At 43.2% G+C, this 72,089-nt stretch overlaps 3 protein-coding genes and 1 long non-coding RNA gene across 12 annotated transcripts; 1 reads left to right on the forward strand and 3 right to left on the reverse strand.

Moving 5' to 3' along the window:
* Positions 1-9,114: 9,114 nt before the first annotated feature.
* Positions 9,115-46,462, reverse strand: LOC115184942 (low density lipoprotein receptor adapter protein 1-A). 7 transcript variants are annotated; one of them, XM_029745525.1, is made up of 10 exons: positions 46,265-46,462; positions 22,272-22,414; positions 21,650-21,762; positions 21,086-21,200; positions 12,937-13,009; positions 12,707-12,802; positions 12,134-12,228; positions 11,899-11,933; positions 11,024-11,055; positions 9,554-9,735 (listed from the first exon to the last, which is right to left on the reverse strand). In XM_029745525.1, the coding sequence occupies exons 1-10, from the start codon at positions 46,347-46,349 to the stop codon at positions 9,689-9,691; spliced, it is 834 nt and encodes a 277-aa protein (XP_029601385.1). In that variant the 5' UTR covers positions 46,350-46,462; the 3' UTR covers positions 9,554-9,688. The 7 variants fall into 7 exon arrangements, with proteins under 7 accessions (XP_029601382.1, XP_029601381.1, XP_029601380.1 ...); XM_029745523.1 differs by having other exon boundaries at positions 12,083-12,228; positions 46,265-46,461; XM_029745522.1 differs by lacking the exon at positions 11,024-11,055 and having other exon boundaries at positions 9,115-9,735; positions 12,134-12,219.
* Positions 30,048-35,020, reverse strand: LOC115184944 (uncharacterized). Of its 3 annotated transcripts, XR_003874698.1 has the most exons (7): positions 34,875-35,020; positions 34,775-34,810; positions 34,439-34,538; positions 34,371-34,406; positions 33,759-33,826; positions 33,555-33,726; positions 30,048-30,069 (listed from the first exon to the last, which is right to left on the reverse strand). It is a non-coding gene; the product is annotated as an uncharacterized LOC115184944 (long non-coding RNA). The 3 variants fall into 3 exon arrangements; XR_003874696.1 differs by having other exon boundaries at positions 33,555-33,826; positions 34,471-34,538; XR_003874695.1 differs by having other exon boundaries at positions 33,555-33,826.
* A 3,068-nt stretch (positions 46,463-49,530) lies between the features above and the next one.
* On the reverse strand, positions 49,531-61,620 carry LOC115184939 (macoilin-1). Its single transcript, XM_029745516.1, has 11 exons — positions 61,374-61,620; positions 59,993-60,134; positions 59,744-59,870; positions 59,280-59,403; positions 56,691-56,869; positions 55,985-56,537; positions 55,282-55,440; positions 54,817-54,990; positions 53,600-53,720; positions 52,817-52,991; positions 49,531-52,564 (listed from the first exon to the last, which is right to left on the reverse strand). The coding sequence occupies exons 1-11, from the start codon at positions 61,451-61,453 to the stop codon at positions 52,362-52,364; spliced, it is 2,037 nt and encodes a 678-aa protein (XP_029601376.1). The 5' UTR covers positions 61,454-61,620; the 3' UTR covers positions 49,531-52,361.
* Positions 61,621-61,638: 18 nt separating this feature from the next.
* Positions 61,639-66,565, forward strand: srfbp1 (serum response factor binding protein 1). The gene is made up of 3 exons (XM_029745517.1): positions 61,639-61,743; positions 62,909-63,361; positions 65,083-66,565. Exons 2-3 carry the CDS (start codon positions 62,909-62,911, stop codon positions 66,463-66,465), a joined length of 1,836 nt encoding a protein of 611 aa, XP_029601377.1. The 5' UTR covers positions 61,639-61,743; the 3' UTR covers positions 66,466-66,565.
* The last annotated feature ends 5,524 nt before the right edge of the window (positions 66,566-72,089 follow it).

The following is a 72,089-nucleotide window of genomic DNA, read 5'->3' on the forward strand; positions in this document are numbered from 1 at the left end:
CTGCACCCATGACCAGCTCTGAAACCAGATTGCACAGCAGAGAAGGTACGCTGAGATTCGAAATGGTCGGTAATCTGTTTGTTAACTTGGCTTTCAAAGACCTTAGAAAGGCAGGGCAGGATGCATAAAGGTCTGTAGCAGTTTGGGTCTAGAGTGTCTCCCCCTTTGAAGAGGGGGATGACCGCGGCAGCTTTCCAATCTATGGCAATCTCAGACGATACGAAGAAAGGTTGAACAGGCTAGTAATAGGGTTTGCAATAATTTCGGCAGATCATTTTAGAAAGAAAGGGTCCAGATTGTCTGGCCCGGCTAATTTGTAAGGGTCCAGATTTTGCAGCTCTTTCAGAACATCAGCTATCTTGATTTGGGTGAAGGAGAAGTGGGGAAGGCTTGGGCAAGTAGCTGTGGGGAGCGCAGGGTTGTTGACCGGGGTAGGGTTAGCCAGGTGGAAGGCATAGCCAGCCGTAGAAAAATGTTTCTTGAAATTCTCAATTATTGTGGATTTATCTTTAGTGACAGTGTTTCCTAGCCTCAGTGCAGTGGGCAGCTGGGAGGAGGTGCTCTTATTCTCCATAGACTTTACAGTGTCCCAGAACTTTTTTTGAGTTTGTACTACAGGATGCAAATTGATGTTTGAAAAAGCTAGCCTTAGCTTTCCTAATTGCTTGTGTATATTGGTTCCTAAATTCCCTAAAAAGTTGCATATCACGGGGGCTATTCGATGCTAATGCAGAATGCCACAGGATGTTTTTGTGCTGGTCAAGGGCAGACAGGTCTGGAGTGAACCAAGGACTATATCTATTCCTAGTTCTACATTTTTTGAATGGAGCATGCTTATTTAAGATGGTGAGGAAGGCACTTTTAAAGAATAACCAGGCATCCTCTACTGACGGGATGAGGTCAATGTCATTCCAGGATACCCCGGCCAGGTCAATTAGAAAGGACTGTTCGCTGAAGTGTTTTAGGGAGCGTTTGACAGTGATGATTGGTGGTCGTTTGACCGCAGACCCATTACGGATGCAGGCAATGAGGCAGTGATCGCTGAGAACTTGGTTGAAAACAGCAGAGGTGTATTTGGAGGGCGAGTTAGTTAGGATGATATCTATGAGGTGCCCGTGTTTATGGAATTGGGGTTGTACCTGGTAGATCCATTGATAATTTGTGTGAGATTGAGGGCATCTAGCTTAGATTGCAGGACTGCTGGGGTGTTAAGCATGTCCCAGTTTAGGTCACCTAGCAGCACGAGCTCAGAAGATGGATGGGGGGCAGAGGGGGGCAGAGGGTCGTCTATAGCAAGCGGCAACGGTGAGAGACTTGTTTGTGGAAAGGTGAATTTTTAGAAGTAGAAGCTCAAATTGTTTTGGTACAGACCTGGATAGTAAGACAGAACTCTGCAGGCTAACACCACCCCCTTTGGCAGTTCTATCTTGGCGGAAAATGTTATAGTTAGGGATGGAAATTTCAGGGGTTTTTGGTGGTTTTCCTAAACCAGGATTCAGACACAGCTAAGACATCCGGGTTGGCAGAATGTGCTAAAGCAGTGAATAAAGCAAACTTAGGGAGTAGGCTTCTAATGTTAACATGCATGAAACCAAGGCTTTTACGGTTACAGAAGTCAACAAATGAGAGCACCTGGGGACTGGGAGTGGAGCTAGGCACTGCAGGTCCTGGATTAACCTCTACATCACCAGAGGAATAGAGGAGTAGTAGGATAAGGGTACGGCTAAAGGCTATAACAACTGGCCGTCTAGCACGTTCGGAACAGAGAGTAAAGGGAGCAGGTTTCTGGGCACGATAGCATAGATTCAAGGCATAATGTACAGACAAAGATATGGTAGGAAGAGAGTACATTGGAGGTAAACCTAGGCATTGAGTAATGAAGAGAGAGATATAGTCTCTAGAGACGTTTAAACCAGGTGAGGTCATCGCATATGTAGGAGGTGGAACAACATGGTTGGTTAAGGCATATTGAGCAGGGCTAAAGGCTCTACAGTGAAATAAGACAGTAATCACTAACCAGTGATCAATATGGACGAGGCATATTGATTTTAGGGAGAGGCATGCATAGCCAAGTGATCGTATGGGTCCAGTGAGTGGTTGGGCTGGCTGGGGACACGGCGATTCAGACAGTTAGCAGGCCCGGGGCTAGCAAGCTAGCAGTTAGCAGGCCGAGGCTAAACAAGCTAGCAGTTAGCAGGCCGAGGCTAGCAAGCTAGCAGTTAGCAGGCCGAGGCTAGCAAGCTAGCAGTTAGCAGGCCGAGGCTAGCAAGCTAGCAGTTAGCAGGCCGAGGCTAGCAAGCTAGCAGTTAGCAGGCCGAGGCTAGCAAGCTAGCATAAGGGCCTTAGAGGGACGTCGCGATGGGGGGACATCAATAGATTGGATGGCTATTTGAGACAGTGAAGGGTGCTTTACTATTCTTGGGGTAGTGGAATGACTTTTGCTTCCATCCAAGCCTGGGGGCATACACTTTCTAGTAGGCTTAAATTGAAGATATAGCAAAAAGGAGTGGCAATATCATCCACTATTATCCTCAGTAATTTTGATAGAAAACAATAATTTTTTCACCTCTTCCACACTCACTTTACGGAATTCAAAATCACAATTATTGTCTTTCATAATTTGGTCAGATATACTTGGATGTTTAGTGTCAGCGTTTGTTGCTGGCATGTCATGCCTAAGTTTGCTAATCTTGCCAATGAAAAACAAAAAATCATTAAAGTAGTTGGTTAATATCAGTCGGTTTTGTAATGAATGAGCCATCTGATTCAGTGAATGATGGAGCTCAGTTTGCCTTTTTTCCTCAACATTTCATTGAAGGTTCTCCAACGCTTTTTACTATCATTCTTCATGTAATTTATCTTTGTTTCATAGTGTATTTTCTTCTTCTTTTTATTCAGTTTAGTCACATGGTTTCTCAATTTGCAGTACGTCTGCCAATCGGTTGTGCAGCCAGACTTATTTGCCATTCCTTTTGCCTCATTCCTCTCCACCATACAATTTTTCAATTCCTCATCAATCCAAGGGGCTTTAACAGTTTTTACAGTCGTTTTCTTAAATGGGTGCATGCTTATTAGTAACTGGGATAAGCAATTTCATATATTTGTCATTAATGTGTCAAGTGCAGCGTCTGGTTGCTCCTCATTACACACCACGGACCAACAGATATTCTTTACATCAACAACATAGGAATCACTACAAAACTTATTGTATGACCTCTTATACACTATATTAGGCCCGGCCTTTGGAACATTGGTTTTCCTACATATGGCTACTATACTGTGATCACTACATCCGATGGATTTGGATACTGCTTTAAAGCAAATATCTGCAGCATTAGTAGAGATGTGATCGATACATGTTGATGATTTCGTTCCTGTGCTGTTTAGGTTGATTGATAACCTGAACAAGGTCGCAGGCACTGGTTAATGTTTGAAGCTTTTTCTTGAGTGGGCAGCTTGATGAAAGCCAGTCAATATATAAAATCACCCAGAAAATATACCTCTCTGTTGATATCACATACATTATCAAGCATTTCACACATGTTATCCAGATACTGACTGTTAGCACTTAGTGGTCTATAGCTTTAGGTGAGGCAGATGAACCTGTAGCCAGTGTAAATCCTCTCCCTTTGCCTCTTCCTGTCCAGTCGGTCCTTGCTATCCGGGTTTAGGGTAGGGGTTAATGTTAGGGTTAGGGTTAAGGCTTAAGGTTAGGGTTTAGGGTAGGGGTTAATGTTAGGGTAGGGCTAAGGTTAGGGTTTAGGGTAGGTTAGGGTTTAGGGTAGGTGTTAAGGTTAGGGTAGGGTTAAGGTTTGGCTTTAGGGTAGGGATTAAGGTTTAGGGTAAGGGTTAAGGCTTAAGGTTAGGGTTTAGGGTAGGTGTTAAGGTTAGGGTAGGGTTAAGGTTTGGCTTTAGGGTAGGGGTTAAGGTTTAGGGTAAGGGTTAAGGGTAGGGCTTAAGGTTAGGGTAGGTGTTAAGGTTAGGGTTTAGGGTAGGGGTTAAGGTTTAGGGTAGGGTTAAGGGTAGGGCTTAAGGTTAGGGTAGGTGTTAAGGTTAGGGTTTAGGGTAGGTGTTAAGGTTAGGGTTTAGGGTAGGTGTTAAGGTTAGGGTAGGGTTAAGGTTTGGCTTTAGGGTAGGGGTTAAGGGTAGGGCTTAAGGTTAGGGTTTAGGGTAGGGATTAAGGTTAGGGTTTAGGGTAGGTGTTAAGGTTAGGGTAGGGTTAAGGTTTGGCTTTAGGGTAGGGGTTAAGGTTAGGGTTAAGGGTAGGGCTTAAGGTTAGGGTTTAGGGTAGGTGTTAAGGTTAGGGTTTAGGGTAGGTGTTAAGGTTAGGGTTTAGGGTAGGTGTTAAGGTTAGGGTTTAGGGTAGGTGTTAAGGTTAGGGTTTAGGGTAGGGGTTAAGGTTAGGGTTTAGGTAGGGATTAAGGTTAGGGTTTAGGGTAGGGGTTAAGGTTAGGGTTTAGGGAATGGAATTAAGGTTAGGGTTTAGGGTAGGGATTAAGGTTAGGGTTTAGGGTAGGGATTAAGGTTAGGGTAAGGGTTAAGGTTAGGGTTTCGGGCACTCAGTGGAACCAAAAGCCTAAATTAGCTTTACTGTACAGTGAGACAGAACTGCAGATCTCACTGACAAACACTGAGTCACACCGAGTTACACTGGCACACACACACACACACACACACACACACACACACACACACACACACACACACACACACACACACACACACACTGAAGCAATACGGAGGCGCACACACCCATAGTGTTATGGAAAATCTTGATTGATGAAAAGTGAATAGACTTTCACAAAAGGTTTATCTATAGGCTTCAAACAAGGTAACAAAAGGTCGTTGGAATGTTTCTTGACTTCATCCTTAAAAAGTAGCTCTCCAGTGTTTCACGGTCTCTATTAAATATGATCTGTAATTGTATACAATATGGGTGAAATTGCAGCATTTCTGTGTTGGATTGGCGTGGGCGTTTACCGGTCATTAAAAATATTCATGACAAGTAAACAGCTGATTGGCCACCTCAGCCAATGAGCCGTCTCGGCCAAAATCATGACGTCATCCTCAAGAGGAATTAGCCAGCATTTTTTTTTTTTTTTAAACGGTCTGTTTGAGATACAAGTTTGAAGTCGGGTTTTTGAAGTGGTTTTTTTCCTAAAATTTATGCATTGACCACAAATACATGTACAGACGTAGGATCTTAATTTGAGCCAGTTTGCTACAGCATGAAAATAATCATGCAACAACAGGAAATGTGAATTATTATGTGGATTATAATTAATGAAAATTTTTGTAGGGGTTGATACATTTTTCACAACGGAAAATCGAATTTCAAAGTGGAAATTACAAAAACTTGAAAAGCCTTTTTAAACCTCAAATACACAACAAGTTTAACATGTCCTGCATTGCAAGTTCTCCTGCAACAGGGTGATCAAATGAAGATCCTACATATGTATAGGACAAGTCAACAACATTATTTGGGCATGGGTTAACAGATTCAGAGCTTTTTTTAAAAAGGTAGATATTCACTAGACAGTTGCTTTAAATGACTAGAAAGAAAAGCTCAATATTCTCTGCCTGTCTGTCACTCAAGTGGAGATGAGACATGGCATCAGTGAGCCTGAGTGCTTTCCTTCCTCTGTCTGCTCCTTCAAGTCTTTAAGAACCCCTCTCATTTCTTTCTCCTGACATCATTTCACCATGCAGCCACATGTCGTCAGAATGTCTAGAGAGGAAGGAGCTATGTGAAATGAATGTTTCATTCCACCATCTCACTCATTCAATATGTTCTACATCAAATTTATTTATATAGCCCTTCTTACATCAGCTGATATCTCAAAGTGCTGTACAGAAAACCTGCCTAAAACCCCAAAACAGCAAGTAATGTAGGTGTAGAAGCACGGTGGCTAGGAAAAACTCCTTAGAAAGGCCAAAACCTAGGAAGAAACCTAGAGAGGAACCAGGCTATGAGGGGTGGTCAGTCCTCTTCTGGCTGTGCCGGGTGGAGATTATAACAGAACATGGCCAAGATGTTGAAATACACAAAGTGTATTTACTGTGCATTAGATATATGAAATGTATTGAACGGGAAACCAACGGAAATTAATCTTCATAAAAACATTCAGTTCTGGATTTGTTTGGTCTTTTATGCTTGTCCAACTCCAGGGACTTGGACTCCCATATACACCACATATTTAAACCACAAAGTCCTCATTTTAAAAATCGAGCCTACAGACTAAACTGACCACCTGAAGAATATCAATCAATCTGAATGCTGCGATTTTGTTCCTGGGTGGCTGCAGCACAGAATGTGCAGGTTTTTTTCTTCTTCTCTACCCTGGTACTAAACACATCTAATTCCACTATCATTGGTTGAGACCAGAATTGGATTAATCATGTGTTAGAACATACACCTGCAGACACACTGCAGCCCTCTGAGACCCAAGTTGGTCAACCCTGTTATTGTAATCAACTCAACGTGAAGACCGTTCAGACTTCAGCTTTATGTTGTGTTGTAGTTCCTCCCATGAAGAATCAGATCTAGGACAGGGACATAATACTAGAAGCAGGGTACACTAGCTGTAGGGTGAATATTAAAGCTCTTCAGTACCAGAAGCAGGGTACACTAGCTGTAGGGTGGATATTAAAGCTCTTCAGTACTAGAAGCAGGGTACACTAGCTGTTGGGTGAATATTAAAGCTCTTTAGTACTAGAAGCAGGGTACACTAGCTGTAGGGTGAATATTAAAGCTCTTCAGTACTAGAAGCAGGGTACACTAGCTGTAGGGTGGATATTAAAGCTCTTCAGTACCAGAAGCAGGGTACACTAGCTGTAGGGTGAATATTAAAGCTCTTCAGTACCAGAAGCAGGGTACACTAGCTGTAGGGTGAATATTAATGGTCTGAGATACAGTATCAGGGGGATGAAGGGACAGAGAGATGTAGTCTGGTCCACTGCACCAGTCCAGCCACATGACTACTGAGCCTCACACCCTCACACGTTGCCAGACATGTTCTGTTCTGTAGTGTGAAGAGGACTCTAGAGTGGTGAGAGACGTGGGTCAGCGCGCACACACACACACACACACACACACACACACACACACACACACACACACACACACACACACACACACACACACACACACACACACACACACACACACAGACTCTCTCTCTCACACATACAAAAAAGTCACATTGATACGTGGATTCGAAAACACTAAAATCTGTCCCTAGCTCATCCCGGGATGGATTTTTTGTGTGGTTTCTCAAGTGGTTGAGAAAAAGGTTTATTAACCAGTAACTTGCCTCAGAAGGACATTTTTTCCCCCTCCGACAGATTTTACATTCTCTTTTCTTCCTCTTTCGCACACATGCGATTGTAGAAAATCCTTTATAAAGATGAATACCGTAGATGCTGACCACCCACACCTTGACCCAAACACACTCGTGGGTGGGTGGCATTTTGTGGATTTTGCTGGTGTCTGTAAGGTGTGCAACACCCACCCACAAAGTACGGAGTACACATTACTGGCATTTTCTCAGCTGTACAGTTCCGTAGGTAAAAATTGTAAGGACTTTGTATAAGGTCAGCTGGATTCCTTTACTTTGCTTCATCTGCAGGATTTCATTTTCAGTTATCTAATTCCCAGTGGGCATCCATTACATCACACTAGTGTTGTCAGTTCAGCGCTGGAGAGGAGGGAGGAGAGAAGAGAGGAGGGAGGAGAGGAGGAAGCCACTAAGGACTATTGAGATGTAACCAGTGGTGGAATGATGTGGTACAGTGCTGCCACCTGCTGGTAAGAAAGATCGTCTGCATTTTCAGTCCTTTATATATGTGTAATGATATGGCATTAGCAGCAACTAGGGTTACAACGTTCCGGTAACTACTCAAATTTTACTTCCTTCCAGAAATCCCGATGGGAAGATTCCCAGAATAAGCAGGATATTCCAGAATACTCCAACGAGGATTTCTGAAAAACCTGGTAACTTTGGGGGAATTTACAACATTGTCATTAACGCTCTCCTCTGTCAGTGTGTGTCATGCAACAGGAAACATCCTTTCCTAGAAGTAAACCAAACAACTGTTTAATTTCATAGACATAACAAAAAAAATGTTATTCAAAGTTCTGCTGGTACACAGTATTACACGGTGTGGTCCATTGGACATAAAGGTAGAGATAGCCTACAGAACAGGGTGAAACTGGTCGGAAAGGAATTTACTACAATACATCACTTTCCGGGGTCACGTTAAGTAGGCAGGCACAAAACAGAAGAAATAGTTTCGAACAAGTTGGAAAGAAATTCAGGAAGTACCTCCTTTTTCAAAGTGCTTTCTCCTGTTTCATGGTAACTGAACCAGACTTTAGTATGTAAAGAATACGTACCTAAATGTATTGTCTTGTCTTGTCTTTATGGTACTGAGTGTGTTTATGTTCAATACTATATATAATAAATATTTACTGTGACAGATGAAGACTAGTTTAACTCCATATCTCAAAACTGGGTGACTCGAGCCCTGAATGCTGATTGGCTGACAGCCGTGGTATATCAGACTGTAATACCACCGGTATGACAAAACATGTATTTTTACTGTTCTAATTACATTGGTAACCAGTTTATAACAACAATAAGGCACCTTGGGGGTTTTGTGGTATATTGGCCAATATACCATGGCTAAGGGCTGTGTCCAGGCACTCCGCGTCACATCGTGCTTAAGAACAACCCTTAGCCGTGGTATATACCACACCTCCCCTGGCTTAAAAAATTATAACCAACGCAAAAATTATAATACTGATTATGGTCCAAATAGTACTATTATCTACTACTGCAGTAAATTCAAGAACAAAGTAAACAAAACAACATAGGATGACACACTGAGTGGTATATTTTAGCAATAAGGCCAGAGGGGGTGTGGTATATGGCCAATATACCACGGCTAAGGGCTGCTCTGATGTATACGACGCAGTGCCTGAACACAGCCCTTAGCCGTGGTATATTGGCCATATATCACAAACCCCCGAGTTGCCTTATTGATATTATAAACTGGTTACCAATGTAATTAGAGCAGTCAAAATAAAATGTTTTGTCATACCCGTGGTATACAGTCTGATATACCACGGCTTTCAGCTAATCAGCATTCAGGGCTTGAAGCACCCAGTTTATAAAAAGATAAGGTACCAAGTCAAATCCCTAGCGTCTACCCATAATCCCTAGCGTCTACCCATAGACTCTTCCTGGCGACCCCATGTATTTGATAGAATCTCAACCAAAGCGCTCAACCTATGCAGTCCTTTCAGATCTATAAGGGGGAGGGAGTCAACTAGGGAATAAGGACAGAGGCAAGGGATCGGTTTGGAATGGAACCAAAGTCAACTCTTCTATGGCCCAATCCCAAATCGACCCCTAGATCATGTGTCCTGTGCACTTGTAGAGATCTGAGAGGATTTGACAGGTACACACAATATAGTATAGTTCCAGCATAGGGCCTAGCGGTTGATTTGGTATTGGGCCAAAGACTCAAAAGGCTGTGCCTCTTGGTCGCCCTCAGGTGGTCGATCAGAAGCCAAAGAAGTCGTCCCCATTGGTGGTATTCTTGTTTGATGTGTTCTTATTGGTCCTGTTCTTGTTGGGTGTGTTCCCATTGGCCCAGTCAGGTTCTATCAGCCAATCCTGGGGGGTCACCCCAATGTCCAAGACCTGGGGGTTAGTACGGGATACCGCCAGTCTGGAGGGGGGAGAGATGGGAAGGGAGAAGTGTTATCGATTGGAGCAAAGGATGGGGAGGGGGGGGGGAGAGAGAGAAGAGAGAGAAGAGAGAAGAGGGGGTGGGGAGATAGAAATTGAAAGAATCTGAGGTGGGGTTAGAGAGAGGGAGATAACATTTCTTTGAGAACTACAACATTTCTTTGAGAATTACAACATTTCTTTGAGAACTACAACATTTCTTTGAGAACTACAACATTTCTTTGAGAACTACAGCATTAAAAAGGCAATGTGTGAAGAAAACATACATTTAGGGATGGATTGCAGATGATTCAACACCCCGTGACTTTGACATCAATTGATTTCACATCATTAGCTTATGTTATTAGCATTTTGCTATGATTTTTGTTGTTATCTTGTTGGTTATTCAGTGTTATTTACAACAATAAAACATTATTTAGCAGGTATTTAGGTAGAAAGTATAGGACGATGTGTAGTCAGTCTGTCGTCATGTCAGTCTTTGTTTTTTGTGTGTCAGTCAAGGCAACAATGTAACGTTTTTTGGGGGGGACTTCAGAAAGAATAAACACAAAGCTACAACCTCCCTACTGAAAGGGAGAGGACACACAGTAGTCTGTTAGTCTCCTCTGAACTAAAGGTTTATGTCCAGCAGTTTGAACCCTAACTGAGGAATGACAGTATGTATAAAACTACAGGGCTGTGTGAATTAATCACAACACTGATCTATTCCGGGTTAGAATGAGCTGTATGTATGTATGTATGTATGTATGTATGTATGTATGTATGTATGTATGTATGTATGTGTGTGTGTGTGTGTGTGTGTATGTATGTATGTGTATGTGTGTGTGTGTGTGTGTGTGTGTGTGTGTGTGTGTGTGTGTGTGTGTGTGTGTGTGTGTGTGTGTGTGTGTGTGTGTGTGTGTATGTAATAAACTGAGGGATTCTAAACCCCTCTAACCCTGACTTGCTCCACCATAGTGGACCAGCAGAACTTGAATGATCCCAATCAGAAGTGAACTGATGCAGTATGTACAACAGTGGGGTCCTATACATGTATATACATGGAGCAAATTTGCTTGAACTGTCAGTGCAATTGTATACACATGAGATATTGGTTCTGATAGGAGTTGAGACACAGGAAGTTACTAAACATCAACAGTCACAAAACATGAATTTGAGGGGTCATAACATACACAAAAGTTGTTACTGTAGTACAAGGAGTGTTTATGGTTGGGTCAGTGGACTGGATTATGATTGTGTTGGTTAGGTTAGGCTAGGAGCACTGTTACCTGGAGATGACTCATAGTTATCCAGCCTGGGGCTGGAGAGACAACAAACAGGGCAGGATTAAGGAAGGGGTGGTGGAGCTGCACTCTGCTCTCTCTCTCTTCTTTCACTCCATTTTCTGTCTGGCTTTTTTTACTCTCAAGGTTGGACTCAATTCAGAATTTTGGAATCGACTCCCATTCAACTCATTAGTTGAAATTCAAAATTGGCCAGAATTTGAGTTTGAGTGACAGGAAGTAGAATTGAATTCAGTGCAATTTAAAGAACTTTCATTCAGTCATAGAACATGAGTTTCATTGAATCTGACCGGTCACACTTCCAGATACCAAAAATATATCACTTTTCTCTGGAAACAATGTCGATATATTATTTGAACATTAGTGCTTAGAATAGTTTCCACCAACCATTTCATTTCTTTGGCTTCTTCATTGAACAACATGTTAATGAAATAACTTAGAATATTTGTATATAAAAATATTTTTCATGTATAATTTGTATAGACTACAACCAACATAGAATAGAAGAGGCATTTGAATTTAATTGAATTCAATTACATTTCCTTTAATTCAAATTGTGATTTCAATGATGTATCCTGTTTACTACTCAATTCAAATTCAAGAATTGGAATTAATGAGGCATTCCAAACCCTGCTCTCTCTACCCCTCTGATCATTTCTCTATTCTAACCTGTAAGTCTGTGTCTCATTCCTTAGATGGAGCTATAGAGCCACATTCTCCAAAAGCTGCAATCAAGTTCAGGGAAATCTGATCTGAGCAAAATCAATGAGCTGATTTCTGTGGTCAAGCAGCAACCAGGGAGAAGATCCAGACTAGTGGGGGCTTATCGACAACAGATACATTTAGGACGAGTGACTTACCTAGAAAAAGCCTCATCCAAGTCTTCCTCAATTTCCTGCAAGAAAGAGAGAAAGGAGAGGAGAGAGAGAGAGAGAGCGCAAAAGAGGAAAGAAGAAAGAAAGATTAGTTTTTGTAGCCAAAATATTTCCTCCCATTTCATTCTAAGTGTAGACAGAAACGGTTGATGGGTAATTTGAGAAGTACCCAGACAGTGTTGTTGTTATCATTGTTCTCAGGAGCAGTGTGGTTGTCCACCTTGAACTCCTCGTCGCCATTGGTTTCCAGAACCGCGGCAACATGAGTCAGTTCCTCCAGGTCCAGTAGGTTACCAGTGGCAACATCTATGAAGACTATGAATCAGCCAATCAGACAGTAATGTGTGAGTATTTCCAGTTTGATGCCAAGGCCTAAATGCCATGGATCCAATCAAGGCCACAGTACGAAAGCACAAGGGAACAAACACATAATCAAAAGAGAAGACAGGGGAACAGAGTAAGTTACATTATTATTAGTCAGGGGAGGAAGGGAGATGATATCAGAAAGACATTTATTCTGATAACATTATACTATAAACAAGGTATTTTGTGTCTGCATCAGATAAAGACAGTGTGTCTCTGTGGCTGGCAGCCCAATTCAGGAAGCCGAATTCAGATATTTCTTCCACTAGTTGGTCTTTTGACCAATTACATCAAACGTTTTCATATCAGATCTTTTTCAGAGCTGATCCGATCGGTCAAAATACCAAAATGGGGAGGAAAGATCTGTGTAAATGCAGCCTGCGTCTCTCGCTGTGTGTGTCCCCGCGTGTGTGTGTGCATATCACCTTACTTCCTCCTTTGAGACTAGGCAGGTTGTTAGATCTTTCTGACTGGGAGCTGCTGGTTGCTTCTCCAGCTGAGCTGGACTTCACTCTCTTCTCTTCCTCTACAAGACAGATAAAGAAATAAATAAATATATATACCGTCTACACACTCCCAGAAATACAAAAAATGTGACCTTGTGTGTGTGCACGTGTCCCTCTCCAGAGTTGTGTGTAATTGGGTTTGAATAGCACCTACCTTCTTTAGCAACCTGCCACAACTCAAAGGCCACTCTAAAGGCCTGTGCTACAGTCAGCGTCACTGCTTGGGCCTAGGAGAGAAAAATAACATTCACAAAGCTGTTATAATGCTATAAAGACCCAATGATACAACATTAACAATCAAAAGGACACTGAAAGCCAACGGCCTAGTCCCTGCCTAGGTCGTAGGGCAGGGGGACCATACATAGGCTGTTATAATGCTACAAAAAAAACATATACATGTATTAAAAGGAATAATGCACATTTTGTTTCTTCTTCATTAGTCCACTGTCCATAGAGTCCAAACTTTCAAAAAGATAATTGTATCTTGCCACATCATGAGGTGTTATTCCCATTAGCAATTAAAATACACTGAACAAAAAATATAAAATGCAACATGTAAAGTGTTGGTCCCATGTTTCATGAGTTGAAATAAAAGATCCCAGAAATGTTCCATACGCACAAAAAGCTTATTTCTCTCAAATGTTGTGCACAAATGTGTTTACATCCCTGTTAGTGAGCATTTCTCTTTTGCCAAGATAATCCATCCACCTGACAGGTGTGGCATATCAAGAAGCGGATTAAACAGTATGATATTTACACAGGTGCGCCTTGTGCTGGGGACAATAGGCCACTAAAATGTGCTGTGTTGTCACAATACAATGCTACATACAGGGCCTTGGGAAAGTATTCAGACCCCTTTGTCACAGCCTTGTTCTAAAATGGATTCTACACACAATACCCCATAATGACAAAGCAAAAACAGGTTTTTAGAAAATGTTTCTAAATAATAATTTAAAAATTAATCATATGACATTTACATAAGTATTCAGACCCTTTACTCAGTACTTTGTTGAAGCACCTTTGACAGCAATTACAGCCTCAAGTCTTCTTGGGTATGACGCTATAAGCTTGGCACACCTGTATTTGGGGAGTTACTCCCATTCTTCTCTGCAGATCCTCTCAAGCTCTGTCAGGTTGGATGGGGAGCGTTGTTTCACAGCTATTTTCAGGTCTCTACAGAGATGTTTGTTCTGATTCAAGTCCGGGTTCTGGCTGGGCCACAAGAACATGCAGAGACTTGTCCCGAACCCACTAACTAATGCCCTGTCTTGGCTGTGTGCTTAGGGTTGTTGTCCTGTTGGAAGGTGATAATTTACCCCAGTCTGAGGTCATGAGAGCTTTGGAGCAGGTTTTCATCAAGGATCTCTCTGTACTTTGCTCTGTACATCTTTGCCTTGATCCTGACTAGTCTCCCAGTCCCTGAAAAACATCCCCACAGCATAATGCTGCCACCACCATGCTTCACCGTAGGGATGGTGCCAGGTCTCCTCCAGATGTGACGCTTGGCATTCAGGCCAAAGAGTGCAATCTGTGTTTCATCAGACCAGAGAATACTGTTACTCATTGTCTGGGTCCTTTAGGTGCCTTTTGGCAAACTCCAAGCAGGCTGTCATGTGCCTTTTACTGAGGAGTGGCTTCCATCTGGCCACTCTACCATAAAGGCTTGATTGGTGGAGTGCTGCAGAGATGGTTGTCCTTCTGGAAGGTTTAGAGTTCTCCACAGAGGAACTCTGAAGCTCTGTCAAAGTGACCATCGGGTTCTTGGTCACCTCCCTGACCAAGGCCGTACTGCCCTGATTACTCAGTTTGGCCGGGCGGCCAGCTCTAGGAAGATTCTCGGTGGTTCCAAACTTTTTCCATTTAAGAATGATAGAGGCCACTGTGTTCTTGGGGACCTTCAATGCTGCAGGCATTTTTTGGCGCCCTTCCCCAGATCTGTGCCTCGACACAATCCTGTCTCGGAGCTCTACAGATTGGTTTGGTTTTTGCTCTGACATGCACTGTCAACTATGGGACCTCATATAGACAGGTGTGTGCCTTTTCCAAATCATGTCCAATCAATTGAATTTACCACAAGTGGACTCCAATCAAGTTGTAGAAACATCAAGGATGACCAATGGAAACAGGATGCACCTGAGCTCAATTTTGAATCTCATAGCAAAGAGGCTGAATACTTATGTAAATAAGATGTGTTTTAGTTCACTTTTAATTTGCAAAGATTTCTAAAAACCTCTTTTCGCTTTGTCATTATGGGGTATTGTGCGTAGATTGATGCAAAACATTTTTTATTGAATCAATTTTAGAATAGGTCTATAAAGTAAGAAACGGAGCAGAAGTCAAGGGGTCTGAATACTTTCCGAAGGCACTGCATGTCTCAAGTTGAGGGAGCGTGCAATTGGCATGCTGACTACAGGAATGTCCACCAGAGCTGTTGGCAGAGAATTTAATGTTAATTTCTCTACCATAAACCGCCTCCAACATTGTTTTAGAGAACTTGGCAGTACATCCAATCGGCCTCACAACCGCAGACCATATGGGTGAGCGGTTTGCTGATGTCAACGTTGTGAACAGAGTGCCCCATGGTGGCGGTGGGTTTATGGTATGGGCAGACATAAGCAATATTGTGCTGCTATTTTTATTGACTTGGCCAAAGCCTTTGATACGGTAGACCATTCCACTCTTGTGGGCCGACTAAGGAGTATTGATGTCTCTGAGGGGTCTTTGGCCTGGTTTGCTAACTACCTCTCTCAAAGAGTGCAGTTTATAAAGTCAGAAAATCGGCTGTCTCAGCCACTGCCTGTCACCAAGGGAGTACCCCAAGGCTCGACCCTTTAAGGTATCTGTAACCAACAGATGCATTTCTGTTTTCTCAGTCATGTGAAATCCATAGATAGGGGCCTAATGTATTTATTTAAATTGACTGAATTCCTCATATAAACTATAACTCAGTAAAATCCTTGAAATTGTTGCGTTTAAGATTTTTAGTATGAATCCCGTTACAAGGGAGTAGACCGTAGAAACAGTGGTATTCATTATCGTCGTCACGACCCCTAGTGGGGTCACGGAGGAATTGTCGTGGGGTCGCCAAATAAAAAAAAAAATACCTTTTGTAAAATGGTTATTTGTTGATGTGAAAATCTAAAAAACTCATTACATGGGTAATTAGATCAAATCAAATGTTATTAAATCACATGCTTCGTAAACAGCAGGTTGGGATTAACAGTGAAATGCTTACTGATGGGCCCTTCCCAACAATGTAGAGAGAAAGAAAACAGAAAGAGTAAAACACGTAATAATAAATACAATGAGTAACGATAACAAGGTGCATTCAGAAAGTATTCACACCTTTTTACTTTTTCTACATCTTGTTGTGTTACAGCCTTATAAATAAAATACAAATCTACACACAATACCCCCCTACACACAATACCCCCCTACACACAATACCCCCTACACACAATACCCCCCTACACACAATACCCCCCTACACACAATACCCCCCTACACACAATACCCCCTACACACAATACCCCCTACACACAATACCCCCCTACACACAATACCCCCCTACACACAATACCCCCTACACACAATACCCCCTACACACAATACCCCCCTACACACAATACCCCCTACACACAATACCCCCTACACACAATACCCCCCTACACACAATACCCCCTACACACAATACCCCCTACACACAATACCCCCTACACACAATACCCCCTACACACAATACCCCCCACACACAATACCCCCCTACACACAATACCCCCCTACACACAATACCCCCCTACACACAATACCCCCTACACACAATACCCCCCTACACACAATACCCCCCTACACACAATACCCCCTACACACAATACCCCCCTACACACAATACCCCCCTACACACAATATCCCCTACACACAATACCCCCTACACACAATACCCCCCTACACACAATACCCCCCTACACACAATACCCCCTACACACAATACCCCCTACACACAATACCCCCCTACACACAATATCCCCTACACACAATACCCCCTACACACAATACCCCCCTACACACAATACCCCCTACACACAATACCCCCTACACACAATACCCCCTACACACAATACCCCCCTACACACAATACCCCCTACACACAATACCCCCTACACACAATACCCCCCTACACACAATACCCCCATAATGTCAAAGTTGAATTATGTTTTCCTACATTTTTTTTTTTACAAATTAATTAAAAATGAAAAGTTGAACTGTCTTGAGTGAATAAGTATTCACACTTTTGTTATGGCCTAAATAAGTTCAGGAGTAGAAATGTGCTTAACAAGTTACATAATAAGTTGCATGGACTCTGTGCAATAATAGTGTTTAACATAGTCATTCAAAAAAATTATCTCACCCAACATACAGATAATTGTAAGGTTCCTCAGTCGAGCAGTGAATTGAAAACAGATTCAACCAAAGACCAAGGAGGTTTTCCAATGCCTCGCAAAGAAGACTACCTATTGGTAGATGGGTAACAATAAAAAAAGCTGACATTGAATATCCCTTTGAGCATAGTGAAGTTATTAATTACATGTTGGTTGATGTATCAATACATCCAGTCACTACAAAAGATACAGGCCTCCTTCCTAACTCAGTTGCCAGAGAGGAAGGAAACCGCTCAGGAATTTCACCAAGAGGCCAATGGTGACTTTAAAACAGTTACAGAGTTTAAATGGCTGTGATAGGAGAAAACTGAGGACAGATCAACAACATTGTAGTTACTCCACAATACTAATCTATTTGACAGAGTGAAAAGAAGAAAGCCTGTAGAGAATACAAACATACATTCTGTTTGCAAACAAGGCATTAAAGTAATACTGCACAAAATGTGGCAAAGCAATTAACTTTAATCCTGAATACAAAGTGTTATGTTTGGGGCAAATCCAATACAACACATTACTGAGTAACACTCTCCATATTTTCAAGCATAGTGGTGGCTGCATCATGTTATGGGTATGCTTGTCATCGTTAAGGACTGGGATGTTTTTCAGGAAGAAAAAATAAATAAAAAGGTAATGGGTCTAAGAACAGGCAAAATCCTTGAGGAAAACCTGGTTCAGTCTGCTTTCCTCCAGACACTGGGTGATACATTCACCTTTCAGCAGGACAATAACCTAAAACACAAGGCCAAAAATCTACCTCATGAGGCTGGTTGAAAGAAAGCCAAGAATGTGCAAAGCTGTCATTAAAAGGGAAAGGGTGGCTACTTTGAAGAATCTCAAATCTAAAATATATTTTGATTTGAACACTTTTCTGGTTACTACATAATTCCGTATGTGTTATGTCATAGTTTTGATGTCTTTACCATTATTCTACAATGTAGATAATAGTAACAATAAAAACCCTTGAATGAGTAAACTTTTGACTGGCAGTGTGTATGTAATATATATATAAAGTATATGGGTGATAGGATGTGATACAGGCAATGCAGGTGCTTCTACACCTGCATTGCTTGCTGTTTGGGGTTTTAGGCTGGGTTTCTGTACAGCACTTTGATATATCAGCTGATGTAAGAAGGGCTTTATAAATACATTTGATTTGATTTGATAACATTGAGGGAAGCTACAATCTGCAGTACTAAAGCTGATCTACACCCTAAAAACAAACAATAGAATAGTCGGCCACTAGGAGCGCCGCCTCTGGATGAGCATTGTCTCGTTTGCTTACGGCCCAATACAGCTCGTTGAGTGTGGTCTTAGTGCCAGCATCGGTTTGTGGTGGTAAAATAGAATGCTATGATTATTTTTTTATTTTATTGATAAACTCTCTTGGTAAATATTATGGTCTACAACTTATCATGAGATATTCTTACTCAGGAGAGCAGAACCTCGAGCCTTCCTTAATATTAGGGGTAGCAGGGTAGCCTAGTGGTTAGAGCGTTGGACTAGTAACCGAAAGGTTGGAAGATCGAATCCCTGAGCTGACAAGGTAAAAATCTGTTGTTTTGCCCCTGAACAAGGCAGTTATTGTTCACCTAACACCTTTTTTTTGCACTATTGGTTAGAGCCTGTAAGTAAGCATCTCACTGTAAGGTCTACTACACCTGTTGTATTCAGCATCTCACTGTAAGGTCTACTACACCTGTTGTATTCAGCATTTCACTGTAAGGTCTACTACACCTGTTGTATTCAGCATTTCACTGTGAGGTCTACTACACCTGTTGTATTCAGCATCTCACTGTAAGGTCTACTACACCTGTTGTATTCAGCATCTCACTGTAAGGTCTACTACACCTGTTGTATTCGGCGCACGTGACAAATAAACTTTGATTTGTTCCGAGGTCGTCATTGAAAATAAGAATTTGTTCTTAACTGACTTTCCTAGTTAAATAAGTGTTAAGTAAATAAATAAATAAACATTGAGATCACGCACCAGCTGTTGTTAATAAAGAGACACACATCACCCCTCCTGAGTTTACCCGATGCTGCCGTTCTGTCCTGCTGGTGCAGAGAAAAACAGCTCGAGGTATATTATCCAAGTCCTAGAATCATCAGATATTACAGTTCTTCAGGTCCCGTTGATAGGATAGTCTCGAACGGCGCTCGTCTAGTTTCTTGATTTGTGATTGTACATTCGCCTAGAGGGTAAAGGCAGTTTATTTACTCTCTGCTGCAGTTTCATCAGGGTGCTCTCGCACGTCAAGCTGTCTCTTTCTCTTCCCCGAGTGACGGGGATCTGGGCCTGGCCCAGGGTGAGCAGTGCGGCCAACCCGTTGATGTAGAAATCTTAGTGATCGCTGTTCTGATGTCCAGAAGCTTCTTTTAAAAAGGTCATAGAAAACGATGGCGGAAACATTATGTACAACAACAACAAAAATAAGTCAAGATTCGCTATTTTGTGTTATTTTGCGTTTTACGGGTCATGAGCCCGTAAAACCTCCGCTATACATTCAAGCACCATTCTCAAGAACTTGGGGTTTTGGGGGGGTGGGGTCGGCAAAACAAAATAGTGCTAAATAAATGGGGTCCTTAGAAATTCTACAGAAAAAAAAATGAGGTCCCTTCTGAAAAAGTTTAAACCACAGAGGGAACACAGAGCACATTATATAAACAACTCAAATACAAAAATCAACATTGCCATAATATTCAAACAAAGCAGAGCAATCAAACTATAATGTAACCGATGTGAAATGGCTAGTTAGTTAGCGGTGGTGCGCGCTAATAGCGTTTCAATTGGTGACGTCACTCGCTCTCAGACCTGAAGTAGTTGTTCCCCTTGCTCTGCAAGGGCCGCGGCTTTTGTGGCGCGATGGGTAATGATGCTTCGCGGGGTGTCAGTTGTTGACGTGTGCAGAGGGTCCCTGGTTCAAGGCGAGGTTGGGGCGAGGAGAGGGACAGAAGCTAGACTTACTGTTACATATACTTCTGAACAACACCAAAACCATCCCTCAATGCTCAGACAGACATGTGAAACATTTTGATACTATATCGACAGTGAACTAATGAAGAAAATACCTACAGGTAGTTTGAGTGGATTATTCCTTTAACATTAAAGCTAACCTTGGGGCCAAAGAGAGAACGTTTAAAAAAAAAATACTTTATCAAACCACACATTGACATAGAGATGTAAAACATCACCGCCATTGTTTACTTTCAATGACCTTGTCAACCTTGATTGCCTGTAACAAAATATTTTCTCTCAGTCAGTAGCAAAGCATATAAATACACCATTGTGTACACCATACATTCACACAGTTGGGAGAGCTACAGTGTTGGCAGAATGTCAAAGGTTATTAGTATCCAATCTCTCTCCTGCAGAGAGGGGGGGGGAGGGAGTATTGAGTTATATGAGAGACGGCAGGGTGAGTTGGGAGGGAAGATGAGGAGTCCTCCAGATTGACAGCAACACAGGAAGTTGAAGGGGGACGAGGAGTGAAACCTAATGTTTGTCCTGGGGGAGACAGAACGAGAGAAGGCAACAGTCAGATGTACGGACTGGGGGAACGGTTATCTTGGAAGCAAAAGCGTAACATGTTCTAAGGCAGGCTTTTGTTCCAGCCCTGCTCCAATACACCCGATTCAGGTGCTCAAAGTCCTGCTGAGCAGCTGATTAGTACAGTCAGCTGTGCTAGAGCAGGACTGGAACAAAACCCTGCACACCTGTAGTTGGATGCATTTCTGTGTCTAACCTCCTCCCTTCTGAAAGACAGCTGAATAGTTAAACACTCCAGATAGACGTCCTCTAGACGAAGCAGATCCCATCCAGTCCTTTCAGATTATAGGGGTTGTTGTGTGCCAGTTCAGACTCACCACTTTCCTCTTGGGGCAGAGGTAGGCGTGGCACTCCAGTGTTCCGTTGAGTGTGTTCTGGGAGATGTAGGCAAACACCTTGTCGTGCAGCTTGTCCGCCGTGCAGTAGGATATCCTGCAGGACACAGAGCAAAGGTGAAAGGTCAGAGGGCATTATAAAGTCAGAGGTTACAGTTATGGTTCAAATGGCAAGTATCCTCTGTGACAAACCAGGATGCCATAAAAGCTTGGTCAAAGTGTGGGAACAAATGTTCCGGCAGAGAGAGTGTGCTCTGTACAGACCAGCTCTGTACAGATCAGGTCTCCTGTAGGGAGCTGTATTTTCAAAAACATTCTTCATTCCCACACTCCTCTCCTTCCCACCTTCCTCTCCCCTCTCCTTCCCTTCCCACCTCCCCTTCCCACCTCCCCTTCCCACCTTGGGTTTCCCTCCAAAGAAAAACAAGAAGTAGGTCAGCTGTGTTTGTATACATGGAGTCAATCTGTTTATATTTTTGTCAAGGTAGAGGTCACACAACACAAATACAATTTGTGGTAGGATGCACAGCACAGCCACAGCCCTACCTGTATATGGAGATGTTGTCTAGTAGCTGGTTGGTTAGACTGTCGTACAGCATTAAACCCTGAGGAGAAACCTTTAGAGACATCTTCTGAGGCTTCTGGCCTCCCGCTTTGGCCTGGAGGGGACAGAGTTGATGACAGAGAACATAGATTCATTACAAATCAATTATTCCTAATGGCTTTGGCCTGGAGGGGACAGAGAACATGGGAATAATGTATTTATAATTAATCTAATGGCTTTGATCTGGATCAATAAGAGATATTATTATTATTATTATAATTTTTAAAAATGAAGATCATTTAAGACAATTTTCAAATAATATCACAAAATATCATCGTCATCATCAGAGCAATGCTTACTAATGGATCTAAGATAAAATATGACAAACAAAATAATAATACCAATAAGGGTGAGATAATTGACAATTGTTTTCTAAAGAGCAGGCCACGTTATTCAGTCATCTTGAAGTATTTCAAAAAATAAATAAAAACGCTGTTCTAGAGAGCAGAAGCAATGAAGAGCCACTCCAAAAATGTGATGGCAATCTAAACCAAGTGCTTAGAAACGTCCTGTCCTTTGAACTTCCAGTCTGTCCTATTTCCTGTATGACCATTTCCTGCTCACCATGGCAACAATCCTCTTGACGGCAGCTGCTGATAGGTCCTCTCCTTTGGGCTGATCCACCAGGGTCATGCCTAGGTGACGGAGGTTAAAGGTCATGCCATCTACAACAGTCTCTGTCATGTCTGTCCAGTTCTCAGGAAGTTCTGGAGAGAGAGAGAGAGGGATGCAGGAAGGGAGAGGGAGCGAGAGGTACGGAGGGAGAAAGAGAGAGAGGTAGGGAGGGAGGGAGAAAGAGAGAGGTAGGGAGGGAGTTCAGAGGTTATAAGAGCGTAAGGAATAAGGGGTCAAACAGAGATAAAACTCTATGGGGTCAAGATTAGAAGTAGAAGATCATGACCTCTCACATGTATCTGTCCAGTCCCCAAGCAGCTAGGTGGGTCAATGTTCAGAGATTATTTTCAAATCATGTTTGAGAACAGGGTCAATATTATGTAGGAGATCGATACAGGTTGCTGTATGTCTGCTTCTAAAATAGTGTTTTCTGTTGCGTCAGTGTTGGTCTGTCATGAATTTGTGGAGTAAACGGTAAATAAGCTGCTCTCCATCTGAAATGGTTTTAAACCCCCTATCTATGGTCAGGGTGGAAGAAAATTACCGCATGCAAAAGTATACTGAACAAAAATATACTGCTCAAAAAAATAAAGGGAACACTTAAACAACACAATGTAACTCCAAGTCAATCACACTTCTGTGAAATCAAACTGTCCACTTAGGAAGCAACACTGATTGACAATACATTTCACATGCTGTTGTGCAAATGGAATAGACAACAGGTGGACATTATAGGCAATAAGCAAGACACCCCCAATAAAAGAGTGGTTCTGCAGGTGGAGACCACAGACCACTTCTCAGTTCCTATGCTTCCTGGCTGATGTTTTGGTCACTTTTGAATGCTGGCGGTGCTTTCACTCTAGTGGTAGCATGAGACGGAGTCTACAAACCACACAAGTGGCTCAGGTAGTGCAGCTCATCCAGGATGGCACATCAATGCGAGCTGTGGCAAGAGGGTTTGCTGTGTCTGTCAGCGTAGTGTCCAGAGCATGGAGGCGCTAGCAGGAGACAGGCCAGTACATCAGGAGACGTGGAGGAGGCCGTAGGAGGGCAACAACCCAGCAGCAGGACCGCTACCTCCGCCTTTGTGCAAGGAGGAGCACTGCCAGAGCCCTGCAAAATGACCTCCAGCAGGCCACAAATGTGCATGTGTCTGCTCAAATGGTCAGAAACAGACTCCATGAGGGTGGTATGAGGGCCCGACGTCCACAGGTGGGGGTTGTGCTTACAGCCCAACACCGTGCAGGACGTTTGGCATTTGCCAGAGAACACCAAGATTGGCAAATTCGCCACTGGCGCCCTGTGCTCTTCACAGATGAAAGCAGGTTCACACTGAGCACATGTGACAGACGTGACAGAGTCTGGAGACGCCCTGGAGAACGTTCTGCTGCCTGCAACATCCTCCAGCATGACCAGTTTGGCGGTGGGTCAGTCATGGTGTGGGGTGGCATTTCTTTGGGGGGGCCGCACAGCCCTCCATGTGCTCACCAGAGGTAGCCTGACTGCCATTAGGTACCGAGATGAGATCCTCAGACCCCTTGTGAGACCATATGGTGGTGCGGTTGGCCCTGGGTTCCTCCTAATGCAAGACAATGTTAGACCTCATGTGGCTGGAGTGTGTCAGCAGTTCCTGCAAGAGGAAGGCATTGATGCTATGGACTGGCCCGCCCGTTCCCCAGACCTGAATCCAATTGAGCACATCATGTCTCGCTCCATCCACCAACGCCACGTTGCACCACAGACTGTCCAGGAGTTGGCGGATGCTTTAGTCCAGGTCTGGGAGGAGATTCCTCAGGAGACCATCTGCCACCTCATCAGGAGCATGCCCAGGCGTTGTAGGGAGGTCATACAGGCACATGGAGGCCACACACACTACTGAGCCTCATTTTGACTTGTTTTAAGGACATTACATCAAAGTTGGATCAGCCTGTAGTGTGGTTTTCCACTTTAATTTTGAGTGTGACTCCAAATCCAGACCTCCATGGGTTGATAAATTGGATATCCATTGATTATTTGTGTGTGATTTTGTTGTCAGTACATTCAACTATGTAAAGAAAAAAGTATTTAATAAGGTTATTTCTTTCATTCAGATCTAGGATGTGTTGTTTAAGTGTTCCCTTTATTTTTTTGAGCAGTGTATAAAGTTGCAACAACTTCAACAAATTTGACTGAGTTACAGTTCATATAAGTAAAGCAGTCAATTGAAATAAATTATTTAGGCCCTAATCTATGGATTTCACGAATGGGCAGGGGAGCATCCATGGGTGGACCTGGGAGGGCATAGGCCCGCCCACTTGGGAGCCAGGCTCTCGCAATGGGGAGCCAGGCCCAGCCAATCAGAGTTTTTCCCCAACAAAAGGGCTTTATTATAGATAGAAAAACTCCTGTTTCATCAGCTGTCCGGGTGGCTGGTCTCAGACGATCCCGCAGGTGAAAAAGCCGGATGTGGAGGTCCTGGGCTGGAATGATTAATTAATTTTGTTCAGTATAAATATTTTCAGTCAGAACTAACCTATGGCTGACCTGTATTTAGTAAAAAAAAAAAAAATGATTTCACCTTTAATTAGGCAAATCAGTTAAGAACAAATTCTTATTTACGATGACGGCCTACCGGTGAACAGTGGGTTAACTGCTTTGTTCAGCGGCAGAATGACAGATTTTTACCTTGTCAGCTCGGGGATTCAATCCAGCAACCTTTCGGTTACTGGCCCAACGCTACCTGCCGCCCCCAAAAAGTTTTTGTAAAAGAGGGCAAAACATTGAGGGGGAGAAAGGAGGATAAACAATAAATAAAACATCTTGTACACTTGAACCTTGACATGCACTGATAAGAGAAGTTTATCTTTCCAGGGTTCCCATCATTTTGTTTTTTCTCTTTAGGGTAAATTATCCATAGTCACAGATCTAGTACCAGCTACCCTCTATAAAACCTTTGCCTGATGACTTCTAGCCTACTGCTCTATCGATCGCTAGCTACACATTCATCATGGAAAAAGGAAACGTTAGTGGGCATGGCAATGGGTAGCCAGGCCAATTAAAACCTTAACTGTAAAACTGGTACAAACCTGACCTAGTGTCTAGGTAACTTCCTCCTACTTCCATGTTTTATTGAAGGAGAAAGACCTAAAGCCAAACAAGGGGACAGTGAGTAGTATTAACTCTAGAAGGCCATCGTCTCATTCCTCATCTACCCACAAGCCACTGCTGCCCCTCATGACGAGTTCTGGTTATTCTGTGGCCCCCAACCTCATCAAAATTACCCATCCCTGGTCTACATAAAGTCTATGTAATCTAGGGACATTGGACTAGGGGCTGATTTCTAACTGTCCAATGAAAACAGTGCTTCTTAGAAAACCTGAGGGGATTCAAGTTCACGTGGAAGTTGGAACTATAGATCAGATCACAGTGACACACACGCGAAGATAAGCAGGGCTGTCGACCACTCTGTCCCAATGCAGACCAAAAGGTAAACAAACATTGCCACAGCAACAGGAAACCGCACCGCATCAGAGCCCTTTATCAACACAAAACAGCCTATCAGAGCCCTCCATCAACACACAACAGCCTATCAGAATCCAGGGATTTCAAGGTGGATATGAATGACTGAACAAACAATAATAGTGAATTCTCAGAACTCTGTTGACTACATCCTACAGGAAATAGAAAATACAGAATACAGCAGTAAACACATACTATACTAATAACAGTATTATTGAATTCACAGCACAGGGACCAAAAAGGCCGTTTTCAAATGTTTAACTGTACCTTACATGGTGAAAAATCTGGTGTTTTTAGTTAGTTATATTAGATCAAATCCATACAGGAACTATTATCTTAGCACATAAACTAAAATCATACATTCCATAAGATGGACGTAACAATAAAAAAGGCAAATTCAAGAAAAAAAATATTATTCTAACTACAAAATACTTTATTTTTCCTCTCAAAAGTAAGAAAATATATTCAAGAATTGACAAAAAAAACCATTAAATTTTTTTTTTTTTTTAAAGGGGTCTAAACATTTTACTGGGTTCAAAACGCCATGACAGTGATATCGGATCATGTTCCGGCATCCATCTTAATCACACCATCAGAAAATACACTTAGCGACAGAATATGGAGAATTGAAGATGCACTCTGTTCAGACTTGACATTTATTAAATACATAAATGGAGATTTTTTATTTTTTTTTAATCCTTTACAATTACAAATGTAGACGACAGAGAAAAGTCACCCCTGATATAATTCGGGATGCTTTTAAGGTGTACATTAGGGGAATGATTCTCATACTCCGCAAAAGTTTTATCTGAGTTACAAATTCAGATGGAAAAAAATATATATAAATCACAATTTTAGAAAAAGCCCATAAAAAATCTTTACGAGCAAAATAAAATAATATTTCTGAAATTAAAACAGAAATATGATATTCTACTTTTGAAGAGAGCAACTATAGGTTAAACTCGAATAAAGCTTAATTTCTGTCGAATTTAATGGCAAACAAACCTGCTAAATATCTCACAGCCCTCATAAAACGAATACACTCCAAACCAGTTATAATTTTTTTTTAAAACATACAAAATGTGTTAATTAGAAAACGCGATTAAAATGACATTTTCAAAAGCTAATGAAAATCAATAGAAATCTGAATTTAAAAAGTTGGACTGATCCAACAGCCTTCTTAGACTCAACAAGTGAAGCAATTATCAGCAGACAAAAAAATAAAAAATCACTAAAAACAGAGATCACCCCAAGAATAAAAATGTAAATACAGTTTTAAAGCACCAGGAATGGACAGCTTTTCCATAGAATTCTATTTAACATTTTGTGACAAAGTAGTGTCCTTGTTTACACAAACGACAACACATACAAGAGTGCACAGCTGTCATCAAGGCAACGGGTGGCTACTTTGAAGAATCAAAAATATATTTAGATTTGTTTAATACTTTTTTTTGGTTACTACATGAGTAGCCTTCCCTGTAGCTCAGTTGGTAGAGCATGGTGTTTGCAACACCAGGGTTGTGGGTTCGATTCCCATGGAGGGCCAGCACAGAAAAAAAATAAAAAATTGTATGAAAAAATGTATGAAGTTGTATGAAATGTATGCATTCACTACTGTAAGTCGCTCTGGATAAGAGCGTCTGCTAAATGATGTAAAAGAAATGGTAAATAATATGATATCATAGTAATAAAATATGACATTTAATAATTTTGGATGTCTTCACTATTATTCTACAATGTAGAAAATACGTTTTTTATATTTTTTCTCAGTACTACCAATTACCCCACCGAAGACATTCTTTAAAAAAGTACACCCGGTCATACCAAACTTTATATGAGCAGAAAAAAACTCATAGAATAAATCTTCCTACGTCTGAGGGTGGGTTTAACCTTCCAGGACTTGGAATTGTATCAACTCCCCACCTAAGGCTTTTACTTGCGACATATAGTTAGTCAAAATGCACTAAAGAGGAACGATGGGTTCGTATTGAAGATGAACATGCTCATCCCCAGAATCTTTTTACGTGTCTATTGTCTACGGATAAAACTAAGACATGAACAACTTCATACAGTTAAGAACACGATAACCATGTGGAAGAAGATGTTTACGTATTCTACAAGAATCAGTATCACTTCCTAAAAAACACAACTGGAACAATCCTTGGATAACTTTTCAGAATTCACTGATAAATTGGTCCACATGGAAAACTAAAAGGCATAGAAACCGTAAATGACTTGGTAATAGGTAATACATTTATTTTCATGAAATTATTAAAAGCAATTTTGGATTGACCAATGTAGATATTTTCAAAACGCTTGCAATTTAAAAGTTACATAAAGACATTTTGATTAGAAATCTTTTAGACAGAGCAACCTTGAGTGAATCTTATTCGAGTCAGAAAAGGATGTTCATACAAAACCTTGCAGAGAGCATACCCAACTGACAATCTCTTAGAAAAAAATATTAATTACTGGAACCAAGACTTCAAAAAGAAACTGACATTGACACAAGATGGAGGGAAAATTGGAGCAGAACTAACTAAATTACTGTTAACTAAAATGTACACTTAATCCAATATGAACTAATGTATAGAATGTATTATTACACAAGGGACAAAATTCACAAATTCTACAGCACAATGGCAGAGTCATGTCTTACGTTTAAACTAACAATGACTCAATAATCCACACCTTCTGTGAACGCTATGAAGTCCAATAGTTATGGGTGGAGTTAGAACGTTGGCTGTCAGAAGTATTACAATGTAAATGTACTTTTAAAATCCATCTGTCTGTCTATTTCAAGACATGGCATATGAGGGTACAGCACGATGCCCGATGGGTAGGACTTTCTCTTGTCAATCATGTTGGGAAAAATGAAAAAAAAAAAGATTCTTAAACTGGAAATCAACCAATGCTCTATCGTTAACACAATGGAAAGGTCAAATGCTTTATTACCTAAATGTTAAAAATTCCGTGGGCGCAGGAGAGAAACAAAATGGTGCAGTTGTACTTGAGGACCTTCAATGCGGCAGACATTTTTTGGTACCCTTCCCGAAGATCTGTGCCTCGACAAAATCCTGTCTCGGAGCTCTACGGACAATTCCTTCGACCTAATGGCTTGGTTTTTGCTCTGACATGCACTGTCAACTGTGGGACCTTATATAGACAGGTGAACAAGTCAAGGGGTCTGAATACTTTTACAAATGCACTGTACATACCATAGGAGTGACTGAACAAATATGATTGAACTATATGAACCAGTGAAATCCTATTAAAATTACTAATTAGCATTCTAGTTCCTAATTCTATGGTATGTACTATTGGAATAAGCAGCACCTTGTAGTACTGTATATTAAATAAGAGGTTATGGGAAAAGAGGACAAACAATACCATCACTGATCTGAAGTGATGTGGCCTCAAATAGAGTAATATTGCCCAATGGTCCATACACCAGAGAATTTGGAAAAAACTGCCAAAGTGGCTTTACCTCAATCCATTTCTAAAAACCCTCTCTAACCCAAAAACCATCTGTTTTGACATGGGACAAGAGGCGAGGGATGGCGAGGTGTGTTGTATAACATTGCCCGGGGCGTTGCAGAGAAAAAGCAAAAAAAAACAGAAGTCTATGCTAAGGTCACTTTGGCATTTTCTCCCCTGGTTGAGTTTAGGATTTTGGGAGACGTTAAAACAGATATCAGTGCCTTGAGAGCAACTTTTATCCAAAGGAGGAAGTTGTCCCCAGTCTACACGCCTGACCATGGACAGTCCTGCAGGATATGTGTCACTTCTGATGCCCTGGAGAACACATTCAGACTACCCAGAAAGCCTAGAGACTCACCGCCAGTAGCTCTAAAATCAACATGACCTGCCCCTCTATAAATCACAGTTATATCAACATGACCTGCCCCTCTATAAATCACAGTTTTATCAACATGACCTGCTCCTCTATACATGTTATATCAACATGACCTGTTCCTCTATACATCACAGTTATATCAACATGACCTGCTCCTCTATACATGTTATATCAACATGACCTGCTCCTCTATACATCACAGTTATATCAACATGACCTGCCCCTCTATACATCACAGTTATATCAACATGACCTGCTCCTCTATACATCACAGTTATATCAACATGACCTGCTCCTCTATACATGTTATATCAACATGACCTGCTCCTCTATACATCACAGTTATATCAACATGACCTGCCCCTCTATACATCACAGTTATATCAACATGACCTGCTCCTCTATAAATCACAGTTATATCAGCATGACCTGCTCCTCTATACATGTTATATCAACATGACCTGCTCCTCTATACATCACAGTTATATCAACATGACCTGCTCCTCTATACATCACAGTTTTATCAACATGACCTGCTCCTCTATACATGTTATATCAACATGACCTGCTCCTCTATACATCACAGTTATATCAACATGACCTGCTCCTCTATACATCACAGTTTTATCAACATGACCTGCTCCTCTATACATGTTATATCAACATGACCTGCTCCTCTATACATCACAGTTATATCAACATGACCTGCTCCTCTATACATGTTATATCAACATGACCTGCTCCTCTATACATGTTATATCAACATGACCTGCCCCTCTATACATCACAGTTATATCAACATGACCTGCCTCTCTATACATCACAGTTATATCAGCATGACCTGCCCCTCTATACATCACAGTTATATCAACATGACCTGCTCCTCTATACATCACAGTTATATCAACATGACCTGCTCCTCTATACATCACAGTTATATCAACATGACCTGCCCCTCTATACATGTTATATCAACATGACCTGCTCCTCTATACATCACAGTTATATCAACATGACCTGCCCCTCTATACATGTTATATCAACATGACCTGCCCCTCTATACATGTTATATCAACATGACCTGCTCCTCTATACATCACAGTTATATCAACATGACCTGCCCCTCTATACATGTTATATCAACATGACCTGCCCCTCTATACATCACAGTTATATCAACATGACCTGCCCCTCTATACATCACAGTTATATCAACATGACCTGCTCCTCTATACATGTTATATCAACATGACCTGCCCCTCTATACATGTTATATCAACATGACCTGCTCCTCTATACATGTTATATCAACATGACCTGCCCCTCTATACATGTTATATCAACATGACCTGCCCCTCTATACATGTTATATCAACATGACCTGCCCCTCTATACATCACAGTTATATCAACATGACCTGCCCCTCTATACATCACAGTTATATCAACATGACCTGCTCCTCTATACATCACAGTTATATCAACATGACCTGCTCCTCTATACATCACAGTTATAACAACATGACCTGCCCCTCTATACATGTTATATCAACATGACCTGCCCCTCTATACATGTTATATCAACATGACCTGCCCCTCTATACATCACAGTTATATCAACATGACCTGCTCCTCTATACATGTTATATCAACATGACCTGCTCCTCTATACATCACAGTTATATCAACATGACCTGCCCCTTTATACATGTTATATCAACATGACCTGCTCCTCTATACATGTTATATCAGCATGACCTGCTCCTCTATACATCACAGTTATATCAACATGACCTGCCCCTCTATACATGTTATATCAACATGACCTGCTCCTCTATACATCACAGTTATATCAACATGACCTGCCCCTCTATACATCACAGTTATATCAACATGACCTGCCCCTCTATACATGTTATATCAACATGACCTGCTCCTCTATACATGTTATATCAACATGACCTGCCCCTCTATACATGTTATATCAACATGACCTGCTCCTCTATACATCACAGTTATGTCAGCATGACCTGCCCCTCTATACATGTTATATCAACATGACCTGCCCCTCTATACATCACAGTTATATCAACATGACCTGCTCCTCTATACATCACAGTTATATCAACATGACCTGCTCCTCTATACATCACAGTTATATCAACATGACCTGCTCCTCTATACATCACAGTTATATTAACATGACCTGCCCCTCTATACATCACAGTTATATCAGCATGACCTGCTCCTCTATACATGTTATATCAACATGACCTGCTCCTCTATACATCACAGTTATATCAACATGACCTGCCCCTCTATACATCACAGTTATATCAACATGACCTGCCCCTCTATACATGCTATATCAACATGACCTGCCCCTCTATACATGTTATATCAACATGACCTGCTCCTCTATACATCAAAGTTATATCAGCATGACCTGCCCCTCTATACATGTTATATCAACATGACCTGCTCCTCTATACATCACAGTTATATCAACATGACCTGCTCCTCTATACATCACAGTTATATCAACATGACCTGCCCCTCTATACATGTTATATCAACATGACCTGCTCCTCTATACATGTTATATCAACATGACCTGCTCCTCTATACATCACAGTTATATCAACATGACCTGCTCCTCTATACATCACAGTTATATCAACATGACCTGCCCCTCTATACATGTTATATCAACATGACCTGCTCCTCTATACATGTTATATCAACATGACCTGCTCCTCTATACATCACAGTTATATCAACATGACCTGCCCCTCTATACATCACAGTTATATCAACATGACCTGCTCCTCTATACATCACAGTTATATCAACATGACCTGCTCCTCTATACATGTTATATCAACATGACCTGCCCCTCTATACATGTTATATCAGCATGACCTGCTCCTCTATACATCACAGTTATATCAACATGACCTGCTCCTCTATACATGTTATATCAACATGACCTGCTCCTCTATACATCACAGTTATATCAACATGACCTGCCCCTCTATACATCACAGTTATATCAACATGACCTGCTCCTCTATACATCACAGTTATATCAACATGACCTGCCCCTCTATACATGTTATATCAACATGACCTGCTCCTCTATACATGTTATATCAACATGACCTGCTCCTCTATACATCACAGTTATATCAACATGACCTGCCCCTCTATACATGTTATATCAACATGACCTGCCCCTCTATACATGTTATATCAACATGACCTGCTCCTCTATACATCACAGTTATATCAGCATGACCTGCCCCTCTATACATGTTATATCAGCATGACCTGCTCCTCTATACATGTTATATCAACATGACCTGCCCCTCTATACATCACAGTTATATCAGCATGACCTGCTCCTCTATACATCACAGTTATATCAACATGACCTGCTCCTCTATACATGTTATATCAACATGACCTGCTCCTCTATACATCACAGTTATATCAACATGACCTGCCCCTCTATACATCACAGTTATATCAACATGACCTGCTCCTCTATACATCACAGTTATATCAACATGACCTGCCCCTCTATACATGTTATATCAACATGACCTGCCCCTCTATACATGTTATATCAACATGACCTGCTCCTCTATACATCACAGTTATATCAGCATGACCTGCCCCTCTATACATGTTATATCAGCATGACCTGCTCCTCTATACATGTTATATCAACATGACCTGCCCCTCTATACATCACAGTTATATCAACATGACCTGCCCCCTCTATACATCACAGTTATATCAACATGACCTGCTCCTCTATACATGTTATATCAACATGACCTGCCCCTCTATACATCACAGTTATATCAACATGACCTGCCCCTCTATACATCACAGTTATATCAACATGACCTGCTCCTCTATACATCACAGTTATATCAACATGACCTGCCCCTCTATACATGTTATATCAACATGACCTGCCCCTCTATACATGTTATATTAACATGAACTGCCCCTCTATACATCACAGTTATATCAACATGACCTGCTCCTCTATACATGTTATATCAACATGACCTGCCCCTCTATACATGTTATATCAACATGACCTGCCCCTCTATACATCACAGTTATATTAACATGACCTGCCCCTCTATACATGTTATAACAGCATGGCCTGCCCCTCTATACATGTTATATCAACATGACCTGCCCCTCTATACATCACAGTTATATCAACATGACCTGCCCCTCTATACATCACAGTTATATCAACATGACCTGCTCCTCTATACATCACAGTTATATCAACATGACCTGCCCCTCTATACATCACAGTTATATCAACATGACCTGCTCCTCTATACATCACAGTTATATCAACATGACCTGCCCCTCTATACATGTTATATCAACATGACCTGCTCCTCTATACATGTTATATCAACATGACCTGCCCCTCTATACATGTTATATCAACATGACCTGCTCCTCTATACATCACAGTTATATCAACATGACCTGCCCCTCTATACATCACAGTTATATCAACATGACCTGCCCCTCTATACATCACAGTTATATCAACATGACCTGCCTCTCTATACATGTTATATCAACATGACCTGCTCCTCTATACATGTTATATCAACATGACCTGCTCCTCTATACATGTTATATCAACATGACCTGCTCCTCTATACATCACAGTTATATCAACATGACCTGCCCCTCTATACATGTTATATCAACATGACCTGCTCCTCTATACATGTTATATCAACATGACCTGCTCCTCTATACATCACAGTTATATCAACATGAACTGCCCCTCTATACATGTTATATCAACATGACCTGCCCCTCTATACATGTTATATCAGCATGACCTGCTCCTCTATACATGTTATATCAACATGACCTGCCCCTCTATACATGTTATATCAACATGACCTGCTCCTCTATACATCACAGTTATATCAACATGACCTGCTCCTCTATACATCACAGTTATATCAGCATGACCTGCTCCTCTATACATCACAGTTATATCAACATGACCTGCTCCTCTATACATGTTATATCAACATGACCTGCTCCTCTATACATCACAGTTATATCAACATGACCTGCCACTCTATACATGTTATATCAACATGACCTGCCCCTCTATACATGTTATATCAACATGACCTGCCCCTCTATACATGTTATATCAACATGACCTGCTCCTCTATACATCACAGTTATATCAACATGAACTGCCCCTCTATACATGTTATATCAACATGACCTGCTCCTCTATACATGTTATATCAACATGACCTGCTCCTCTATACATGTTATATCAACATGACCTGCCCCTCTATACATCACAGTTATATCAACATGACCTGCTCCTCTATACATCACAGTTATATCAACATGACCTGCTCCTCTATACATGTTATATCAACATGACCTGCTCCTCTATACATCACAGTTATATCAACATGACCTGCTCCTCTATACATCACAGTTATATCAACATGACCTGCCCCTCTATACATCACAGTTATATCAACATGACCTGCTCCTCTATACATGTTATATCAACATGACCTGCTCCTCTATACATCACAGTTATATCAACATGACCTGCTCCTCTATACATCACAGTTATATCAACATGACCTGCCCCTCTATACATGTTATATCAACATGACCTGCCCCTCTATACATCACAGTTATATCAGCATGACCTGCTCCTCTATACATCACAGTTATATCAACATGACCTGCCCCTCTATACATGTTATATCAACATGACCTGCTCCTCTATACATGTTATATCAACATGACCTGTCCCTCTATACATCACAGTTATATCAACATGACCTGCCCCTCTATACATCACAGTTATATCAACATGACCTGCTCCTCTATACATCACAGTTATATCAACATGACCTGCCCCTCTACCATACATTTCAACCAACTACCTACCTCATCCCCATATGTATTTTTCTTCTCTTTTGCGCACCAGTATTTCTACTTGCACATCCTCATCTGCACATGTATCACTCCAGTGTTAATTGCTAAATTGTAATTACTTCACTACTATGGCCTATTTATTGCCTTACCTCCTTACCTCATTTGCACACACTGCATACACATTTTCTATTGTGTTATTGACTGTACGTTTGTTTATTCCATGTATAACTCTGTTGTTGTTGTTTTTGTCGCACTGCTTTGCTTTATCTTGACCAGGTCGCAGTTGTAAATGAGAACTTGTCCTCAACTGGCCTACCTGGTTAAATAAAAGGTGAAATACATTTTTTTAAATAAACACAGTTAAATCAACATGACCTACCCCTCTACCCTGTAGCTATGGTGACTACCTCCTAAAGTAAAAAGGTAATAAATGAAATACATCATCATTTGTGCTAATTAACTTGAACAGACTGAATACATGACTTTGTGAGTTGTTTATATAAAACATGAAGAAGTGGGCCTATAATGCATGTGTGTTAACCTTGGAAGAAGCACCAGCAGTTCCCAAACATGAACTTTAACCCGGCTATGCTGTGGACCAGAGAGGAAGAGGCAAAGCGAGGAGGGATAACTAGGCCCAAAATCTGTCTGCTCTAGCAGGTGGAGTTCTCTGTTATTCGCTCACGTCAATGAGATTGTTGAATTTGGTCAACAACAAAAATATAATATCTTATTTGCTGAGGTTTATTTGATTGAATAGAAGTTCTGTAATGTTTAGGCTGTTACGAGTGTAGTGATATAATTAGGTCACGTGACAACCCGGACTCTTTATATCAGAACTGGGCCTGTTGTTCACGCGAATATCTGCCCCTCACATTGGCTAGATATATGTTTTTATTTCACTGGGGAAGACCTATTGAGATCTAGGTCTCTTTTCCAAATGTGCCTTGCACAATAAAAACACAAAATACACACATTTTACATAAAATATACTGTATATATATATATATACTATATATACACAATATACTGTATATATATATATATATATACACACACACACGCATTAAAATACAAAAACAGTCATGGAAAGCATAAGTAAAACAACAGTTTTCATCCCTGACATCTCAAATGTTAGTAGAAACCACATTTGTTTAAGCAAGTCAGCCATATCAGCTATGTTATTTTAAAAGGCAGTAAATGAGGCTGAATGAACTGTTTCACTGCCAGATAAGGCTCCGCTGAAAGTAAGGTGTAGTAGTGGTAAGGTGTTGGGACAGCTTTATGTAGGCCCTAACAGTTTGTGGGCAACATTTGTCACCATTATAATGCAATTAATGTATTGTTTAGTGTTGTGTAGTGGCTTTGGTGACTTACATAAATTTTTTCTTGAAAAAAAAGTTAGTTTGCCCCAGAAAGATTTACATTACAGTTTGACTGATTAATCGGAACGGCCGCTTAATTAGGGTCAAATTCAAGTTTTCATAACAATCGGTAATCGGCATTTTTGGACACCGATTAAATTGCACTCCATGAGGAGACTGCGTGGCAGGCTGACTACCTGTTACGCGAATGCAGCAAGGAACCAAGGTAAGTTGCTAGCTAGCATTAAACTTATCTTATAAAAAACAATCAATCTTAACATAATCACTAGTTATCATCAACCATGTGTAGCTTACTACTAGTTTATCTAGCGTGTCCTGCGTTGCATACAATCGACGTGGTGCCTGTTCATTTATCATTGAATCACAGCCAACTTCGCCAAACGGGGGATGATTTAACAAGCGCATTCGTGGAAAAAGCACTGTCGTTGCACCAATGTGTACCTAACCATAAACATCAATGGCTTTCTTAAAATCAAAACACAAGTATACAGTTGAAGTCAGAAGTTTACACACACCTTAGCCAAATACATTTAAACTCCGTTTTTCACAATTCCTGACATTTAATCCTAGTAAAAATTTCCTGTTTTAGGTCAGTTTGGATCACCACTTTAATTTAAGAATGTGAAATGTCAGAATAATAGCAAAGAGAATGATATATTTCAGCTTTTATTTCTTTCACCACATTCCCAGTGGGTCAGCAGCTTAAATACAGTCAATTAGTATTTATAAAATTGGCCGATTAATCGGTATCGACTGCTTTGGTCCTCCAATAATCGGTATCGGCATTGAAACGATGGTCATTATGGCCAAACAGTTCTATTTTTGTTTCATCAGACCAGAGGAGATTTCTCCAAAAAGCCTTTGTCCCCATGTGCAGTTGCAAACCGTAGTCTGGCTTTTTTTATGGCGGTTTTGGAGCAGTGGCTTCTTCCTTGCTGAGCGGCCTTTCAGGTTATTCCAATATAGGACTCGTTTTACTGTGGATATAGATACTTTTGCACCCGTTTCCTCCAGCATTTTCACAAGGTCCTTTGCTGTTGTTCTGGGATTGATTTGCACTTTTCGCACCAATTCATCTCTAGAAGACAGAATGTGTCTCCTTCCTGAGTGGTATGACGGCTGCGTGGTTCCATGGTGTTTATACTTGCGTACTGTTGTTTGTACAGATGAATGTGGTACCTTCAGGTGTTTGGAAATTGCTCCCAAGGATGAACCAGACTTGTGGAGGTCTACAATTTGTTTTCTGAGGTCTTGGCTGATTTCTTTCGATTTTCCCATGATGTCAAGCAAAGAGGCATTGAGTTTGAAGGTAGGTCTTGAAATACATCCACAGGTACACCTCCAATTGACTCAAATTATGTCAATTATCCTATCAGAAGCTTCTAAAGCCATGATATAATTTTCTGGAATTTTCCAAGCTGTTTAAAGGCACAGTCAAATTAGTGTATGTAAACTTCTGACCCACTGAAATTGTGATACAGTGAATTATAAGTGAAATAATCTGTCTTTAAACAATTGTTGGAAAAATTACTTGTGTCATGCACAAAGTAGATGTTCTTACTGACTTGCCAAAACTATAGTTTGTTAACAAGAAATTTGTGGAGTAGTTGAAAAACGAGTTTTAATGACTCCAACCTAAGTGTATGTAAACTTCGACTTCAACTGTATATTTTTTAACCTGCATATTTAGTTAATATTGCCTGCTAACATGAATCTCTTTTAACTAGGGAAATTGTGTCACTTCTCTTGCGTTCAGTGCAAGCAGAGTCAGGGTATATGCAGCAGTTTGGGCCGCCTGGCTCGTTGCGAACTGTGTGAAGACCATTTATTCCTAACAAAGACCGTAATTAATTTGCCAGAATTGTACATAGTTATGACATAACATTAAAGGTTGTACAATGTAACAGCAATATTTAGACTTAGGGATGCCACCCATTAGATAAAATACGGAACGGTTCTGTATTTGACTGAAAGAATAAAAGTTTTTTTTCCGAAATGATAGTTTCCGGATTTGACCATATTAATGACCTAAGGCTCATATTTCTGTGTGTTATTATATTCTCGTATTATATATACAAATTCATTTTTACATTTTAGTCATTTAGCAGACGCTCTTATCCAGAGCGACTTACAGTAGTGAATGCATACATTTCATACATTTTTTTTTCCGTACTGGTCCCTCGTGGGAATCGAACCCACAACCCTGGCGTTGCAAACACCATTCTCTACCACCTGAGCCAAGGCTCGTATTTCTGTGTGTTATTATATTATAATTAAGTCTATGATTTGATATTTGATAGAGCAGTCTGACTGAGCGGTGGTAGGCAGCAGCAGGCTCGTAAGCATTCATTCAAAAAGCACTTTCCTGCATTTGCCAGCAGCTATTTGCTGTGCTTCAAGCATTGCACTGTTTATGACTTCAAGCCTATCAACCCCCGAGATTAGGCTGGCAATACTAAAGTGCCTATAAGAACATCCAATAGTCAAAGGTATATGAAATACAAATGGTAGAGAGAGAAATAGTCCTATAATAAACTACAACCTAAAACTTCTTACCTGGGAATATTGAAGACTCATATTAAAAGGAAACACTAGCTTTCTGTAACGGATTGGCAGTCGTGGTGAAGGAATGAGGCACAGGAAGCAGCGAGCACAGGGTAGTGGCGTATTTAATGTAGACTCACTACTGAAACAAAATATTCCCAAACACAGGGGAGAAAGCACACACGGCGTAGACTAGCGCCGACACGAACATGAAACGTTAACATGAAATAATCCCGCACAACACGGAAGCGGACCAGCTCACATAAATAGCCCCGCTAATTAACCATACTCAAACCAGGTGCACAAAACCAAAAAAAGGGAAAACCAAAAAGGGGAATCAGTGGCAGCTAATAGGCCGGTGACGACGACCGCCGAGCGCCACCCGAGCAGGAGGGGGCGCCACCGTCGGTGGGAATCGTGACAGTACCCCCCTCCTGACGCGCGGCTCCCGCAGCGCGCCGACACCGGCCTCGAGGACGACCCGGAGGGCGAGGCGCAGGGCAATCCGGACGGAGGCGATGGAAATCCTTCAACATGGATGGGTCCAAGACGTCCTCCGCCGGCACCCAGCACCTCTCCTCCGGGCCGTACCCCTCCCAGTCCACGAGGTACTGCAGGCCCTTCGCCCGGCGTCTCGAGTCCAGAATGGCCCGTACGCTGTACGCCGGGGACCCCCCGATGTCCAGAGGGGGTGGAGGGACCTCCAGCACCTCACCTTCCTGCAGGGGACCAGCTACCACCGGCCTGAGGAGAGACACATGAAACGAGGGGTTAATACGGTAATAGGAAGGGAGTTGTAACCGATAACACACCTCGTTTATCCTCCTCAGGACTTTAAATGGCCCCACACACTGCGGCCCCAGCTTCCGGCAGGGCACGCGGAGGGGCAGGTTCCGGGTCGAGAGCCAGACCCTGTCTCCCGGTACGAACACGGGTGCCTCACTGCGGTGGCGGTCAGCACTCCTCTTCTGCCGTCCACTGGCCTCCTTTAGGGAGTCCTGGACGGCTCTCCAGGTCTCCTTGGAGTGCTGTACCCAGTCCTCCACCGCAGGAGCCTCGGTCTGACTCCGGTGCCATGGTGCCAGGACCGGCTGGTAACCCAAAACACACTGAAAGGGTGACATGTTAGTAGAGGAGTGGCGAAGTGAGTTCTGGGCTAACTCCGCCCAGGGAATGTACCTCGCCCACTCCCCTGGCCGGTCCTGGCAATACGACCTCAGAAACCTGCCCACCTCCTGGTTCACCCTCTCCGCCTGCCCATTGCTCTCGGGGTGAAAACCGGAGGTCAAACTGACCGAGACCCCCAGCCGCTCCATAAACGCCCTCCAGACCCTGGATGTGAACTGGGAACCTCGATCAGAGACAATGTCCTCCGGCACCCCGTAGTGCCGGAAGACGTGGGTAAATAGGGCCTCCGCAGTCTGCAGGGCCGTAGGGAGACCGGGCAATGGGAGGAGACGGCAGGACTTAGAGAACCGATCCACAACCACCAGAATCGCAGTGTTCCCCTGAGAGGGGGGAAGATCTGTCAAGAAATCTATAGACAGGTGCGACCATGGCCGTTGTGGAACGGGGAGGGGCTGTAACTTCCCTCTCGGTAGATGCCTAGGAGCCTTACTCTGAGCGCACACCGAACAGGAAGAGACATAGGACCTCACGTCCTTAGCCAAGGTGGGCCACCAGTACTTCCCCCTGAGACTCCGCACTGTCCTCGCCACACCAGGATGACCCGCCGTAGGTAGCGTGTGCGCCCATCGAATCAAACGATCACGAACACCGAGCGGCACATACATGCAACCCACGGGAACCTGCGCAGGCGCAGGTTCCAACACTAATGCCCGCTCGATGTCCGCGTCCACCTCCCATACCACCGGTGCCACCAGCCTAGACGCTGGAATGATGGGAGTTGGATCGATGGACCGGTCCTCCGTGTCATAGAGACGGGACAGCGCGTCGGCTCTAGTGTTAAGGGAACCCGGTCTATAGGAGATAGTGAACCTAAACCGGGCGAAGAACATGGCCCACCTTGCCTGACGCGGATTCAGTCTCCTCGCTGCCCGGATGTACTCCAGGTTTCGGTGGTCGGTCCAGATGAGAAAGGGGTGTTTAGCCCCCTCAAGCCAGTGCCGCCACACCCTCAAAGCTTTTACCACCGCTAGCAACTCCCTGTCCCCCACATCATAGTTACGCTCCGCCGAACTGAGCTTCCTCGAAAAGAAAGCGCAGGGGCGGAGTTTCGATGGCGTACCCGAGCGCTGTGATAGCACGGCACCCACCCCAGCCTCGGATGCGTCCACCTCCACTATGAATGCTAGAGACGGGTCCGGGTGCGCCAACACGGGTGCGTCGGTGAACAGGGTCTTCAACTTCTTGAAGGCTCCCTCCGCCTCCGTCGACCATCGCAAACGCACCGGCCCCCCCTTCAGCAGTGAGGTAATGGGAGCCGCTACCTGGCCAAAACCCCGGATAAACCTCCGGTAGTAATTGGCAAAGCCTAAGAACCGCTGCACCTCCTTCACCGTGGTTGGAGTCGGCCAATTACGCACGGCCTTAACGCGGTCACACTCCATCACCACCCCCGTGGTGGAAATGCGATAACCCAGAAAGGAAACGGCTCGTTTGGAAAACACACACTTCTCAGCCTTAACGTATAGGTCATGCTCCAGCAGTCTACCAAGCACCTTGCGCACCAGGGACACATGCGCGGAGCGGGTGGCGGAATATATCAGAATGTCATCGATATAGACTATCACGCCCTGCCCGTGCAGGTCCCTGAGAATCTCGTCAACAAAGGATTGAAAGACGGCTGGAGCATTTTTCAACCCATACGGCATGACGAGGTACTCATAATGGCCCGATGTGGTACTAAAGGCTGTTTTCCACTCGTCTCCCTTCTTGATACGCACCAGGTTATACGCGCTCCTAAGATCCAGTTTTGTGAAGAACTTTGCTCCGTGAAATGATTCCACCGCCGTAGCGATGAGAGGTAGTGGGTAACTAAACCCCACCGTGATAGCGTTTAGACCTCTGTAATCAATGCACGGACGCAGACCTCCCTCCTTTTTCTTCACAAAAAAGAAACTCGAGGAGGCGGGTGAGATGGAGGGCCGAATGTACCCCTGTCCCAGGGATTCAGTGACATATGTCTCCATAGCCGCTGTCTCCTCCTGTGACAAGGGGTACACGTGACTCCTGGGAAGTGCAGCGTTAACCTGGAGGTCTATCGCGCAATCCCCCTGTCGATGGGGTGGTAATTTAGTCGCCCTCTTTTTACAGAAGGCGATCGCCAAATCGGCGTACTCAGGGGGAATGCGCACGGGGGACACCTGGTCTGGACTCTCCACCGACGTGGCACCTATGGAAACTCCTAGACACCTCCCTGAACACTCCTCTGACCACCCCTGGAGAACCCCCTGTTTCCACGAAATACGGGGATTGTGACCAGCCAGCCAGGGGACCCCCAGCACCACCGGAAACGCAGGCGAATCAATAAGGAAAAAACTAATGCGTTCCTTATGATTCCCCTGCGTTACCATGTCCAGTGGCACCGTAGACTCCCTGACTAGCCCTGACCCTAATGGTCGGCTATCTAGGGAGTGCACGGGGAAGGGGGAATCTAACGGCACCCGCGGAATGCCCAGCTTAATGGCAAGTCCACGATCCATAAAGTTCCCAGCTGCGCCTGAATCGACTAGCGCCCTATGCTGGGAAGAGGGAAAAAAATTAGGAAACAAAACAGGTAAGAACACGTGACCAACAGGGGGTTCTGGGTGAATCTGGTGCCGACTCACCTGGGGTGACCGAGAAGTGTTCTGCCTGCCCTCTCGACTCCCAGACTGGCTCCTCCAGCACCGGTCGGCCGTGTGTCCTCTCCGACCACAGCTGGGGCAGGAGGAGCCAGCTCCTCCGGTGTCCCTTGGCACGGCCCCCCCCACCTCCATAGGGGTAGGGGCGGGGGTGCACGAAGGTGGAACGGGCAGGACCCTCTCCGAACGCCCGCGGGCAGCCAGCAGATTGTCCAAACGAATGGACATGTCGATGAGCTCGTCCAGGGATAGAGCTGCATCTCGACAGGCCAGCTCCCTACGGACGTCCGCCCGGAGACTGCATCTATAGTGGTCTATGAGGGCCCTGTCGTTCCACCCCGCCCCAGCAGCCAAGGTCCTGAACTCCAACGCGAAGTCCTGAGCGCTCCTCGTCTCCTGCCTGAGGTGGAACAGCCGTTCACCCGCCGCTCTTCCCTCCGGAGGGTGATCGAACACGGCCCGAAAGCGGCGGGTGAACTCTGGATAATGGTCCCTCGCCGAGTCTGGGCCATTCCAGACCGCATTAGCCCACTCCAGAGCTCGGCCCGTCAGGCAGGAAACGAGGGCACTCACGCTCTCCTCTCCCGAGGGAGCAGGTCTGACGGTGGCCAGGTACAGCTCGAGCTGGAGCAGAAATCCCTGGCACCCAGCCGCCGCCCCATCGTACTCCCTCGGGAGCGCCAGACGAAGCGCGCCTGAGCCAGACGTAGTGGGAGGAGGAGGTGGCTGCATCGGAGGAGCCGGAGGTGGAGAGAGGAGACCACTTCTCTCCCATCTGTCCATCCTCTCCATCATCTGGTCCATCGCGGATCCTATGCGGTGGAGGACCGTAGTGTGGTGGAGGACGCGTTCCTCCATCGAGGGGACAGGGGTGGCCGCTGCTCCTGCTGATTCCATGCCTTTTTAGGTGGTGCGGGATTCTGTAACGGATTGGCAGTCGTGGTGAAGGAATGAGGCACAGGAAGCAGCGAGCACAGGGTAGTGGCGTATTTAATGTAGACTCACTACTGAAACAAAATATTCCCAAACACAGGGGAGAAAGCACACACGGCGTAGACTAGCGCCGACACGAACATGAAACGTTAACATGAAATAATCCCGCACAACACGGAAGCGGACCAGCTCACATAAATAGCCCCGCTAATTAACCATACTCAAACCAGGTGCACAAAACCAAAAAAAGGGAAAACCAAAAAGGGGAATCAGTGGCAGCTAATAGGCCGGTGACGACGACCGCCGAGCGCCACCCGAGCAGGAGGGGGCGCCACCGTCGGTGGGAATCGTGACACTTTCATATGTTCTCATGTTCTGAGCAAGGAACTGAAACGTTAGCTTTTTTTACATGGCACATATTGCACTTTTACTTTCTTCTCCAACACTTTGTTTTTGCATTATTTAAACCAAATTGAACATGTTTCATTATTTGAGACTAAATTGATTTATTATATTAAGTTAAAATAAAAGTGTTCATTCAATATTGTTATAATTACAAATATATATCGCAAAATAATCGGCCGATTAATCGGCATCTACTTTTTGGGTCCTCCAATAATCGGTATCGGCGTTGAAAAATCATAAATCGGTCAACCTCTAATTAACATGCTAAAATTGCCACTGGCGGAAACACCTGAAAGATCCCACCTGATCTTGCCTCCTGCCGACTGCCTTCCATTTTTGAAGACATTTATTTTTATTGTTAAAAAGTGGTCAATATATTGGATAAACTGTGTGAGGATTTACTGACATGGAGCACTCCTGTAGCTGTTACCGTGGTTATAGAGACAAGTAGTTCCATTTTCCCCAGCCGCCACTGAATCACCCCCCCAGCCCAGGATCAAGTGAGATTTAGCACACAATCTGCATCCCACATGGCACCCTATTCCCTATATAGTGCACCACTTTTGACCAGGTCTCATAGGGCTCTGGTCAAAAGTAGTACACTATGTAACGAATAGGGAGGGCCGCTGACATGCAGTGGTGGCCAACTGACCTTTTTATGCCCCACAGTGCCGGGAAGTTGGAACATTAGTGTACAAAACAACCACTGTGTTGTGTTCCATTGACAGGTTTCCAAACTGGGTGAGAGACTATTCCAACAGAAAGGGGCTTAGAATGAATACTACTCTGCACAGACAAACTGCTGAGAGAAGGCTAGACTTGATTTAAAAACGTTGGTATCACAACAAGCATTTTGTTATTTTAAAGTGGATTTTTTTTTTTTTAAGTAGGCTACTTACAGTATGTAGTAGGCGACTGTAATAGTGAATATATATATATAATAGTGAGTACAGGAAATAATATAGGTCTGTCAACTAAAACATGCAGTTAGGTCACTTCATGTGAGATGAAGAGGGTTATTACGAAGGTTGTGCTGCATTTCATGTTCTGATCTCATAAGGGGAAGAATTGAGGATAGTGGCGAACTGGATATCCTACATTGCTAGTTCTTATCTCTCGGGAGGACATTCTTGTCAAAATCACATCATAAGAAAAAAAAAAACGATTGTTTTTGAAACCTGGTTAATTTGATATGAAAGATGATTGATTGAATTAAATTAGGCCTACTTGTGCCACTAATCATCTTATGATAACAGTAGGCTAGCCTAGTAAATAAACTAATGAAACATATGCAATGGAAATGAATGAGAATGAAATGACGCAAAATGTTGCACTGGATGTAACAAGTGTTAAGTAGCCAACAATCTGTCATAATAACTTCGGCACAACATGGACATTTGACATACACACATCACAATTAACAAATGTGTTAATAATTTGCTGTGTTTACACTAATAAAAACTGTTTTCCGAATGCTTTGGTTCCCTTCAATGGATGTGTGAAGAAGAGAGAGATACATTTTCACTTAAAATCTTACTTTTATGTTTGCCCGTATTCCAAGACCGTTTCGCCATACTTGGACTTCGAATGATAGCTCTTCCAGCCGACCTTATGGCATCCATCGCCGACTTTAGGACAAGGAAAGTTGACAACGTGTTTGTAGTGAGGTGATTTCTAGACCTTGGAGCTCCACGGTTGTTGACTTCGGGGCTTTGATTGTCGGGATGACTTGAGTTTGGGCGGCGCTATGTCTGTCAATCACCCGACTGGGTAATCCCCATGCAAACACACGTCATGAGAGGGAATCCCAAGAGGATCAAATGGTGTTTGATTAAAACAAATCACTGTCGTTGCTTTATTACCTGTTATCTGCGACTGTGATACCGACAAGTGACAACGAAGATGCCAGGCTACTTGTCTCAATATTTTTTTTTTTCTATCTTAATGCAAAAGTCATGAGTTTACAACCAAGAATGTACTGTCGCCATCTTGTGGTCATAAACGTTTGCTCTCCTGCATGTTTTCAAAGCTGTATTCGGTATTAAAGTAAACCAGAGGATGGTATTCTCATAGAAAAATCAAAACTATACGTTTCTCCTCACGTTTTCCACTCATTGGACGTACAACTATCTACTTCTTCTTCGATGGGGTTTAACGGGGGTTGGCATCCAATGTTTTGGTGCCATCTGTCTTCAGTTATATTACCGCCATTACTTCTTGCGCCACCCCCAGAAATAACCCCCTTGATAGGCGCCCTACTTAAAAACCATACTGGAAACATTTCACTCCGATATCTTTTTGAGGCTTAAAACACGCTTCTAATGTTCCGCACACACACACACACACACACACACACACACACACACACACACACACACACACACACACACACACACACACACACACACACACACACACACACACACACACAGACACACACACACACACACACACACACACACACACACACACACACACAAATCTAAATATGACCACTTATTATGACTCTCGCCGACTCAAATCCTTTGCTCCAACACATTCCTGATTTTCCTGGAGACGCTTAACGGATTTCTCATGTTGGTCCAATTTCCCAACTCCGACTAAAAATCAGTCTATTGGTTTCCTAGTTTCCACCACAACTATACTTCTCTTGTTTCCCGTCTTCTTCGCCACTGTAACCCACTCATTCTCACTATCTGTGGTATTATCCTCACCTGACTCACTATCTGTGGTATTATCCTCACCTGACTCACTCTCTGTGGTATTATCCTCACCTGACTCACTCTCTGTGGTATTATCAAAACTATCTGTGGTATTATCCTCACCTGGCTCACTATCTGTGGTATTATCAAAACTATCTGTGGTATTATCCTCATCTGGTTCACTATCTGTGGTATTATCCTCACCTGGCTCACTATCTGTGGTATTATCCTCACCTGGCTCACTCTCTGTGGTATTATCCTCACCTGGTTCACTATCTGTGGTATTATCCTCACCTGGCTCACTATCTGTGGTATTATCCAAACTATCTGTGGTATTATCCTCACCTGGCTCACTATCTGTGGTATTATCCTCACCTGACTCACTATCTGTGGTATTATCCAAACTATCTGTGGTATTATCCTCACCTGACTCACTATCTGTGGTATTATCCTCACCTGGCTCACTCTCTGTGGTATTATCCTCACCTGGCTCACTCTCTGTGGTATTATCCTCACCTGGTTCACTATCTGTGGTATTATCCTCACCTGACTCACTATCTGTGGTATTATTCTCACCTGGTTCACTCTCTGTGGTATTATCCTCACCTGGCTCACTATCTGTGGTATTATCCTCACCTGGCTCACTATCTGTGGTATTATCCTCATCTGGCTCACTATCTGTGGTATTATCCTCACCTGGCTCACTATCTGTGGTATTATCCTCACCTGGCTCACTATCTGTGGTATTATCCTCACCTGGCTCACTATCTGTGGTATTATCCTCACCTGGCTCACTATCTGTGGTATTATCCTCACCTGGCTCACTATCTGTGGTATTATCCTCATCTGGCTCACTATCTGTGGTATTATCCTCACCTGGCTCACTATCTGTGGTATTATCCTCACCTGGCTCACTATCTGTGGTATTATCCTCACCTGGCTCACTATCTGTGGTATTATCCTCACCTGACTCTCTCTCTGTGGTATTATCCTCACTCTCTGTGGTATTATCCTCACCTGACTCACTATCTGTGGTATTATCCTCACCTGGCTCACTCTCTGTGGTATTATCCTCACCTGGTTCACTATCTGTGGTATTATCCCTACCTGACTCACTCTCTGTGGTATTATCCTCACCTGGCTCACTCTCTGTGGTATTATCCTCACCTGGCTCACTATCTGTGGTATTATCCTCACCTGGTTCACTATCTGTGGTATTATCCTCACTCTCTGTGGTATTATCCTCACCTGGCTCACTCTCTGTGGTATTATCCTCACCTGGCTCACTATCTGTGGTATTATCAAAACTATCTGTGGTATTATCCTCACCTGGCTCACTCTCTGTGGTATTATCCTCACCTGGCTCACTCTCTGTGGTATTATCCTCACCTGGCTCACTCTCTGTGGTATTATCCTCACCTGGTTCACTATCTGTGGTATTATCCTCACCTGACTCACTATCTGTGGTATTATCCTCACCTGGCTCACTATCTGTGGTATTATCCTCACCTGGCTCACTATCTGTGGTATTATCCTCACCTGGCTCACTATCTGTGGTATTATCCTCACCTGACTCACTATCTGTGGTATTATCCTCACCTGGTTCACTATCTGTGGTATTATCCTCACCTGGCTCACTATCTGTGGTATTATCCAAACTATCTGTGGTATTATCCTCACCTGACTCACTATCTGTGGTATTATCCAAACTATCTGTGGTATTATCCTCACATGGTCACTATCTGTGGTATTATCCAAACTATCTGTGGTATTATCCTCACCTGACTCACTATCTGTGGTATTATCCTCACCTGACTCACTCTCTGTGGTATTATCCTGACCTGACTCACTACCTGTGGTATTATCCTCACCTGGCTCACTCTCTGTGGTATTATCCTCACCTGGCTCACTCTCTGTGGTATTATCCTCACCTGGCTCACTAGTTTAAACAAAACCTCAGTTTCCCGCCGTCTCAAATCCTGTGTCATCCTTTTCAACGATCTAAAAACTGCTCCGGTAGATTAGTAGTCTAAACAGTTGGTACATATAAACATAATTATGGATATGAATATCTACGAGAGAAAGAAATACAAAACACAGATTGTTCTCAAACAGCTTGCATCATTATCATCATCGCCTGCAAGATAGTTTTTTAATTCCAGGTGATGTCCCCAAAGTGAAAGGAGTTTGGACGCAGCCGATATCATCATCATCATCATCATCATCATCATCATCATCACGTTGAGAGAAAACAACATGGTGGAACAACAAAAACAGAGAAACGAAACACTTATTTTCTTTCCCACTAAAAACATGTAGAACATATTTAAAAAACAGGTCACAAGTCCGTTATTATGATCCACACCAATACTTTCCAGGTAGGAAACATGAGAAAACACGGCTACGGGATGGAGTTCCCTCTAGGACCCAGGGTCAGCTTCCTCTCCCCTTAATCCGAATTTTAACAATAGTGGGGGGAAAATGGCCAAATTGACCCAAGATCAGCGTCTATGGGGCAACTTCACCCTACAGCAGAAAACACGGCAAACTGATCACAGTTAAATCAATGTCTATTCCAGTTGGTTCAATGTAATTTCATTGAAATGATGCGGAAACAACGTTGATTCAACCTGGTGTGTGTGCCCAGTGGGCAGGGTGTAACTTTCCAAATACAAAACGACACACGATCATCCCTGTCGGAAAGAGATTAGCCTGGTCCCAGATCTGTTAATGCTCTTTGCCAACTCAATGTAGTTGTCAAAATGTTTTTTTGGGGGGGGGGGGGCGTGACAATTCCATAAGGAGTTGGCATGAGCATAAACAGATCTGCAATCATTCTAGAAAGAGATTGAGAGAAATCCAAAACATAATACTTAAGAGGAAAGGAGAAAAAAAATGGCTGCAACAAATAAATAAATACAATAATAGTGCAGTGAGTGAGTCAAATATAACCAATTACTTTACTTGCTTTCAATGAATGTCAAAAAAACAACATAAAACTACATGAACACAACAAATGTGTAGCCATGTTCTGATGCTTTGATCCAAACCTAAAGCAAGCTTGAGATACATCAATCTAAACGAATGGAGAGGGAGCTGTATTAAGAAAACACCAAAACGTGGCACTTTGAACTGAAATACTAGAACATTTAAAAATCGCTATGTAATAATGTACATGGTTGTAAACAGGGTTCGGGGGTCAATTCCATTTCAATTCAGAGAGTTAACCAAATTCCAATTCCACATTTTCCCCCTTATTAAAAAGAAGGTAAATTGGAATGTCAGTGTACTTCCTGAATTGACTGAAATTGAAATGGAATTGACCCCAACCCTGGTTGTAAACAGATAGATGTCCACTCTGGGCTACCGTAGTATTGGACATAAAGGCCTGGTGTTTGTTCTACTGACCACTTGGCCTGGCCAGGTAAAACTTTAGGCCCCAGACATAGTTAATATTTTTGTTGTCCCTGACAGGGTCGTTCCTACTCCCTATACAAAATGGGATGAACCAAATCCATTGTTTACTTGGGGTCAGAGTTGTATCAGTGAACGGGGCCTAATAGAAAAGCGAGACTGGGGCCTGCATGAGAGATGGTGAGAGATAGGGGTGGGGGGGGACGTCTCAATCCACTACACTGGCTTCCTTCCTTCGTGATAGGTGAGAGGCCCGGATAAGCTTTCACCATATGTTGCTTCCACTTGCCAGAAAGCTCACGTTATTGAGAGACAGCCTGGAGGGACAAAGTAACCCATTATACTAACTACTTTAAAAAAAGGAATTGCAAGGCACAGTGAAATTGACAACAGGTAAAATACCAGTTATCTAGACATCACTAAATCCAGTAGGTTTTTAGTTATACGGCCTAACAACAGATTGTAATTTGGTCCAAAAGGAGAGACAGGTTTAAGTACGTTAAACAGCAAACAGATGACATAGCTTAACCTCTAGACAGTACCAGGTCATATTTATTGACAATCCTATTTTGAGAGATTTATGTATTTCTTGACCGGAGTGTTTGAGTTAACGTCACAAATCAGGAGTGTTTGAGTTAATTGATAATCCCGGATGCTGTTTGGAGTCAGTTCCACTTTTCAAAATGGAGTAATGTACAAATTGACAATCTGTACATTTAGTTATGATGATATTACCATTGTCATCATAACTAAACTGAAATGTGTCGCTTTAAAAAACTAAAATCGCAATTTAGGGCGATAATACCAAAAACATGAACAAAAGTACTTTACATTCATAATCAAACTCACAGAAGGTACCATTTTAACAATTCAAATGTTTCAAGTTGTCTCATTTAAAACCCAAGAGAAGTTTGGCAATACACAAAGTCAAAAACCTGAACTAGAACGGAGGGAGAAGAGAGAACGAGCGAGCGTGAATCACTGACTGACTGAAAGAGTGACTGAGCAATACAATGAGTCTTTCTAAACATTCATATCAACTAACCAGCCAGTCCTCATCTGCCTCCATCTCCCCTCAGAAAACTCCCACTGAGCCCGGGTCAATATAGGGAATAGGGTGTTATTTTGGACAAAGTCCTTGTTAATCTGATGTCCCTTTTATGTCTCTCGTTACCAGTTAAATCAGAATGGCTCAATCCCTAAAAAACGTCAACATCTTCCCTATTGTCGTTTTACACAACAACCTCTCCATCTGTTCCATAAACAGAAAGAAAAACAAAGCGTCGCCATGGGAACAAACCCATGACCCATTGGGTCTCTGGGTGTGAGTGTCCCATTTCGAGAGGCTTGTACTAGACACCTCCGAGAACATTTCCTATCGGTTTCCCAAAACACAACTGAAAAAAAAAAAACATGATCGAAAGTGTTTTTCTTTGTATGTATGAAAATGTGTGTATGGGACTATGTATGCTGCCTTGTGAGTAAGTGTGTTAGTGTGTATTAATGTGTGTGCTACTGTCACTTTTTGAGTGGCTGGTAGACAGATGCATTGGGATCAAGAGAAGAGGGACTATTGTCCATGAACTTGGAGGAGTAGTGTGGGGTAACAGGGCTGAGGCTGCTGCTGTCGTTGCTGTAGGAGATACTGGGCATCACCGCCATCACTTCAGCTATCTTCTGCTTCAACTCTGCTATCTCCTGGTCTCTCTGGTGGATCTGACCTGGGAGGGGAGGGGGAGGAGGAGGGTTAGATGACCAGATGGCTTCTCACTTTGGTGCCATTCTCTTCATGTTGCTGACATCTCTGGGTCAAGCAGCATGTGAATAATGGTAGATGAAACCGCAAGGTAATGTTAGTGAATCTTCTGCAATCCAGCTTTCAGAGTTTGATCCTAGAGTCTATGAACACAATGGCTCAGCTAGAAGCCGGTCGCTGTAGTACTGCGGTAGTGGGTAAGGTAAGGGAACTGTACCTTGTGCGATCTCCAGCTGTCTCTTGGCGTCCCCCAGGGCAGAGAAGAGGTCTAGTTTGATCCTGGTCTCAGCAGACAGGCTGTTCTCCAGGTGCTGGGTTTTATCCTGCATGGCCGACAGCGCCGACATTACCACCTCCATGTCCTTCTCATTCTCCTTGTACTTACGCAGCTCCTAGAGAGAGAAAGGGGAGGGAGAGAGAGGAGAGAGAGAAGAGGTGGGGGGGAGAAGAGAGAGAAGAGGAGGAGGGAGGAGAGAGAGAGAAGAGGGGGGAGGGAGGAGAGAGAGAGAAGACAACACATTTTACATTTTTTTACATTTTAGTCATTTAGCAGACGCTCTTATCCAGAGCGACTCACAGTAGTGAATGCATACATTTTTTTTTTCCTGTGCTGGCCCCCTGTGGGAATCGAACCCACAACCCTGGCGTTGCAAACACCATGCTCTACCAACTGAGCTACATGAACATCTGAAACCACAAACTAACTCCTCATAAGGGATCCAGTGTGGCCCAGTAAGTAGCCACTTACAACACCAGGGTTGTGGGTTCCATTCTCACAGGGGGCCCAGTACGAAAAAGTACGAATATGTGAGTCTCTCTGGCTCAGAGTAAAATAACTCAAATTGAAAAAAATCTTCAATTTAGAGAAGGAATATAATGTTTTCAGCCATGTCCCAGTAAAGGAATCAGCAGCACCTTGCTTAGGTTCTCCTGATACATCCTTTATGAGACAGTGAGTTCACAGAAAGGATAAATATCTAAGATTGAAGGATGGACTCACCTGGCATTTCCCCTCCAGCTCTCTAATGTGTTCTTCTTTGAGTTTCATGTCGATGCTGAGTTTCTTACACTCCGTCTCCAACTCTCTGATCCGCCCACGCAGGGAGTCAGTACACTCACCCCTGACAGAGATCCACAGAGTCAGGGTTTTCCACATTTAACGCTAACATTTTAATGGACATTAATATTAACAGAAACATGCAGCGAAGTGCGGTCTTCAGATGTGCTCTTTGAACATGTTAGAATAACTGTCCATATTTCCTTTTCCTCAGCCAACAACACGACTAACGAAACAGCAAAATCACCAGCCTATGTCAATCTACTATAGTAGAAACGTTTAGCCAACCTATTATATTGGTCAGCTTGTCAAGAAAGAAATAAGCCGATTCCAAACTGACTCTGGGACAGTTGTGGGACGATAGATCCCAAATTCATACAACCAGTAGGCCAAGGCTACATAAAAAAACATTAAAAAGCAATGTGTCTAATGCAACAGATAAGAACATTTAGCTTAAAATGTTGAAAAATGATTATTTCTTCACATTATAAGCGCAGCGACGCCCCACAAGGCAGTAGGCTATTTGTGAATGTTCGTTCCATAACGCAATTAGCGGGAAACCACTGTCGTCAAAAGGGCATGTGACAGAGATGAAAATATCAGTTAGAAAGATGTCGAGAGGAGATATAATAGGCTACTTTGAAGCAAAGCAAGACATGCCCCATAAAGTTTTAAAACGTTCAGGTTTCAAACAATTCCGTATATGTTTTCAACATACTGCCTCCAGCTCATTGCAAAGTGATGTGGGACGCGCTGATGAAGCCCGTCTTCCGTTGCCGTTTTGGGATGCTGCAGCAGCTGTTGCCTGTCTTGACAGATTTTCTACTCAAAGGTTCTGTATCTGTGTATGTTGTAGGCGTATAATAAATAAGATACATAACAAATATACTGTACACATGCACCAATTTAATTCCACTTAATTATGCAAATGAACCTATAGACCGATAAGCATGACCAGTCAAATCTATTTCCATCGACTGGTATTTCCACCAATGAAGAGGCTAAAAAACATTATTTCACACTGGGATTGTTTCTTCATCTTCTGGTCAATTGGCCGGCACCAATTTTATTTATCGGCTTTTCAACAACAACAAAAAAATGTATTGGACAAAAGCCCGGCTATTACCGGCTAACGGAAACCCTGGTGTGTGTGTGTTTACCTGGAGGCTGCGGCTAGCGCTACAGCCCTGGCTGCGGTGGCTTCCTCCACCTTCTTCCTCTTCCTCTCGTCTGCCAGCTGTTTCTCCGCCAGCGCCCGGGCCTCCTGCTCTGCCTTCAGCCTCTTCTCTAGCTGGGAGACGATCTGCTTGTCCTTTTGCTTGGCCTGGTCAGCACTGTGGAGCACACACACACACACACACACACACACACACACACACACACGGTTAGAGATGTACACACAAAAACAGCCAAAAAGTTTGGTCCCTGAGTTTCTAAGTCAGAATGAATCTGCATGTTGGAGGGGAATCTAGAACCACAATTTCTGATCTACAGATCACCTTGCATCCAAAATAAAACACCTCTTTATGTGATCAAGATGAGTGATGTTATACTCTACACCGTGCCAATAATCTGAGAACCTTGGCTTTGTCCCAGGCCTTGAGTGAGTGTGTGTGTGTTGTTACTTGTTCTGCAGCATCTCGTTGTCTTGTCGCAGCTGGCCCAGCTCTGAGCGCAGACTCCTGTCCTGGCTGGTCAGCGAGGAGAGGTGAGAACGTAAATCTGACTCCAACTGACGGCTGGCCTGCAGGTCCGCCTTCAGCCGTTTCACATCCTGCTCCAACCTAGAGAGAGAGAGAGAGACAGAGAGACAGAGAGACAGAGAGAGAGACAGAGAGAGAGACAGAGAGAGAGACAGAGAGAGACAGAGAGAGAGACAGAGAGAGAGACAGAGAGAGAGACAGAGAGAGAGACAGAGAGAGACAGAGAGAGACAGAGAGAGACAGAGAGAGAGAGAGAGAGACAGAGACAGGACAAGGGCTATGTTTCAGGTAGACTACATCGTACTTTCACATGGTGTTTAACATAACAGCTACGCACATCGTATGAAATCTGATGCACGGACGTAGTTGATGACCACACACACACACAAAACCACTGGTTGCTGTGAGAAGTCCGACTGCATCGTAGTCGGCCCGAAAGGCCACCGAGGTGAGTATGAAACCAGCCTGTCTATATGCATGTGGGTGTACGTTGGCTATGGGTATGTGTGTGTGTGTGTGTGTGTGTGTGTGTGTGTGTGTGTGTGTGTGTGTGTGTGTGTGTGTGTGTATGCGTGTGCGTGTGTGTCTGTGCGTGTGCGTGCGCGTGCGTGTGCGTGTCTCTTACCGCACGAGAGCGTCAGGCTTGCCCAGTTGATTAGTGGGAATACAGTTCTCCACGGGATCCTTCTGATTGGCTCCTCCTTTCCCCGCAGACTTTGTCTTTTTCTCGTTCTTATTGGACGAGCCAGACGACGGCACGGTCCCATTGGTGGCGCTGTGATTCCGAGGGGAGGAGTTGGTGGCGTTTTTGTAGTTCTTCCCTCCTCCCCCTCCTCCCCCTGTTCCCCCCACCTCCTCTTTGGGAGTGTGTGTGTTCTCTCCTCCACCGAGGTCGTTGTTCAGTCTCTTCCCCCCCATGTTCTCCATATACTCTGTCTCCTGTAACGTGGAGTCCAGTGTGTGGAGGATACTGTTGTTGTTGTTGATTCCTATTGTGTGTTGCTGTTGTTGTTTGCCCTCCCGCTCCTTGCTGTTCCCGTCTCTCCCTTTCTCCCGGTACTCCAGTTCCGGTAAGGGAACAGAAGCGTTAACGGGAGTCTTCTTGCCGGGAGTTGACCCATTTTGGGAAACCGGCGGGGTAGGGTCCACATCTGACGACACACCTTTAGCCATGACCGCTAGAGAGGAAGAAGCAAGGTTAGGAAGAGGTCAGGTAAGATTACAACAGTGTGTGTTTGTCTATCACCTTCCAATTGTTGGCGGAGCATCTGTTGCTCTGGGCAAAGTGAGGTGTGTGTGTGTGTGTGTGTACACTGCATGCTCTCTCTCACCCTCCTCTGCCTCTCTCTCCTGTCTCTGTAGCATCTGTTGCTCTGGGGGCAGAGCTTGCTGTAGGAGCTGCATGTAGAACTCATTCTCCTTCTGCACCTCTTTCTGTTTCCTCAGTCTCATCTTGTAGCTGACGTAGCTCTTAAAGCCAAAGCCCAAAGTCACCACCGGGTAGCCAATACTGACAGAGGGAGAGGGACGAGGGCAGAGAAGTGGAGGGACGGAGGGGAGAGAGACGGAGGGCAGAGAGACGGAGGGACGGAGGGCAGAGAAGTGGAGGGACGGAGGGCAGAGAGGGGAAGGAGAAAAGAGTCAGCACAAATAAACTTTTATTATGGTTGTCATAGCAAAATGAAGAAATAAAATTATGAAAGATTTCTACTTTGTGTGCAGCGTAGAAGAATCGTTTCCCTTTTGTTGATAAACCTCCATTGCCTAAGCAATTACAATGTGGTGTAGCAACACACATGTCCCGCCCACCTGAGGATCTGTCTTTTTCCACCATATATTTCCTGTGTTTGAGGGATACAAAATCCACTTATCACTTAAATCTCGCTGGATTGATTACTTTCATTTTACTCCTGCGACTCTTTCATACTCTTGCTTGTGCCTGATATTTTTTCCCCATTTAATATTACGACCGCGGAAATGTGGACTCTGGAGTGATGAATCACGCTTCACCAGCTAGCAGTCCGAAGGAGAGAGTCACATTAACAGTCATGTCTCTGGTTATTATGCTGGTAGAGGAGAGAGTCACATTAACAGTCATGTCTCTGGTTATTATGCTGGTAGAGGAGAGAGTCACATTAACAGTCATGTCTCTGGTTATTATGCTGGTAGAGGAGAGAGTCACATTAACAGTCATGTCTCTGGTTATTATGCTGGTAGAGGAGAGAGTCACATTAACAGTCATGTCTCTGGTTATTATGCTGGTAGAGGAGAGAGTCACATTAACAGTCATGTCTCTGGTTATTATGCTGGTAGAGGAGAGAGTCACATTAACAGTCATGTCTCTGGTTATTATGCTGGTAGAGGAGAGAGTCACATTAACAGTCATGTCTCTGGTTATTATGCTGGTAGAGGAGAGAGTCACATTAACAGTCATGTCTCTGGTTATTATGCTGGTAGAGGAGAGAGTCACATTAACAGTCATGTCTCTGGTTATTATGCTGGTAGAGGAGTCACCACATTAACAGTCATGTCTCTGGTTATTATGCTGGTAGAGGAGAGAGTCACATTAACAGTCATGTCTCTGGTTATTATGCTGGTAGAGGAGAGAGTCACATTAACAGTCATGTCTCTGGTTATTATGCTGGTAGAGGAGAGAGTCACATTAACAGTCATGTCTCTGGTTATTATGCTGGTAGAGGAGTCACCACATTAACAGTCATGTCTCTGGTTATTATGCTGGTAGAGGACGAATCTGGGCCAACTGTAAAGTTTGGTGGAGGAGGAATAATGGTCTTGGGCTGTTTTTCATGGTTCGAGCCCCTTAGTTCCAGTGAAGGGAAATCTTAACACTAATGCTGTTATGGCTGAATGGAAGCAAGTCTCCGCAGCAATGTTCCAACATCTAGTGGAAAGCTTTCTCAGAAGAGTGGAGGCTGTTATAGCAGCAATGTTCCAGCATCTAGTGGAAAGCCTTCTCAGAAGAGTGGAGGCTGTTTTAGCAGACTCCATGGGGGACCAACTATATATTTATGCCCATGATTTTGGAAAGAGATGTCAACTGTGAGAGACGGAATATAAAACAAAAATCGAGAAAATCACATTGTATGGTTTTTAAGTAATTAATTTGCATTTTATTGCATGACATAAGTATTTGATCACCTACCAACCAGTAAGAATTCAGGCTCTCACAGACCTGTAATTTTTTTTTAAGAAGCCCTCCTGTTCTCCACTCATTACCTGCACCTTAAGGGGCTTCTTAAAGAAAAACTAACAGGTCTGTGAAAGCCTGAATTCTTACTGGTTGGTAGGTGATCAAATTTTGTTTTATATTCCGTCTCTCACAGTTGAAGTGTACCTATGATAAAAATTACAGACCAAAACATGCTTTGTAAGTAGGAAAACCTGCAAAATCGGCAGTGTATCAAATACTTGTTCTCCCCACTGTATGCAAGTGCAGCCGGTGTATATATGCAAATGAGGTACATATAATTTTCTTTATTTTAAGAAAAAATACCCAATACAATAAGAAAGTGTATATGAGTATATTCTAAGAAAAATAAGTGACATTTAACAAATGTAATACCTGAATTTCAAAAATAAAATTAAAAAATAATTATTATATTTATATATATAAAAAAATAATAATAATAATTAATAATAATAAAATAAATCACTGAATAGGTAGAGTTTTATGTGCTATAATTAAGTCATTATCTGATGGATTTAAAAAAAAAAAAAAATTAAATAAGGTTTTGAGTATCTATATCCATTGTCCAATTGTTGCATTAATCAAAATTATTTTTTTTTAAAACCTTTTGAGAATGTAGATGACCTTTTCTACAATGTGCTTGGTCCTGTGGTACTGTGATAAACTAGGTAGTAGGCCAGGTAGGGTTAGAAAAAACAGGTGACAAGGTTACCAGTGAGCAGCGAAGGGACGACACAGGTCCACATGGAAGTTCTTCAGGTCCTTGAAGCGGATGGCAGCTTCCATGTACACAAACAGTATCCATAGCGATACGGTGGGTAGACACACTCCTCTCTCTGAGCAAGGGAGAAGGGCCCAGATGGGAGACAGTGTGAGAGTTAGAGCCTGTTTACACAGACAGACCAATTCTGATCTTTTTCCCAATTACTGGCATGATCTGATTTGTCAAAAGACCAATTAGTGGAAAAAGATCAAAACTGAGGCTGCCTGTGTAAACAGACAAAGAAATAGACATTTATTTTGTACATGCATATCTGAATACATAAAATGTACATACACATTTGATAACTGTGTATACATAAACATATTAAAATCACATGACACCCAGGATTAAGCCAATGCATTGTGGGAAAGACAAATCTAAATATGGGACAGAGAGCGCTGATGTTAACTGACCTGTGTGCCAGACGTACTGGACCCAGACGTAGGTGCTGGCAGCGAAGAACAGCCATTGGACAGGGATAAAGAGGAGGCAGATGATGTCAGACGTAAACGCCACACACACAAAGAACACTGAGAACGCCTGCGAGAGAGAGCGAGAGAGAAATTTAGTCAGTATGCAATAATATACAATTGTGCAGCCATCTTTCATGTCAAAATCTCACGAGTAAGCTCTCTCTCACACACACACACACACACACTTACCAGCCCCTGGTATCTGAAGGAGTCGTAGACACTACGTATGAATAGCCAGAAGGGCCACAGGTACTCAAACCTGAACTCCAACACAAAGTCTGCCAGCAGCACCAGCACCCAAACCACCAGAAACTTCAGATACAGGAAGGTACTGAGAGAGAGAGAGAGAGAGAGAGAGAGAGAGAGAGAGAGAGAGAGAGAGAGAGAGAGAGAGAGAGAGAGAGAGAGAGACAGAGAGACAGAGAGAGACAGAGAGAGACAGAGAGAGAGACAGAGAGAGAGACAGAGAGAGAGAGAGAGAGAGAGACATTGTGAGATTTCTTGAAGCACTACCAACAGGAGAGCGAGGAAACCAAAACAGTCAAAACAAAGAGGCCGGATGAAAACTAGCTCTGGTCCAAGGTGTTAATGTGTGTTCCACTACTAACTAATATGTGTCACTACCACCCTGGACCAGAGCTAGACAAAAATTGCCTGTGATATATATGATCAGTAGCACAGTCATTCTGTGTTTATAGATGGAACATCTTTATCCTGATTTCAGTCACAATTAGAGTTCATCTGCAACCACAAGACCACACGTTTTCCAATGTTTTAAAGAGAGGCATTTGCCACTGAATTTGATTTGTAATGAATCCAGACTTATTCCCCACTAGATATACATTCATGGTTGGGCACTTGTTCTGCTTTCAGTCACTTCATACTTAGCTCTGGTCCAAAGCTTTACTCTTTGTTCATACCGTACATTCAAGGCCAGAAATGTATAACCTAACACAGTGCCAGACAGTGGCATAGGACTATCAGAAGACTGAAGAGTATAACCTGTGTTCATGTCAGGGCATATTGGCTTTCAACAGCTGCTTTTCCCATGCGGTGTTATTAATGGAGGCTTGCTGCTGACAATACACTGAAATGTCAAAAGTATAAGAACCGTCAAGCTTCGGATCGCTAGAAATACAGGGCTACCAGACAGTACAATATAATTTTCTCATGTTTGGGTTAGATGGCCAGCTAGTTCTAAGTAGACACTAGTTAACCGTGAAATCATATAATGTGTATGCATTTCAGCACATTTTCCAATGCCTTTTGACTGTCGTCAATGTGAACGCAGTCAGTGCTGTTTACATTTTTGGAACAAATCCTTTGAACTGTCAGAATAGCTACCGAGCTAACTAGCAGCTGCTGCTATTACTACTATTTAAGTAACGCTACGTTAGCTAACTTAGGACTTAAGTTCAGAAACAAATCTATTAGACATTGGAACACGACAGACGAATAGTAAACGCGAAATCGTGGGTCATCTGCCAACTATACACGACAGCTGAGTGTCTTGTCTGCTATATCTCAGCCGCCATTACTGTACGATCATGCCCCCTTTCTTCGTTCGTACCTGCTATATATACCCTCGGTGATTCGGTTCCGTTTTAACGGCCGTCGGAGCTTGCTACAATCCGCATTGCGCCGCTTCATCCTCCCTCCTGTGGATTTGGCTCTGATATCAATCCGGTAATTATTACGAAAATGTCACGCGAACGATCTGATATGGACATTTCTTCAAATATCCACCATTGCTGTTATTTTCTGGACGTGAAACAAAGCAAGAAAATAAAAACACTGTATCGCGGGCCCTCCCCCTTTTCGTCAAACGTCACGACGCACGCACGCACGCGTGACTACGTCAATGTCACGTCCACGTAGTAAAAAAGAAAAATGGCTGCCTCTTGTATAGACTGAATCTTTCTCCAATTTATACTTTGACGGTATGAGTGATTTTGATTACATTTAAATTTGCGCTGTGATAACTGTAGTGTATTATATAAAAAAATAAAGCTTTCATCTCTGATATATATATATTGTTAAAGTCCTAAGAAATGCTCTAGCATGCTGCTTCTTTGGCCATGCTTGAAAATATGCTAACTTTCGTTAGCTAGCCCTGTTAGCAGTTGATGGGAAATTAGCCACCGTAATAACTGTAATGTACCGTTAAGGTAACTGGTTTTATACCATTGCATTTACCTTTACTCATACTGTATGCGAATGGTTACATACTAGCTAATGTTGTGGCTCTACCTTAGCAGAGGAACGCTCAATTCCGTTCTCTTTTATATCGAGGCGGAGTTGAGTTTGACAACTGGTTGCAGGATTTTCTAGCAACAACACTTGAATCACCATCAATTTATTCTTGTAAAGGTGTCAATTCTGAAAGCGTTTACCTGAAATTCATACTTGTAATAAAAACGTGTCGAATACAACCATCTCATTTGTGTTGCGCAACTCAGCACGAATTTGCATGTGCCAGTTGAATCCCATCTGACGTAGTAAATAGGTAAGAAGTAACAGCAAGACAAAATAGGAAAAAAATAGATGGTTGTAATCAATAAGTTTTTTTCTAAAAGTATGAATTTCAGTGCCTGCGGAAGGACAGCAGTTGTACAGGACAAACATGGGTTTAGGGCTCCTGAGTGGCGCAGTGGTCTAAGGCACTGCATCTCAGTGTAAGAGGCACCACTACAGTCCCAGGTTCGATTCCAGGCTGTATCACACCCGGCCGTGATTGGGAGTCCCATAGGGTGGCGCACAATTGGCCCAGCGTTGGCCGGGGTAGGCCGTCATTGTAAATAAGAATTTGTTCTTAACCTTCTTGCCAAGTTAAATAAGAAATGTAAGAATAAAGGAAAAAAAAGGTAACTGTTTTTAGAATCAACTGATGGTGACACAGTGTTGTTGTTTGAGAATCCCAAAGCGAGTTGTCAAACCTCAACTCCCCCTATAAGACAATGGAGTTGAGCGTTCCTCAGTTAGATCTCGCTATGCCATTCACAGGTATCACCCAAAGACTGAGAGAGATGGGGAAAAAAACAATGTATTTAGCTTATCCCTTTCTGCACACACTCACTCTTCTGCCCATAACTGTATCATCCACAGATGTCATCAACCGACGCACAGCAAGTGACAATGCCAGACGTTCCGAAGACAGAGGCAATCCCTGAGGATCCAAATAAACAAAAAATGTCAGAACTCCCAAAAAATGACAATAAGCCTGTGCTTCTGATAAAAGACAAGAAAACAGGGCTTCCGACGAAAGACAATATTCCAGCGGTTCAAAAGAAGAAAAAGAAGAAGAAACCAGAGATTCCGAGAAGGAAGAAGAAAACAGATGATCCCAGTAAGCCAGTTCCATTAAACCTGAACAACGAGGTGGTGAGGATGAGGAAGGAGGTGAAAAGGGTCAGGGCGCTGGTCATCAGGAAGTTGACTAGACAGATAGCAGGTCTGAAGAAAAGGAAAGGGAAGGAGGAAGATCTGGAGAGGAACCGGAGGAGGATAGGCAGACTGCTGGAAGAAATCCATGCGATGAAGACATTCAAACCTGATCCGGTGGGTGCTTCTTCCCCAATTACATCTCACCTACATCATTGTTATTATTACTTCCTTATTTGGAATACTGCGTAGTATAATTTCCAAGCCATTGTATATATGCTGATACACATTGCTGGTGAGTGAGTTCCTTTCATACAATGTCATGTAAAACGTTTTTTTGACTTTGAGTAAAGTCTACATCCTGATAACTATTCATTTATCAGAAAAGTACAAACTCTTTAGTGCAGTGTACTTCACCAATTACATATCAGATATAAAGCACCAATCAAAAGTTTTAGGACACCTACGGTACTCATTCAAGGATTTTTCTTTATTTTTTAAAACTATTTTCTACATTGTAGAATAATAGTGAAGACATCAAAACTATGAAATTACACATATGGAATCATGTAGTAACCAAAAAAGTGTAAAACAAAATATATTTTAGATTCTTCAAAGTAGCCACCCTTTGCCTTGATGACACCTTTGCACACTCTTGGCATTCTCTCAACCAGCTTCACCTGGAATGCTTTTCCAACCGTCTTGAAGGAGTTCCCACATATGCTGAGCACTTGTTGGCTGATTTTCCTTCACTCTACAGTCCAACTCATCCAAAACCATCTCAATTGGGTTGAGGTCAGGTGATTGTGGAGGCCATCTGATGCAGCACTCCATCACTCTCCTTCTTGGTCAAATAGCCCTTACACAGCCAGGAGGTGTATTATGATGCCACCCCACACCATGACTGACCCACCGCCAAACCGGTCATGCTGGAGGATGTTGCAGGCAGCAGAACGTTCTCCACGGCGTCTCCAGACTCTGTCACATCTGTCACGTGCTCAGTGTGAACCTGCTTTCATCTGTGAAGAGCACAGGGCGCCAGTGGCGAATTTGCAAATCTTGGTGTTCTCTGGCAAATGCCAAACGTCCTGCACAGTGTTGGGCTGTAAGCACAACCCCCACCTGTGGACGTCGGGCCCTCATACCACCCTCATGGAGTCTGTTTCTGACCGTTTGAGCAGACGCATGCACATTTGTGGCCTGCTGGAGGTCATTTTGCAGGGCACTGGCAGTGCTCCTCCTGCTCCTCCTTGCACAAAGGCGGAGGTAGCGGTCCTGCTGCTGGGTTGTTGCCCTCCTACGGCCTCCTCCACGTCTCTTGATGTACTGGCCTGTCTCCTGGTAGCGCCTCCATGCTCTGGACACTACGCTGACAGACACAGCAAACCTTCTTGCCACTGCTCGCATTGATGTGCCATCCTGGATGAGCTGCACTACCTGAGCCACTTGTGTGGGTTGTAGACTCCGTCTCATGCTACCACTAGAGTGAAAGCACCGCCAGCATTCAAAAGTGACCAAAACATAAGCCAGGAAGCATAGGAACTGAGAAGTGGTCTGTGGTCACCACCTGCAGAACCACTCCTTTATTGGGGGTGTCTTGCTAATTGCCTATAATTTCCACCTGTTGTCTATTCCATTTGCACAACAGCATGTGAAATGTATTGTCAATCAGTGTTGCTTCCTAAGTGGACAGTTTGATTTCACAGAAGTGTGATTGACTTGGAGTTACATTGTGTTGTTTAAGTGTTCCCTTTATTTTTTTGAGCAGTGTATATATTTTTTACTTGCTTGGAAGTTGAATACTGCAGTGAATATTCAGGTTTCAGTCCCAAACCATTGCAAATTAACTTAAACATTCCCAAAACCAGATCATAATAATTGTTGTTTATTATTTCTAGGTGACCAAGGCTGCCCTCCAGAAGAACCTGAGTTTTGAGTTTGCCTGTAAGAACCCAAAGGCCACCATTTCTGACCGAGCTATAGCCCGTATCGCCACTCACCCCCAGTTCAGCAAGAAGATAGACACCATCAAAGCTGCCATTAAAGCCTTCAAGGATGAGAGGATGACAGTAGAGAAAGAAGACAAGACGGGAACGGTTAAAAAACAGCCTATAAAGGTGGTAGAGGTGATCGAGCAGCCGAAGGACAGTGATTGGGGGGTGGAAGTTGAAGAGGAGGAAGAGAAGGGAAATGAAGAAGAGATGGATGAGGAGGAAGATGGAACACCCGCGGAGAGCCAGAGTCTAACGGTTGACGAACCAGCTGTTATAGAAAAGCAACCTGTTGATAAGACTGTCAGGGTTACAGAAGAAGACATTTCCACGATAGAGAATAAAGAATCGGCCCTAGAGAATACAGTAGCTGACCCTCAGCCCAAGGAGATGTCAGAGGCCGATAAGACTCTGATGGACTCATCCACTCCATTCACAATAGAGGCCCCACAAGTAGTACCTACAAAGAACATAGTAACCATGAAAAACACGCCACAGAAGCAAGTCGTCCAGAAACTCACAAAGGACACTCCAGCCACTCAGAAGACTCAAGACCCCAAACCCCAGAAAGTCACTAAACCTCAAAATAAGGATGTTAAAAACAAGCAGGATGATGAAGAAGAGGATTCTGATGATGATGAGGAAGAGGAGAGCGACTTGGAGTCTTCGGACGACGAGGAGAAGGAGTATTTTGACGACAGCACGGAGGAGCGTTTCCGTAAGCAGTCCTCCCAGTCGGATGAGAGCGACAACGACGATTTCTTCCTGGGGAAAGTCACCAAGTTCAAAAAGAAGAGTGACACGGCTACAGCGCCACCAGGTGGAGGGGAAGGGAAGAGCAGCGAACTGGGGAAAAACCCACTGCTGGAACCACTGGAGAGCTTAAACCCACACCAGACTGAACTGGATGAGCTAGAGGCCAGACTGAACTCCAAGGGGAAGTCTGTCTTCTGCTCCAGTCTGTCTGGTTCCAGAGGTGGTAGAGGCGGAGGCAGGGGTAGAGGCGGAGGCAGGGGTAGAGGCGGAGGCAGGGGTATGGGCCAAGGAGGGGGTAGGGGAGGGGACTTCAAGAACTGGGGTAGAGGGGGAGATGATGGCCCGTCTCGGGGTCCTGGAAGGGGAAGGGGAGACTTTGGGAGGCAACGGGAAGGCAGAGGGTTCTCCTCCACCCCTTCATCTCAGCCACCACAACAGGCCCTGCACCCGTCATGGGAGGCCAGTAAGAAGAGGAAGGAGCAGCAGACCGTAGTAGTGGCCTTCCAGGGAAAGAAGATCAAATTTGATGATTGAGCTAAGGCTGGGCGATATGGCCAAAATGTATCACAATATTTTTGATGGTATTTGACAGTATTTTATGTTTTAAAATAATAAAAGTTCTCCATTTGCTTTATGAGTTGTGCATGACCCTAGGGTGGAAACACATACCTTCTAAATTTATTTCAATGAGGCTTTCTCCATTCTGATTGGTTTATCCTGTTCAATCATATTTTAAACAAAAGTTGATCTGACAAAATCTAGGCCTTATTCTTAAACAAATATTCCAATTGCGATTTTGACTTGCGATTTAGATAAAAACACTTGGAATCATGAAAATATGATTATTCTTATTATATTGTTAGAATGTACCAACGGCACAGATGTCAATTCAACGTCTATTCCGCATTGGTAAAATGTAATTTTATTAAAATAACATGGAAACAATGTTGATTCAACCTGTGTATACCCAGTGGGTAGTAGGGGCACCTTTAATACAGTGTTTAACATAACAATGAATAAAAAAGGCAGGGAGGTGTTCATGGAATTGAGAATTAGAATAGCTTACCAATAGGATCTCTATGGAGGCGTTATTTTGACAGGGTAGGAACCAAAGTGTTGGTCAGTGTTTCCCAGAGGAGTGGATCCTTGTAATCTTTGGCTACATTTAAGACGTCCTCCAGTGATTTTTAAACTTTTGCTGTTGAAAAGCAATATCCTAAGCAGAAATACAGTAATGTACACACATTAAAGGGTTAAAAAAAACATGTTTTCAGCAAAATAGCGTTTTTTAAGAAAACTGCAAACTTCAAGGAGTTGGTTTGAGGGGAAGCGGGGATGTCATTGGTCTCCCCCTTTGCATGAGAAACAATAAAGGCGCAATAGAAAAGAGGAAAGCCCCCCCACACACACACACACACTTGTACATTTTGTTAATTAAACCAGGTATTAAATGAGGTGAAAAGGAGACTGGAGTGCCACTAAATGTTTATCTTACTTCATGTCGCTAACACTCATTCTTTGCCCATTCCTCTCTGATTTAGAAGATACTTTTGCACAAACATGCTGATTTAGGCCCAAACAGTTAAATAAAGGTTAAATTAAAAATGTAGACCTACACCAGCGATGGCATCAACCTGTATTAGCTAGCTATGTTTGCTCTGACTCAGTACATTTATTAGCCAGTAGTGGAAAAGTACACAATTGTCATACTTGAGTAAAAGTAAAGATACCCTTAATAGAAAATGACTCAAGTGAAAGTCACCCAGTAAAATAGTATTTGAGTATTTGATTTTAAATATACTTAGGTATCAAAAGTAAGTTTAATTGCTATCAAAAGTAAAAGTATAAGTCATTTCACATTCCTTATATTAAGCAAACCAGACAGCACGATTGTCCTGTTATTTGAATTCACGAATAGCCAGGGGCACACTCCAACACTCAGAAATAATTTACAAACAAAGCGTTTGTGTTTAGTGAGTCCGCCAGATCAGTGGCAGTAGGGATAACAGTGAAGTGGTGACTCCAGGATGCTGGCCTTCTAGGCAAAGAAAATGCCATATCTCAGACTGGCCAATAAAAATAAAAGATTAAGATGGGCAAAAGAACACAGACACTGGACAGAGGAACTCTGACTAGAAGGCCAGCATCCCTGAGTCGCCTCTTCACTGTTGACGTTGAGACTGGTGTTTTAAGGGTACTATTTAATGAAGCTGCCTGTTGAGGACTTGTGAGGTGTCTATTTCTCAAACTAGACACTAATGTACTTGTCCTCTTGCTCAGTTGTGCACCGGGGCCTCCCACTCCTCTTTCTATTATGGTTAGAGCCAGTGCACTGTTCTATGAAGGGAGTAGTACACAGTCTTGTGTACTGTGATCTTCGGTTTCTTGGCAGTTTCTCGCATGGAATATACTTCATTTCTCAGAACAAAGTTATGTTTCTGGCCATTTTGAGCCTGTAATCGAACCCACAAATGCTGATGCTCCAGATACTCAACAAGCCTAAAGAAGGCCAGTTTTATTGCTTTAAATCAGAACAACAGTTTTCAGCTGTGCTAACATAATTGCAAAAGGGTTTTCTAATGATCAATTAGCCTTTTAAAATGATCAACTTGGATTAGCTAACACAACGTGCCATTGGAACACAGGAGTGATGGTTGCTGATAATGGGCGTCTGAACGCCTATGTAAATAGTCCATTAAAAATCAGCCGTTTCCAGCTACAATAGTCATTTACAGCATTAATATTTGCACTGCATTTCTTATCATTTTGATGTTATTTTAATGGACAAAAAAATGTGTTTTTCTTTCAAAAAAGTGACCCCAAACTTTTGAATGGTAGTGTATTTGTTTACATCCCTGTTATTGAGCATTTCTCCTTTGCCAATATAATCCATCCACCTGACAGGTGTGGCATATCAAGAAGCTGATTAAACGGCATGATCATTACACAGGTGCAGCTTGTGCTGGGGACAATAAAAGCCAATTCTAAAATGTGCAGTTTTGTCACACAACACAATTCCACAGATGTCTCAAGTTTTAAAGGAGCATGCAATTGGCATGTTGACTGCAGGAATGTCCGACAGAGCTGTTTCTCTACCATAAGCAGCCTTCAATGTCATTTTAGAGAATTTGGCAGTACATCGAACCGGCCTCATAACCGCAGACCACGTGTATAGCGCTGTGTGGGCGAAAGGTTTGGTGTTGGTCAGGTTATAGTATGGGCAGGTATAAGCTACGGATAACAAACACAATTGCATTTTCATGTGACATAAACCACTATGTGGAATATGATATAAACATGTGCTTTATAAAGGGTGACGTGCTGAAGGATGGTGTTAAGACACTTCCGCCCAAATGCACAGAAGGTCTGGTAGACTAACACATCAAACTTGGCCTTCATTCGTTAGGGTTGGGTTTAACATAAAATTATGGAAATGGACAGGGTTTAGCCATAATTAGGACTTTGTGGCTGTGGTAACTAGTGACAACCAGGGGGAAGTTAGGTCCCAGTCAGGTCTTCAATACAACAATATAACGAGCCATACCGTGGTGTGCTGGGCCCAGTCAGGTCTTTAATATAACGAGCCATACCGTGGTGTGCTGGGCCCATTCAGGTCTTTAATATAACGAGCCATACCGTGGGGTGCTGGGCCCAGTCAGGTCTTCAATATAACAATATAACGAGCCATACTGTGGAATGCTGGGCCCAGTAAGGTCTTTAATATAACGAGCCATACCGTGGTGTGCTGGGCCCAGTCAGGTCTTTAATATAACGAGCCATACCGTGGGGTGCTGGGCCCAGTCAGGTCTTTAATATAACGAGCCATACCGTGGGGTGCTGGGCCCAGTCAGGTCTTTAATATAACAATATAACGAGCCATACTGTGGAATGCTGGGCCCAGTAAGGTCTTTAATATAACGAGCCATACCGTGGTGTGCTGGGCCCAGTCAGGTCTTTAATATAACGAGCCATACCGTGGGGTGCTGGGCCCAGTCAGGTCTTTAATATAACGAGCCATACCGTGGGGTGCTGGGCCCAGTCAGGTGTTTAATATAACGAGCCATACTGTGGTGTGCTGGGCCCAGTCAGGTGTTTAATATAACGAGCCATACTGTGGTGTGCTGGGCCCAGTCAGGTCTTTAATATAACGAGCCATACCGTGGGGTGCTGGGCCCAGTCAGGTCTTTAATATAACGAGCCATACCGTGGGGTGCTGGGCCCAGTCAGGTCTTCTACACGTTCATCCACTCCACCACTGAAAGATCAGCCACAAAATGTTGACACCTTTGTAACAGGTTGTAATCAAGCCCGGGTCTCCATGGGAACAGAAGAGGAATACCTGGTTCGGTGGTCTCAGGATGGACTACTCCAAATCACCTTGGCTCTGTCACACACACACACACACACACACACACACACACACACACACACACACACACACACACACACAGGAAACACACACAAAACCTAATGCATGTTTTGCAGGTCCATCAACCCAGTTAAGTACCTCTAACACCGTACAGTAACCTGTAGAGGATGAGAACCTCTAACACCGTACAGTAACCTGTAGAGGATGAGTACCTCTAACACCGTACAGTAACCTGTAGAGGATGAGAACCTCTAACACCGTACAGTAACCTGTAGAGGATGAGAACCTCTAACACCGTACAGTAACCTGTAGAGGATGAGGGAACCTCTAACACCGTACAGTAACCTGTAGAGGATGAGGGAACCTCTAACACCGTACAGTAACCTGTAGAGGATGAGTACCTCTAACACCGTACAGTAACCTGTAGAGGATGAGGGAACCTCTAACACCGTACTGTAACCTGTAGAGGATGAGAACCTCTAACACCGTACAGTAACCTGTAGAGGATGAGGGAACCTCTAACACCGTACAGTAACCTGTAGAGGATGAGGGAACCTCTAACACCGTACAGTAACCTGTAGAGGATGAGAACCTCTAACACCGTACAGTAACCTGTAGAGGATGAGGGAACCTCTAACACCGTACAGTAACCTGTAGAGGATGAGGGAACCTCTAACACCGTACAGTAACCTGTAGAGGATGAGGGAACCTCTAACACCGTACAGTAACCTGTAGAGGATGAGAACCTCTAACACCGTACAGTAACCTGTAGAGGATGAGTACCTCTAACACCGTACAGTAACCTGTAGAGGATGAGGGAACCTCTAACACCGTACAGTAACCTGTAGAGGATGAGGGAACCTCTAACACCATACAGTAACCTGTAGAGGATGAGGGAACCTCTAACCCCGTACAGTAACCTGTAGAGGATGAGTACCTCTAACACCGTACAGTAACCTGTAGAGGATGAGAACCTCTAACACCGTACAGTAACCTGTAGAGGATGAGAACCTCTAACACCGTACAGTAACCTGTAGAGGATGAGAACCTCTAACACCGTACAGTAACCTGTAGAGGATGAGGGAACCTCTAACACCGTACAGTAACCTGTAGAGGATGAGAACCTCTAACACCGTACAGTAACCTGTAGAGGATGAGTACCTCTAACACCGTACAGTAACCTGTAGAGGATGAGAACCTCTAACACCGTACAGTAACCTGTAGAGGATGAGAACCTCTAACACCGTACAGTAACCTGTAGAGGATGAGGGAACCTCTAACACCGTACAGTAACCTGTAGAGGATGAGAACCTCTAACACCGTACAGTAACCTGTAGAGGATGAGTACCTCTAACACCGTACAGTAACCTGTAGAGGATGAGAACCTCTAACACCGTACAGTAACCTGTAGAGGATGAGTACCTCTAACACCGTACAGTAACCTGTAGAGGATGAGAACCTCTAACACCGTACAGTAACCTGTAGAGGATGAGAACCTCTAACACCGTACAGTAACCTGTAGAGGATGAGTACCTCTAACACCGTACAGTAACCTGTAGAGGATGAGTACCTCTAACACCGTACAGTAACCTGTAGAGGATGAGAACCTCTAACACCGTACAGTAACCTGTAGAGGATGAGAACCCCTCACACCGTACAGTAACCTGTAGAGGATTCGTCAGTTTAAGCTAGATATTTCAGTTTTTTTTTGCATTGGCTGCTTCTCAATTAACCGCATATGCCTATATCGGCCTTTTCGCATCTGCGGTGGAAGGTTGCCAAGCTACAG

Source organism: Salmo trutta, unplaced genomic scaffold (genome assembly GCF_901001165.1).
Source record: "Salmo trutta unplaced genomic scaffold, fSalTru1.1, whole genome shotgun sequence".
Taxonomy (NCBI): domain Eukaryota; kingdom Metazoa; phylum Chordata; class Actinopteri; order Salmoniformes; family Salmonidae; genus Salmo; species Salmo trutta.

What these genes read in the sequence shown, in the direction of transcription:
- LOC115184942 (XM_029745519.1), bottom strand. Translation starts at nt 46,349, where the DNA reads ATGGATGCCATAAGGTCGGCTGGAAGAGCTATCATTCGAAGTCCAAGT. An exon ending in TCAAGAGGATTGTTGCCATG is followed by an intron (nt 21,763 to 22,271) that starts GTGAGCAGGAAA and finishes TGTCCCCTCCAG; the next exon opens with GCCAAAGCGGGAGGCCAGAA. An exon ending in ATAACAACAACACTGTCTGG is followed by an intron (nt 11,934 to 12,082) that starts GTACTTCTCAAA and finishes TCTTTCTTGCAG; the next exon opens with GAAATTGAGGAAGACTTGGA.
- srfbp1 (XM_029745517.1), top strand. Translation starts at nt 62,909, where the DNA reads ATGTCATCAACCGACGCACAGCAAGTGACAATGCCAGACGTTCCGAAG. An exon ending in AGACATTCAAACCTGATCCG is followed by an intron (nt 63,362 to 65,082) that starts GTGGGTGCTTCT and finishes TATTATTTCTAG; the next exon opens with GTGACCAAGGCTGCCCTCCA.
- LOC115184939 (XM_029745516.1), bottom strand. Translation starts at nt 61,453, where the DNA reads ATGAAGCGGCGCAATGCGGATTGTAGCAAGCTCCGACGGCCGTTAAAA. An exon ending in CCTTCAGATACCAGGGGCTG is followed by an intron (nt 59,871 to 59,992) that starts GTAAGTGTGTGT and finishes TCTCTCTCGCAG; the next exon opens with GCGTTCTCAGTGTTCTTTGT. An exon ending in AAGCCTGACGCTCTCGTGCG is followed by an intron (nt 55,441 to 55,984) that starts GTAAGAGACACG and finishes CTCTCTCTCTAG; the next exon opens with GTTGGAGCAGGATGTGAAAC.